At 48.0% G+C, this 72089-nt stretch overlaps 1 protein-coding gene and 1 non-coding gene across 2 annotated transcripts; both read left to right on the plus strand.

Annotated features, from left to right (window-relative positions):
* Positions 1–13225: 13225 nt before the first annotated feature.
* arpc2 (actin related protein 2/3 complex, subunit 2) lies at positions 13226–45266 on the plus strand. Its single transcript, XM_068034757.1, has 10 exons — positions 13226–13409; positions 16976–17010; positions 18235–18347; positions 27393–27438; positions 31559–31745; positions 32555–32648; positions 34633–34759; positions 38181–38281; positions 39183–39283; positions 44865–45266. Exons 1-10 carry the CDS (start codon positions 13336–13338, stop codon positions 44887–44889), a joined length of 903 nt encoding a protein of 300 aa, XP_067890858.1. The 5' UTR covers positions 13226–13335; the 3' UTR covers positions 44890–45266.
* On the plus strand, positions 44517–44629 carry LOC137372453 (small nucleolar RNA SNORD89). Its single transcript, XR_010975430.1, has one exon. It is a non-coding gene; the product is annotated as a small nucleolar RNA SNORD89 (small nucleolar RNA).
* Positions 45267–72089: the final 26823 nt, after the last annotated feature.

Genomic DNA, 72089 nt, shown 5'->3' on the forward strand with positions numbered 1-72089 from the left:
AGACCAATTCTTACAGGGATGACCAATTAATGGCCAGAGGACGGGCTCGCCGTCCAGTTAAGGAAGGTGGGAAGGCTCTCGAAGCCGGGAAGCCAATCAGAGATCTTCCAGCTTGAAAGCAGCAGCAGGATGCCATGGAATGTTAGTGAGGGAGGGGGAGCTTCAAGAAGAAAGCATCCTCTCTTCAACTTTTTTAAACTTCAATTAAAAACTGTATCTTACACATACTGTGGTGGGGGAGGGGGGTGGGGGGGGGTGGGTAGTGGGGGTGGGGGGAGATGGGAAACCTCTCTACAGGGCGTACTGGCAATGCCCCTAACCCCAGGCCTGCTGCCAGGATGCCAGCTCCAGGCACCATCTAAACTGGTCCCCACCGCCTGTGGAGACCTGGAGGCCAACAGGGCTCAACCGGCCTCCTTTAATTGGCCTCAATCGGCTCTTAATGAGCCACGTCGGCACCCGCTGTAAACTGGCTGATGGCCGCGTCGCTTCCCCACCCCAATCCCGTCTCCCCCACAAATGGCTCGGGGTTGAGATGGAGCCAGGGAACTGGGTACACCAACCAGCAAGGCTAATTTTAGCTCCCACCCACCTGCCTTCATTCCCACCCCCAGCAGGGGCTCAAAATCTGCCCCCCATATCTTTTGAAAAAGAAAGCTTTCAGCAAGGCCAAGTGATGCAACAGGGGGTTAAGCATGAAAAGGAAGCTCCCTGAATGGAGTAGGTGAGACAGAGAACCAAGACGCAGGTGGATTGTGAACAACATTCAAAGAATGAGGAATATCTCAGCAGAGAATCAGAATTCTTCCTCATTTATTGAACTTCCACATCGAATGGAATTATACCAGCTCAGTGTAGAAATGAATGCCTTGTTATTGAGCTGAGATCAGAACCCGCGTGCATAAGTTATAGAGAATGGGAGAGACAATGAGATAAAACAACAAATATTAGTTAGGCAATGCCAAGCTTCAGGATTTTAAAGTCCAAACAGTATCTAGCCTTTCGCCTTGCTGAATTTGCACATTAATTGTCCATTAAACTCGTCACAGAAAGTTCGGGCTGGAACTTAACAACATAAGGGTTCCGATGAAGGGTCACTGACCCGAAACGTTAACTCTGCTTCTCTTTCCACAGATGCTGCCAGACCTGCTGAGTGGTTCCAGCATTTCTTGTTTTTATTTCAGATTTCCAGCATCCGCAGTATTTTGCTTTTATATTAACAAGTACCCATTTAACAATGTGTTAATTGCTAGTGCAGTGCCAATCAATCTCCTTGGCCCTGAAAGGGATCAATTTGAAGTGTTCAATCTCATTCCTACATGTGGTCAATTGCTGTTGGAGATTTTTAAAAAATACTGAATTTTAATTTTTTTCTCTCCCTTCATCCAATCTTTCCAATCGGGGAGCGGGCGGGAATGTGGATTTGATGCAGAAAATCAGCTATGATCGTATTGAATGGCAGAGTAGGCTGGAGGGGCCGAATGGTCGACCCCTTCTCCTATTTATTATGTTCCAGCAAAATCCAGCTCAATATAATCTGCATTTAATTCCCCCCCCCTCCCCCCACCCCCTTTCTCTATTCTCCTCAAGGTTCTGGCTTCTCTCCAGTTCCTCAAACAAGTGGCCATTCCTCACATGTGGGCCAAAATATGGAATGTCAGAGGGCTATTCAGCTATCAGTGGCATCACAGCCCAGCCTGCTTCTGTTAGTTTTGAAATTTATATTTTTGGGCAGAAATCTTCAATTACCAATATTTTAATATTTTACATAGTTGCTGATTCAGGCTGCTCTGTCCCCTCCTCTCCCCTCCCCCCCCCCGCCCAAATACACCTGCCTGTGGTAATGATGTGGCTTCACTAGAATGAATCTGTCCGCTGTCTTCTGCTGCTGCTCCCTCATTCTGTGCTCTCCTGGTCACAGCAGCTGACTGGCTCCAGCTGGATCCGTGTTTGCCCACCAGATGGCAGTGTGTTGCTGCAGCCCAGGAATCTGAATTGTGACTGTCTCAAGAAGCAGGTACACAGGAAGATCCCAGAACGCAGGAGATCCCAGACCATGGGGAGAGATTCCAGGACATGGGGAGAGATCCAAGGACAGAGGGTGATCCCGGGACACAGGGAGATCCCAGGTGAAAGGAAGAGATCCCAGGCCACAATCCAGGGCCTTTCCCTGTCTCCTGACGTCTTCATAACATCGCCCGTCTCCGCCTCTGTCTCAATCCATCTGCTGTTGAGACTCTCATCCATGCCTCTAGATTTGGTTGTTCTAATGCCCTCCTGGTCGATCGCCTATCTTCCACCCTCCATAAGCATTGATTTTAAAGTTCATAGAATCATAGTTCCAGCACAGAAGGAGACCATTCAGCCCATCGTGTCTGTGCTGGCTTTCTGCAGGAACAACTCACCTAGACTCCCTTCCCTGCCTTTTCCCCGTAGCCCTGAAAATTTTTCTCTTCAGATAATTAGCCAATTCCCTTTGAATCTGCCTCCACCACACTCTCAGGCAGTGCATTCCAGATCCCAACCTCTCACCATGTTAAAAAAGGTTTTTCCTCATGTTGCTTTTGGTTCTTTTGCCAATTACCTTAAGTTGGTGTCGTCTGGTTCTGGATCCTTCAACCAATGGGAACAGTTTCTCTCTATCTGCTCTGTCCAGACCCCTCATGATGTTGAACACCTCTATCAAATTTCCCCTTAATCCTCTCTAAGGAGAACAGCCCCAGCTTCTCCAACATATCCACGTAACTGAAGTTCCTCATTACCATTCTTGTAAATCTGTTCTGCACCCTCTCTAATACCTTCACATCCTTCTTAAAGTGTGGTGTCCAGAATTGGACACAGTACTCCAGTTGAGGCCAAACCAGTGTTTTATAAAGGTTTATCATAGCTCCCTAGCTTTTGTACTCTATGCCCCTTTTTATAAATCCCAGGATTCTGTACGATTTATGAACCACTTTCTCAACCTGCCCTGCCACCTTCGATGATTTGTAGACATATATCCACAGGTCCCTCTGCTCCTGCGCCCCCTTTAGAATTGTACCCTTTAATTTATATTGCCTCTCCTCATTCTTCCTACCAAAATGAATCACTTCACATAAGTAAGAGGAAGTTTGTAATTTTACATAAAATTATGAAGGAGTTTGATAGGGGTAGACATAGAGAAAATATTACCGCTTATGGGAAGACCAAAACTAGGCACCATAAATATAAGATAATCACTAATAAATCCAATAGGGAAGTCAGTAGAAACTTATTTACCCAGAGAGTGGTGAGAATGTGGAACTCGCTACCACAGGGAGTGGTTGAGGTGAATAGTATTGATACATTTAAGGGCAATCTGGATAAACATGAGGGAATAGAAGGATATGTTGATGGGTTGAAGTGAAGGAGAGTGGGAGGAGGCTCATGTGGAGCATAAACACCAGATAGACTAGTTGGACCAAACTAAGGAAGCACTGCACTGTTGGAGGGGCAGTACTGAGGGAGTGCTGCACTGTCAGAGGGGCAGTACTGAGGGAGTGCTGCACTGTCAGAGGGGCAGTACTGAGGGAGTGCTACACTGTAAGAGGGTCAGTACTGAGGGAGTGCTACACTGTAAGAGGGTCAGTACTGAGGGAGTGCTACACTGTAAGAGGGTCAGTACTGAGGGAGTGCTGCACTGTTGGAGGGGCAGTACTGAGGGATTGCTGCACTGTCAGAAGTGCTGTCTTTTGAATGAGATGTTAAACCGAGGCACTGTCAGTCCTCTCAAGTGGACATAAAAGATCCCATACCTACTACTGGAGGAAGAACAGGGGAGATCTCGCCGGTGTCCTGGCCAATATTTACCCCTCGACCAATATCACTAAAACAGATTATCTGCTCATTATCACATTGCTGTTTGTGGGAGCTTGCTGTGCACAAATTTGCTGTCACATTTCCTACATTACAACAGTAACTACATTTCAAAATAACTTCTTCATTAAATGTGAAATGCTTTGGGCGGTCCTGAGGTTATGTAAGGTGCTAGATAAATGCAGTCCTTTTTTCTCCTTCGTGTTGGGGGGGGTGGGGGTTGCGGTACAAACCCTTTGCTCCCCTCCCCTTCCCTCCTGGCAGTAATTACAGCAGGTGCAATAAGGGGCAGAATGGCAGCAGTTCCAGGTCTTCCAACCCCCTCTGTATGATATTCCTGATTTAGATAACAGCAAAGTTGAGGTTCCTGAGTTTAATTCAACTTCAGGCAAAGAAACTGCCTGTCAAGTAAGGAGTTAATTGTTGATAGTCCCAGTTCCACGAACTGCAAGCAAACTCATTTTTTAAATTCAACAATATCTTGTCTTTATATCACACCCTTAATGTAGATAAACATCCCAAACACTCCAGAGGTAATCAGACAAAGATTGGCTCCGAGCCATATTTGGAGAGAAGACTCAGAACTTGGTGTAAGGTGGATTTTAATGACATAGAATTTACTGCACAGAAACAGGCCATTTGACCCAACTGGACTTTGCCGGGATTCATACTCCACACGAGCCTCCTCCCACCTTACTTCATCTCACCCTATCGACATCTTTTCCTTTGTCCCTCATGCATTTATCTAGCTTCTGCTTAAATGTATCTATACTAATCACCTCAACCACTCCCTCTGGTTGCAAGTTCCACATTCTCACCACTCTCTGTGTAAAGATCTTTCTCTTTAATTCATTATTAGATTTACTACTATCTACTTGATATTTATGGCCCCTGTTCTGGTCTCCCTGACAAGTTGAAACATCTTTTCTACCTCTACCCTATTAAATCCCTTCATAATTACAAAGACCTCTATCAGGTCACCCCCCGATCTTCCCATTTTAGGGAAAAGAGCCCCAATCTGTTCGATCTTTCCTGACAGTTGTACCTTCTCAGTTCTGCTATCATCCTTGTAAATGTTGTTGCACCTTCTCCAGTGCCTCTGTATCCTTTTTGTAATATGGAGACCAGAACTGTGCACAAAACTCCAAGTGTGGTCTAACCAAGCATCTATTCATGTTTAATATAACTTCTCTGCTTTTGAATTCTTTTCCTCTAGAAATGAATCCCAGTGTTTGGTTTGCTTTTTTCTGGCCTTATTTACCTGTGTCGCTACTTTTAGTGATTTGTGTGTCTGTATTCCCAGATCCCTCTGCTCCTCTACTCATTAAGTGTTTTATTTTCCCAGGAGTTTGTGGCCTCCTTATTCTTCCTACAAATATTGAAATTAATTTTCTATTTACAAGCCCATTCTGCAAGTTTATTAATGTTTTCTTGTACTTTGTCACAATGCTCCTCCATATTAATTATACCCCCATTTGGTGTCAACCGCAAGTTTTGATATTGTACTCCTGATTCCGAGTCCATATCGTTTCTGTAAATGATGAACAGCAGTGGTCCCAGCATCGAACTTTGTGGAACACCACTTTCCACCAGTCTAAGTAATTATCTTTATCCCTAATCTCTGTTTCCTGTTTTCTAACCGACTTGCTGTCCATTCTGCTACTTGTCCCTGACTCCACATGGTCTGACCTTAGTCATGAATCTACCTTATGGTAACTTACTGAAAGTACAAATTACATCCAATGCACCATCCTTGTCTACTCTTTCTGTTACTTGTTTAAAGAATTCAATAAGGTCGCTCGAGCATGGCTTTTCATTTTGAAATCTGTGCTGACTACTCTTCAATATATTTTTGGTTTCTAGACATTTTTCTATTACATTTTTGAGTAAATATTCCATGAACCTTCCTACCACTGATTTTAAACAAACTGGTCTACAGTTGCCTGTATTTGTTATGCCTCCCTATTCTAAATATAGGAATAACATCAGCTGTCCACCAGTCCTAATTATTTTATATATATATTTACAATAGTACCTCTGTTATCTCTTCCCTAACCTATTTTAAAATGTATGGATGTAATCCATCTGGACCAGGGGTTTTATCCTCTCTGTGTTTGGATTAATTAACAACCATCTTTCCCTTTCTATCTTAAATACCTTGATATCTGTTTTGATCTTTTCTCTGAATGCCAAGCACATCTCCCTGGTAAATATTGAGTCAAAATAATTATTCTGTATTCCTGCCATTTCATTGTCATTAGCTTTGAGTTTACCTTGTGAAATCCTTACTGGCCCTCTCACTATTGTGATTTTCTTTCTGTTATTGATGTGTCTGTAGAACACTTTACTATTTCTTTTTAATTTCTTTGACAATTTAATTGCCTAGTTCCTCTTTGCTTTTTCAATTGTTTTTGATCTTTTCTAAATTCTTCGTATTCTTTTATCATTATGAAAGGAAACTTGCAAGGGACATCAAAATCAATAAGAAGAAATTTTATAATTACATAAAGGGAAAACGGGTGGTCAAAAGCAATGTAGGCCCACTAAAAGCTGAAAATAGAGATAATGTCATTGATAATGGGGAAATGGCAGACATGTTGAACAATTACTTTGCCTCAGTATTTACAGTTGAAAAGGAGGATAACTTGCCGGAATTCCCAAAAAAATTAATAGCCGATAGGGGACAGGGACTTAATACAATTAATGTAAGTAAAACATCAGTAACAAGGAAATTAATGGAAGTGAGAAATCCCCAGGACCTGACGGTTTCCATCCGAGGGTGTTAAAGGAAGTAGGGGAGCACATTGTAGATGCCCTAACTATAGTCTTTCAGAGTTCCCTAGATTCAGGAGCGGTCCCTCTGGATTGGAAAGTTGCACATGTCACTCCACTTTTTAAGAAGGGTGAAAGGGAGAACCAAGGAAATTACAGACCAGTTAGCCTGACATCTGTGGTGGGCAAGTTGCTGGAGTCTATAATCAAGGATAGGGTGACTGAACACCTAGAAAAATTTCAGTTAATCAGGGACAGCCAGCATGGATTCAGGACAGGAAGGTCATGCCTGACAAATCTCATTGAATTTTTTGAAGGTGACTAAGGTACTGGACAGGGGAATGTCCATGGATGTTATTTATATGAACTTCCAGAAGGCATTTTATAAAGTCCCACATAAGAGACTGTTAACTAAGGTAGAACCCCATGGAGTTGAGGGCAAATTATTGACATGGTTAGGGAGTTGGTTGTGTGGTAGGTGACAGAGAGTGGGGATAATGGGTAAGTACTCCGATTGGCAGGATGTGACGAGTGGTGTCCCACAGGGATCTGTGTTGGGCCCTCAATTATTCACATTATTCATTAACGAATTGGATGATGGCATAGTAAGTCATATATCCAAATTTGCTGATGGAACAAAGTTAGGCGGCATTGTAGACAGTCTAGATGATAGCATAAAATTGCAAAGAGATATTGACAGACTAGGTGAGTGGGCAAAACTATGGCAGATGGATTTCAATGCGGGCAAGTGTGAAATTAAAAGCAAAATACTGCGGATGCTGGAAATCTGAAATAAAAACAAGAAATGCTGGAACCACTCAGCAGGTCTGGCAGCATCTGTGGAACAAGAAGCAGAGGTAACGTTTCAGGTCAGTGACCCTTCTTCGGACCCTTCTTCCGAAGAAGGGTCACTGACCTGAAACGTTAACTCTGCTTCTTGTTCCACAGATGCTGCCAGACCTGCCAAGTGTGAGATTATCCATTTTGGACCAAAAAAGGATAGAGCAGGGTACTTTCTAAATGGGAAGTAGTTAAGTACAGTGGATGTCCAAAGAGACTTGGGGGTTCAGTGCAGAAAATAATCAAAAAGGCTAATGGAATGCTAGCCTTTATATCTAGAGGATTGGAGTATAAAGACACAGAGGTTATGCTGCAGCTGTACAAAACCCTGGTTAGACCCCACTTGGAGTACTGTGAGCAGTTCTGGGCACCACACCTTAGGAAGGATATATTGGCCTTGGAGGGAGTGCAATGTAGGTTTACAAGAATGATATCTGGACTACAGGGGTTAAGTTACGAGGAGAGATTACACAAATTAGGCCTGTTTTCGCTAGAATTTAGAAGGTTAAGGGGTGATCTGATCGAAGTCTTTAAGATATTATCAGGAAATGACAGGCTAGATAAAGATAAACTATTTCCACTGGTTGGAGATTCTAAAACTAGGGGGCATAGTCTAAATATTAGGACCAGACCATTCAGGAGAGATGTTAGGAAGCATTTCTTCATGCAAAGGGTGGTAGAGGTTTGGAACTCGCTCCCACAAACAGCAGTTGAAGCTAGAACAGTTGTTAATTTTAAATCTGAGATAGATTTTTGTTGAGCAAGGATATTAAAGGATCTGGGCCAAAGGCAGGTATATGGAGTTAGGCCACGGATCAGCCATGATCTCATTCAATGGCGGGACAGGCTCGAGGGGCTGAATGGCCTACTCCTGTTCCTATCTTCCTCACCTTTATTGTCTATGGACTTAGTTTTGTTCTTGTTTTTGGAGGAAAATATTTCTCCTGAACTTAATTAATCATCTTTTATAATATTTCCCAGTGCTCTTTTATCTCTTCGTTTGATTTTTTTCCCATTTTACCTTTCTTAGTTCCATCCTCATCCCCTCACATTATTTTGGTCTTCTGCCATCATTATGTCTCTCTCAATCATTGACCTTATTATGTTGTGATTGTTGTTGCCTGGATGATCCCCCCCATATCCCCTGCACTTCCTTTATCTGTGCTAGTTAATTTTCTATTACGTGATCCAGTAATGATTCATATGAACTTGCTATACACTATAAAAACCCCATTCCCCTTTCACTACCTATTTAGAGCCCTTTCCTATCCTGAGTGGTGTGAAACAGGGCTGTGTTCTCGCACCCACACTTTTTGGGATTTTCTTCTCCCTGCTGCTTTCACATGCATTCAAGTCCTCTGAAGAAGGAATTTTCCACCACACAAGATCAGGGGGCAGGTTGTTCAACATTGCCCGTCTAAGAGCGAAGTCCAAAGTACGGAAAGTCCTCATCAGGGAACTTCTCTTTGCTGACGATGCTGCTTTAACATCTCACACTGAAGAGTGCCTGCAGAGTCTCATCGACAGGTTTGCGGCTGCCTGCAATGAATTTGGCCTAATCATCAGCCTCAAGAAAACGAACATCATGGGGCAGGACGTCAGAAATGCTCCATCCATCAATATTGGCGACCACGCTCTGGAAGTGGTTCAAGAGTTCACCTACCTAGGCTCAACTATCACCAGTAACCTGTCTCTAGATGCAGAAATCAACAAGTGCATGGGAAAGGCTTCCACTGCTATGTCCAGACTGGCCAAGAGAGTGTGGGAAAATGGCGCACTGACATGGAACACAAAGGTCCGAGTGTATCAAGCCTGTGTCCTCAGTACCTTGCTCTATGGCAGCGAGGCCTGGACAATGTATGTCAGCCAAGAGCGACGTCTCAATTCATTCCATCTTCGCTGCCTCCGGAGAATACTTGGCATCAGGTGGCAGGACCGTATCTCCAACACAGAAGTCCTCGAGGCGGCCAACATCCCCAGCTTATACACACTACTGAGTCAGCGGCGCTTGAGATGGCTTGGCCATGTGAGCCACATGGAAGATGGCAGGATCCCCAAAGACACATTGTACAGCGAGCTCGCCACTGGTATCAGACCCACCAGCCGTCCACGTCTCCGCTTTAAAGACGTCTGCAAACGTGACATGAAATCCTGTGACATTGATCACAAGTCGTGGGAGTCAGTTGCCAGCGTTCGCCAGAGCTGGCGGGCAGCCATAAAGACAGGGCTAAAATGTGGCGAGTCGAAGAGACTTAGTAGTTGGCAGGAAAAAAGACAGAGGCACAAGGGTAGAGCCAACTGTGCAACAGACCCAACAAACAAATTTCTCTGCAGCACCTGTGGAAGAGCCTGTCACTCTAGAATTGGCCTTTATAGCCACTCCAGGCGCTGCTCCACACACCACTGACCACCTCCAGGCGCGTATCCATTGTCTCTCGAGATAAGGAGGCCCAAAAGAAGAACCTATTTAAGAAGTGTCTTTAAAAAAGGAGAGAGAGGTAGAGAGGTGGAGACATTCAGGAATTGAATTCTAGAACTTGGGACCTAGACAGTTGAAGGCATGGTTAGCAATGTTGGGGTGAAGGAAGTTTGAAATGTCAAAGCAGCCAGAGTTGGTGGAACACAGAGTTGTCCTAGATCTGTAGGATTGGAGGAGGTTACAGACATAGGGAATAGTGAGGCCATAAAGAGGCTTGAAATTGGAAGCTTTGGGGGAATCAGGACCTGATGTGGGTCAGTGAGTGATGGGTGAGCAGGACTTGGTGCCGATTAGGAGAGGTGGAGCAAAGGTTTGGATCAGCTGTAATTTATGGAGGTGGAGGATAAAATTATGAAAGAATTAGAGTGCTTTCAGAAAAGTGAAATAACAGGAATGCTCAAATCACCAGGGTATCAATTCAGACCAGTTGGACCATGTATATTCTAGTCAGTGATGACCCACAAGACATTACTTGTAGAGGATCTGATGATGGTGGGTTTGTCCAAGGTTTTGGAGAACTGGTTGGGCTTGTCTTGTTGGAGATGGTCATTATATGGTGGTGCAATTCTTCTGAATTAGTCTGCAGCTCACAAGATGATTTGCGAGAAGCAAATGCACCAACAGCAACTTGCATTTATGTTGTGCCTTTATTATAGAAAACTGTCCCCCAGCACTTCACAGGAGGTCATCAAACAAAGATTGTACAAAATGCAGAACAGGTGAGTTTAAATAAACTCATTGTTTGTTGGAAGCAGCAGCTCTGAATGTTGGCGGAATCCTTTGTCTAAGCCCATGGCTCACACGAAAATGCAGAATTGTGAGATCATCCACTTGTATTCCAAGAAAGACAAATCAGTTTATTTTCTGAACAGTGAGAGTCTAGGAGCAGTGGAGGAACAAACAGATTTAGGTTTCTACTTACACAAAGGTTAGTGAAATGTTGGCCTTTATCTCAAGGGTACTTGAATACAAAAGGGAGGAAGTTAAATTTCAGTTGTATGCAGCCTTGGTCAGACCTGATCACGTACAGATCTGGACACTACATCTCAGGAAGTGGGGATAACGTGGATTCACCAGAATGATACCAGGGCTTAGAGGGTTAAATTATGAGGACAGGATAAATAGATTAGGCTTACATTCCTTTGAGTTTAGAAGGTTAAGGGATGATCTAAGTGAGGTGTTCAGAATGATAACAATTATTTAATCGGGTGGATTCCAAGAAACTATTTCCTTTCATGGTGAGAGGCGGGAGATTCAAGAACAAGGAGGTGTAACCTTAAAGTTAAAGCTAGGCCAGTCAGGGATGAAATCAAAGGGGAATGAAAGTTGAGGTGTAAATCTGGAACTTTTTTTATTCCATCTTGGGATGTGAGCATCACTAGCAAGGCCAGCATTTATTACCCATCCTGAATTAGCCTTGAGAAGGTGGTGGTGAGATACCTTCTTGAACCACTGCAGTCCATGCGATGCAGGAACACCCACAGTGCTGTTGGGGAGAAAGTTCCAGGATTTTGACCCAAAAAGCTGTGGATGCTGGAGGTCAATTGGAGCTTTCTAGACTGAAATCAATAGATTTGTGTTGGGTAAAGGTATCAAGGGATATGGAGCAAAGGTGGTTGAGGTGCAGATTGGCCATGATCTGATTAAATGATGATACAGGCTCAAGATGTTGAATGGTCTCCTCCTACTCCTGTATAACCAAACCTGATTAAAAGCAGCGGGTTGTGTCGATTACATGGTTTGACCAATGGTATTAATGCCTGAACAGGTCAGGCAGCATCTGTGGAGAGAGAAACAGAGTTAATATTTCAGGTTGATGATCTTTTGCCAGAACTAAGAGTACATAGAGATGTAACCGTTTTTAAGTTAGGGAGAGAAAGAAGGTTAAGGGAGCGAGCCTCTTCATCCATTTTTTTCTTTCTGTGTGTTTTTTTTGTGTCCAAACCCCATTCCCTAGCTACTGACTCCATCCCTCTCCCTGGCAACAGTCTGAGATTAAGCCAGTTTGTTTGCAACCTTCGTGTCAGATTTGACCCCGTGATGAGCTTCCCATCAGATGTCCACGCCATCACTAAGACCACCTATTTCAACATCTAACATCACCTGACCTTTTCCCCTATCTCAGCCCATCTGCTGCTGAAACCCTCATACATGCCTTCATTGCCTCTAGACTTGACTACTCCAAAGCTCTCTTAATTGGTCTCCCACATTCTACCTTCCGTACATTTGAGGTTGCCCAAAATTCTGCTGCCTGTGTCTTAACATGCACCAAGTCCCATTCCCCCATCACCCCTGTGCTCGCTGACCTACATTAGCTCCCAGTCAAGCAATGTCTCAATTTCAAAATTATCATCCTTGCTTTCATGGCCTCACCCCTTCCTATCTCTGTAATCTCCTCCAGCCGCACAACCCTCCAAGATATCTGCGCTTCTCGAATTCTGGCCTCTTGAGCATCCCTTATTTTAATCACTCCAGCGTTGGCGGCCGTGCCTTTAGTTGCCCGAGCCCTAAACTCTGGAATTCCCTCCCTACACCTATTCACCTCTCCTTTGCTTTCCTCCTTAAAACCTACCTCTTTGACCAAGCTTCTGGTCATCTGACCTAATATCTCCTTACGTGGCTTGGTATCATATTTTCTTTTATAATGTTCCTGTGAAGCACCTTGGGACATTTTATTACATTAAAGGTGCTATATAAATACAAGTTGTTGATATTGTTTCTTTGTTATTTGGTGGTGATAATTCTGCTTTCGCCAGTAACACCTCCTCACAACGCAACTTTTGTTTCTTTACTTATCCCATCAGCATTTTTTGTGGCTTGTGTCGTCATCCATTTTTCTTTTTATCTCTCCCACCTTTTATCCACTTACAGACCTTCTCTTTAGTTCTCTTCCTTGCTCAACAAGAGTTATACTTCTAAGTACCCCCAGTTCTCATGAAGAGTCATCAACCTGAATAGGCGAGATTTTAACTCATTCAAAACTCACCCACTTTCACAGAGTTAAAATTGGGCTTGTTACCTCTGTTTCTCCCTCCACAGATGCTGCCATCCTGCTGAGTATTTCCAGCATTTTCTATTTTTAGTTCAGGTTTCCAGTATTTTATTTCAGCATTAGTATCTACTTTTCTCCTCTTTCTGCCCCCCTCTCCCATTGTTTGTTTCTCTTTGTCTCTGGGGCCTCCGGGAAGCAATGCTTGCTCCTGCAGCAATGGCGCCGGCTATATCCCAGGATGCCGCGCGGTAGGGACTGCCCCCTATTCCTCGGACCGGAAGCGGTAACGGCGCAGCAGGCGTGCCCCGGCCTCCTGTCTGGGGTCCTCAGGCCGGAAGTGCTTCTGGCCTGTGTCCGGGGTCTGGATTTCTGAGCAGAAGCCGTGAGGGAGAGACTGAGCCCGGCCGCCGCCGCCACCATGATCCTGCTGGAGATCAACAACCGCATCGTGGAGGAGACCCTGAGTCTGAAGCTGGAGAACGCGCTGGCCGGGTACAGAGAGGCCCCGGGCGGGAGGAGAGGCCCCTGGGCCTGCGGGGAGCCCGCGCCGCTACCTCTCCCCAGGGCTCGGGCGGGTCCTGCCGCGCCCTTCCTCATTCTCGGGCGGGGCCCTGGTTTCGCGGTGGAGAGAGTGAGCCCCGTGTCCCGGTCCCCCGGGGTTGGTGAGGCGGGGCCCGGTCCCCCGGGGTTGGTGGGGCCCGGTCCCTGTGCCCCGGGGTTGGTGGGGCGAGACCCGGTCCCCCGGGGTTGGTGGGGCGGGGCCCGGTCCCCCGGGGTTGGTGGGGCGAGACCCGGTCCCCCGGGGTTGGTGGGGTGGGGCCCGGTCCCCCGGGGGTAGTGGGGTGGGGCCCGGTTCCTCTCCCTGTCCCCCGGGATCAGGTATCTCACCACCCCGCCTCCTTCCCCCCCCCCCCCCCCCCCCCCACAACTCCATAAGGAACAAGGAGAATGAGACCAACAAACACCGACTGGATCCCAGTTCCCTCGGGCATTGTCACCGCCAAGAATCTCCTTAGAATGGAGTCAGGAGATCCAAGCTGCTGAGTGAGACAGGAGCAGAGCCCGGGGTTCAGCATTGCAAAGCTCACCTGGTTGACCAGCTGCTCAGTAGATGCAGGGTGGCCTCCACCACACCATGGGGCTGGGCTGATACCCAATCCCCGGGTGCCTCACCAGCCCAGGGCTACAAGCTGATAGCTTGGTGACTCCCAAGGCTGGGTACCAGGACGGCGTTCCTCACAGAGCAGGGTGGGCAACTCATCCCCATTCTCTTCCCCAGCTCCCGGCCTGGGGCTAACCTGGTGGAGGTGGTGGTGTCGTGGTAATGTCTCTGCGCTAGTAATCCAGAGGCTCAGGCTAATGCCCTGGGGCCACAGATTCAGATCTCACCATGGCAGCTGGTGGAATTTCAATTCAATTCATTAATAAAAAATCTGGAATTGTAAAGCTACTCTCAGTAATGGTGCGATGAAACTATCATCAATTGTTGTAAAAACCCATCTAGTTCAGATTTCCTTTCGGAAATCTCCTGTCCTTACCTGGTCTGGCCAACGTGTGACTGCAGACCCACAGCAATGTGGTTGACTCTTAACTGCCCTGTGAAATGGTCTAGCAAGACACTCAGTTCAAGGGCAATTCGGAATGGGCAACAGATGCTGGCCTAGCCAGTGACGCCCACATCCCATAAAATAATTTTTTTCAAAAAGTGCGCAGAGCAGTCGTCTGATGAAGAGCCTGTGAAAAGTGGCAGTCATGGCATCTCCTGGTTCTATTCGAAGGGGATTCTTCACTGTGATAATGTCTGATAAGCCCTGTGTTTGAGAGGAATGAGATTCATTTGGTGATTCTTGGTCTCATTCTCTCTGGTGTTATTGATCAGGGATAAGGTATTTGACTAACAATTCAATTGATGCAGCCCTTGAGTGCCCAATTTGCACTGAGGAAGGTCCCACAAGCAGCAATCAGATAAATATGTTTTTGTAATGTTGGTTGTGCGATAAATATTGACCCAGGCCGTGGGATCGTTTATGGTCACTTGAGAGGGCAGAGAGGACCTCGGTTATTGTCTCGTCTGAGAGACAGCACCTGCAACGGTGCAGCACTCCCTCAGTACTGCCCTGGGAATATTAACCTGGATTATGGGCTCAAGTCTCCGGAGTGTGTCTTGAACGCACTACCTTCTGACTCTGAGATGAGTGTGCTACCCACTGAGCCGAGTTGGCACGTGGTGTGACGCGTCAGGTGAGAGGATACAATCCCATTTGGTTGGTGTGCCTGTTCTGTAGCAACACTGACTTGGCAGTCGAAGGGCTCTGTGGGTGATGTATTGGGTGCTGGTTACAGTCAGTGTCTGAGAGAGAAGTGGGGTGTGGAGTGTTTGGAACACATCACCTGGTGGGGCTTTTAATATTACCAGATTTTACCAGGACAGTCATGAGCTGATTTAAAATGTTTCAACAATAAAGTGAGCAGTTGACTGGAGCTGATGAAAGAAGATTGGGATTCCCGGGATAGTTAAGAAATCCTGTTGAGTACATTCATTACCGTGCAGGAGTTAACTTCAATTCCTGTTTTTCAGCTAGGTTCCTGTTCTCTATTTTACATGTTCAATTCCTCCAGTCAAGAAAGAGTTAACCAGCAAGTGTGAATCTGACTTAACTCAGCTCTCACGGAAGCCCAGCTTCTTCCCTAATTTGATTTCTGTAACGCAGTCATTGTGGTTTTATTTCTGATGGAAAAAGCTAGCTACAGCCAAGCAAGTAACTGAGCTCAAGAGTCTAGTCATCACCCTGAGGGTCTGGCCCTCCCTTCCCCAAGGATTTGAGCCACAGGTTCTCAGCCAGAGATTCATGTCAGTGCCCCTGGGCAACAGAACAAGGGGGGTGGGGGAGGAATCACAGTTGTGTGGTCGGGTGAGGACAGGATCAGCCTTGCCTGTGATGCTCTCTACAGTTGAGCAACCTGCCAACATTCATAGTCTGGGCTCACAATGCAAAGTGGATGAGCAAAAGCTTGGAGGAATCAAAGCTGCCACCAAGTCATGAACCGCACAGTTTGCGGGGGGGGGGGACTGAGGGCGGGGAGGGGTCCCGGGGGGGGGACTGAGGGCGGGGAGGGGTCCCGGGGGGGGGGACTGAGGGCGGGGAGGGGTCCCGGGGGGGGACTGAGGGCAGGGAGGGGTCCCGGGGGGGACTGAGGGCGGCGAGGGGTCTCACAGATTGAGGGGAGACTGAGGGAGTGGAGGAGTCCCGGGGAGACTTAGGGCAAGGAGGAGTCCCACAGTTTGAGGGGAGACTGTGGGAGGGGAGGATTCCCGCAGTTTCGAGGCCCTGGGTAATAATGAATGCAGTGGCTCTGGCTTTCAGCACAGGGAGGAGGCAGTTTGTATAGGACAGGGAATTTGGATCTTGCAGGAGAGGAGCAGAGCCAGCCTCGTGTTATTGCTGTGTGAAGATTTGCATTGATGAAAAAGCACCTCCTCACTTCTTGGCAATGTATCAACGCATCAGATACAGTAAATTACTGTGAAGAGAAGTCACGCCATGTCGGCAGCTGCACACAGCAAGGTCCAACACTCAGAGGAATGACTCGTTTATCTGCTTTGGTGTGTTGATTGAGGGAGGGATATTGGCCAGAACACTGGGAGCTGTCCCTGTCTTTCAAATAATGCCACGTACCAGAAGCAAACAGTGCTATTGTTCAGTAAGCAAGGTGATTAAGAGGCTCTGAGAGAAGATGAAAACAAGAGGTGTACAGTATGTGAATATGGATACATTGCCCCTTTAGTCCTGATAACACTGCCCCATGTACAGTAAGGAATGTTAATGTTCTTTACTCCTGATCATACTATCCCTGTGTGGCATATTAAACGAGAGCATGGTGTTAACCTTTGCTCCTAATGTCACAACTCTTGTGTATCAACACAGAGTCAGGTATTTTGTACCTATCCCATTGTGCCTTTGCACTCTAGCTGATTGGAGCTGTGGTTTTAGTTAGTGCTGTGTGGGTACCTCTTATTGAAATTTTTTTGTCTGAACTAAGTCTTTCATTCTTTGCAGCAACAAACCTGACACGGTGGAAGTCACTTTCGCAGGTAAGCTTTGGCCTGTGGTAGTTTGCTGCTGACATTGCCATGTAACTCCATACCCCGGGCTGACATAAGTGATATTGGCTGCTCTGTTAGTGAGGGTGCTAGCATGAGTTCAGTACAGGCTGCTTCTATCTTAACATCATAGAATCATTATGCACAGAGGCAAGTGATTTGGCCATTGAGTCAGTGCTGGCTGTCCCCCTCAAGCAATCCAGTCAGTCCTGCTCCCCTGCTCGATCCCCGTAGCCCTGCAAGTTTATTTCGCTCAAGTGCACATCCAATTTCCTTTTGAAATCATTGATCATTTCTGCTTCCACCACCCTCGTAGGCAGCGAATTCTAGGTCATTACACTTGCTCTGTAAAAAAAAAATCTTCCTCACATTCCCCCGCATCTCCTGCCCAAAACCTTAAATCCATGTACCCTAGTCCTTGTGCCATCAGCTAATGGGAACAGCTTTTCCTGTCTACCTTATCTAAACCTGTCATAACCTTGTACACATCTATCAAATCTCCCCTCACTCTCCTTCACTCCAGGGAGAACAACCCCAGATTCTCCAACCTAACCTTGTAGCTAAAATCCCTCATCCCTGGAATCATTCTGGTAAATCACCTCTGCACCCTGTCAAGGAGCCTCACGTCCTTCCTAAAGTGTGGTGACCAGAACTAGACACAATACTCCAGTTGGGGCTTAACCAGAACTTTATAAAGATTCGGCATAACATCCCTCCTTTTGTACTCAATGCCTCTACTTATGAAGCCCAAGATCCCAAATGCTTTGTTAATTGCTCTCAGTATAAGTTGCAGCTCAGGCTGTATCCATTCCCAGCTCAGTAAACCGGCCATGTCAGGGTTGGGCTGTACAGGGCATGCGGGCTTGGGTTTGTGCTGAGTGCAGAGGGCAGGGATTGGAACACTACGATTGTCTGAACTCGCCAAACGCTGGAGGGGAATATTCCCACTCTGAAAGGATAATCCAGTGCTTCGCCTGGGGCACAGGACAGGGTATTTGGTTGGGCTGTCATGTGCCTCTTTCTGTGCTCTTAAGATTCTATGATATTGCGCAGAGCAAAGGCAGTGGGTCATATCTCCCTCCCATATCCACCACGCAGGTAGGGCGGTGGGTTGGAAGGGATGAGGTGATCTCAAGGTGGGAGAGTGGTCGTTGAAGAATGGTCAGTATCGAGACATTCCTTTGAAGTTTCTCTCATGTTTTCTTTGTGCTGCAGATTTCGATGGTGTCCTTTACCACATTTCCAACCCAAATGGGGACAAGACCAAACTGATGGTCAGCATTGCACTGAAGTTCTACGAAGAGCTGCAGGATCATGGAGCCGATGAGGTGAGTGTAGCCAGCTAGGGGCATGTAGGATATCACTGCAGTTATTGACGACTTGCATTTATATAATGCTTTTAAAGTAGTAACACGTCCCAAGGTCCTTTGCAGGAGCATTATCGAAGAAAATCTGATACAATTCATATGAAAAAAAATTAGTGCAGGTGACCAAACCTTTGGCCAAAATGGTAGGATTTAAGGAGAATCTTAAAGGAGGAGAGAGATAGCGATGCGGACAGGAGTAGGGAGGGAATTCCAGAGTTTGGAGCCCAGGCAGCTGAAGGCATGGCCACCAATGATGGAGCGATGGGAATCGGGGGATGTGCAAGAGGGCAGAATTAGAGGAGTGCAGAGATCTCGGAGGGTTGTGGGGCTGGAGGAAGTTACAAAGGTAAGGAGGGAGTTGAAATGGGTAGGGGGAGGCAGTGGCATAGTGGTATTATCACTGGACTAGTCACCCAGAGACCCAGGGTATTAATCTGGAGACGTGGGTTCGAATCCCACCACAGCAGAAGATGGAATTTGAATTTAATAAATCTGGAATTAAAAGCTAGTCTAATGAAACCATTGTCGATTGTTGTAAAAACCCATCTGGTTCACTAATGTCCTTTAGGGAAGGAAATCTGCTGTCCTTACCTGGTCTGGCCTACATGTGACTCCAGACCCACAGCAATGTGGTTGACTCTTACATACCCTTTGAAATGGCCTAGCAAGCCACTCAGTTGTACCTAACCGCTATGAAGCCAATAAAAAGGAATGAAACCGGATGGACCACCCGGCATCGACCTATGCACCAGAAATGACAACGGCAAACCCATCCCTGTCGACCCTGCAAAGTCCTCCTTACTGACATCTGGGGGCTTGTGCCAAAGTTGGGAGAGCTGTCCCACAGACTAGTCAAGCAACAGCCTGACATAGTCATACTCACGGAATCATACCTTACAGACAATGTCCCAGACACTGCAATCACTATCTCTGGGTATGTCCTGTCCCACCGGCAGGACAGACCCAGCAGAGTTGGCGGGACAGTGGTCTACAGTAGGGAGGGAGATGCCCTGGGAGTCCTCAACATCGACTCCGGACCCCATGAAGTCTCATGGCATCAGATCAAACATGGGCAAGGTAACAACCTCCTACTGATTACCACCTACTGCCCTCCCTCAGCTGATGAGTCAGTACTCCTCCATGTTGAACACCATTTGGAGGAAGCACTGAAGGTGGCAAGGGGACAAAATGTACTCTGGGTGGGGGACTTCAATGTCCATCACCAAGAGTGGCTCGGTAGCACCACTGCTGGCCGAGTCCTAAAGGACATAGCTGCTAGACTGTGGCAGGTGGTGGGGGAACCAACATGAGGGAAAAACATACTTGACCTCATCCTCACCAATCTGCCTGCCGCAGATGCATCTGTCCATGACTGTATTGGTAGGAGTGACCACAGCACAGTCCTTGTGGAGACGAAGTCCCGCCTTCACATTGAGGATACCGTCCATCGTGTTGTGTGGCACTATCACTGTGCTAAATGGGATAGATTTCGAACAGATCTAGCAATGCAAAACTGGGCATCCATGAGGCGCTGTGGGCCATCAGCAGCAGCAGAATTGTACTCAACCACGATCTGTAACCTCATGGCCCGGCATATCCCCCACTCTACCATTACCTTCAAGCCAGGAGACCAACCCTGGTTCAATGAAGAGTGCAGGAGGGCATGCCAGGAGTAGCAGCAGGCATACCTCAAAATGAGGTGTCAGCCTGGTGAAGCTACAACCCAGGACTACATGCATGCCAAACTGCATAAGCAGTATGCGATAGAGCTGAGCAATCCCATAACCAACGGATCAGATCTAAGCTCTGCAGTCCTGTAACATCCAGCCGTGAATGGTGGTGGACAATTAAACAACTAACTGGAGGAGGTGGCTCCGCAAATATCCCCTTCCTCAATGATGGGGGAGCCCAGCACATCAGTGCGAAAGATAAGGCAGAAGCATTTGCAACAATCTTCAGCCAAACTTCCGAGTTGGTGATCCATCTCGGCCTCTTCCTGAAGTCCCCAACATTACAGATGCCAGACTTCAGCCAATTCGATTCACTCCGCGTGATATCGAGAAGCAACTGAAGGCACTGGATACTGCAAAGGATATGGGCCCTGACAATATTTCAGCAACAGTACTGAAGATCTGTGCTCCAGAACTTGCCGCACCCCTAGCCAAGCTGTTCCAGTACAGCTACAACACGGGCATCTACCCGGCAATGTGGAAAATTGCCCAGGTATGTCCTGTACACAAAAAGCAGGACGAGTCCAACCCGGCCAATTACTGCCTCATCTGTCTACTTGTGTAGCGTCTACTTGTGTACAAGATTATGAGGGGCATGGACAGGGTGGATAGGGAGCAGCTGTTCCCCTTAGTTGAAGGGTCAGTTACAAGGGGACATAAGTTTAAGGTGAGGGGCAGGAGGTTTAAGGGGGATTTGAGGAAGAACTTTTTTTACCCAGAGGGTGGTGACGGTCTGGAATGCACTGCCTGGGAGGGTGGTAGAGGCGGGTTGCCTCACATCCTTTAAAAGGTACCTGGACGAGCACTTGGCATGTCATAACATTCAAGGCTATGGGCCAAGTGCTGGCAAATGGGATTAGGTAGACAGGTCAGGTGTCTTTAATGCATCGGTGCAGACTCGATGGGCCGAAGGGCCTCTTCTGCACTGTATTATTCTCTGATTCAATCATCAGTAAAGTGATGGAAGGTGTCATCAACAGTGTCATCAAGCAGCACTTGCTTAGCAATAACCTGCTCAGTGATGCTCAATTTGGGTTCTGCCAGGGCCACTCAGCTCCTGACCTCATTACAGCCTTGGTTCAAACATGGACAAATGAGCTGAACTTAAGAGGTGAGGTGAGAGTGACTGCCCTTGACATCAAGAGTATGGCATCAAGAAGCCCTGGCAAAACTGAGGTCAATGGGAATCGGGGAAAACCCTCCACTGGCTGAAGTCATACTTGGCACAAAGGAAGATGGTTGTGGTTGTTGGAGGTCAATCATCTGAGCTCCAGGACATCACAGCAGGAGTTCCTCAGGGTAGTGTCCTGGGCCCAACCATCTTCAGCTGCTTCATCAATGACCTTCCTTCCATCATAAGGTCAGAAGTGGGGATGTTCGCTGATGATTGCGCAATGTTCACCGTTCGTGACTCCTCAGATACTGAAGCAGTCTGTGTAGCAATGCAGCAAGACCTGGACAATATCCAGGCTTGGGCTGATAAGTGGCAAGTAACATTCACGCCACACAAGTGCCAGGCAATGACCATCTCTAACAAGACAGAATCTAACCATCTCCCCTTGACATTCAACAGCATTACCATCGCTGAATCCCCCACTAGCAACATCCTAGGGGCTACCATTGACCAGAAACTGAACTGGAGTAGCCATATAAATACCGTGGCTACAAGAGCAGGTCAGAGGCTAGGAATCCTGAGGCGAGTAACTCGCCTCCTGACATCCCAAAGCCTGTCCACCATATACAAGTCAGGAGTGTGATGGAATACTCTCCACTTGCCTGGATGGGTGCAGCTCCAACAACACTCAAGAAGCTCGACACCATCCAGAACAAAGCAGCCCGCTTGATTGGCACACCATGCACAAATATTCATTCCCTCCACCTCCGACGTACAGTGGCAGCCGTGTGTACCATCTACAAGATGCACTGCAGCAACGCACCAAGGCTCCTTCGACAGCACCTTCTAAACCCGCGACCTCTACCAGCTCGAAGGACAAGAGCAGCAGATGCAGGGGAACATCACGACCTGCAAGTTCCTCTCCAAGTCTCACTCCATCCTAACTTGGAACTATATCACTGTTCCTTCACTGTCGCTGGGTCAAAATCCTGCAACTCCCTTCCTAACAGCACTGTGTGTGTACTTAACTCACATGGACTGCAGCGGTTCAAGAAGGCAGCTCACCACCACCTTCTCGAGGGCAATTAGGGATGGGCAGTAAATACTGGCATAGCCAGTGATGCCCACATCCCATGAATGAATTTTCAAAAAACGAGGGTGAGGGGTTTTAAGGGGAGGCATTGTTGGGCCAGGAGTTGTGCTAATGTAAATGTGATGAGTTGTCCATCTCGTTTTGTCCCTAGTATTTTCTGTTATATTTTTGTTGCAATGAACTTTTAATACGAAGTGATCCCTCAAAATACTTCACACAATGAATTATCTTTGGTCCATGGACAGGGAAAGGATGCAATTTTGCATCAGTGAAGCCCCTTACACAATGAGCTGATTGCTCTGTTACAAACGTGTTTCTTGATCTGCTTTTGCTTGTCCTTTTTTTAAAATCACTTTTCCAAAGCAGCAGGATCAGAGGTTAGATCTAAAGTGATTGGCAAAAGAACCAGGGAGGAGTTGTGATCTGGAATGCGCTGCCTGAAAGGGCGTTGGAAGTAGATTCAATAGTAACTTTCAAAAGGGAATTGGATAAATACTTGAAAAGGAAAAGTTTGCAGGGCCATGAGGAAAGAGCAATGGAAGTGGGACTAATTGGATAGCTCTTTCAAAGAGTCAGCATGGGCACGATGGGCCGAATAGTCACCTCTTGTGGTGTGAGATTCTGTAAATACTTGCTGTGTGTGGCTAACTTGTGGGTATGCAGCATGGGAAATAAGTTCATTATCACCCAAAACTATTAATCAAATACAAAGTGTCCATTGGTTGAGATAAGTGATCAAGGGAGGATGATAAAGCAGTAAGAATGGGTTCAAGATAATTGGACGGGGTGCGGAGATGGAAGATTGAGTGATTTTTGTGAGTAGGTGGGGATGGGGTTAATGATCTCTTCACATTCTCAGGGAGTCCGATGAATGAAAGGGTTAAAACTCAGCCAATCCGAATTGGAGCAAAGCACAGGATCAATTTCTCTGTCACTTTATTCCCTACTGGTCACTGTCAACCTGTGGCCCCAATTCTCGCTGTGCTCCCAGGGTTTCAGCATCTTTTGGTTCCTCACTCCACCTGGCCAGTGTCAGCATACTATTTGACTGTGGGGGCGTATCATGGATTATCATGGATTGTCATACATTGAACCAACTGGTTCACTGATGGCTTTAGGGAGGGAAACCTGCCATCCTTACCTGGTCTTGGTCAGACCAGCAGCAACATGGTTGACTCTTAACTGCACTCTGAAGTGGCTTAGCAAGTCACTCAGTCGTATCAAACCACTAGCAGTAGTTCAAGAAGGCAACCCTCCACCATCTTTTCAGGGCAACGAGGGGTAGGTAATAAATGTCAGTCTTGCCAGTGATGCCAGCATCCTGAGTGATTTTTTTTTTTAAACCCAGGGATTGACCTTGGAGTCTTCCTCCTGTGTGGCTCTGTACCACTGCCTTGTATCATGAATAAATTGCCCAACTTCCTTTGTCACTTGTACCTGAGCAGAGAAATCAAACTGCAGACTCATACAAAGGTAGAAGCCTGTAAGCTTAGTGAGCAAGTTAATCTACAGATCATGTAAAGCTCAGCAAGTACTGCCGGCTTTGCTAATTTAAACCCCGGAACTTCCTGTCAGTGGTTTCGATTTTCAGTGAAGTGCAGAGAAAGATGAAGTCACTAACTGACAATGAGCAGTGAACTCTAGAACCCCTTCCCTCCAGCTTAGTGTCCACTGCCCTGTAAAATGTTCTGTAACACTTTTTGTGTACACAGTGAATACTGTAGAAATGTACCTTGTCAGCAGCCCAATGCCATTTATTGAGTATATTTCATAGTGTGCTCTACTGCATTAGTGTATTTCAGGGCTAATCATTATCCTACCCAGGATGAGGAAGATTCTCACTCCATCTCATCGAGCTGAGATGTATAAAACTCAATATTCATGACAATAAGGGCTAAAAATACTAAATTGTAGTTATTTGCAATTATAGATTTACAGAAGCAAATATGTAAACAAAATACTATGCAGTGCAAGTGGTAATTCACAATAATACAAATAGGAAGGCCTTTAAACATCTAATACCATCTGCTTCTGGTAAACTCTTGAACTGATAGTATCTTGTAAGTAACTGTTGAGTGGTTGATCCAGCCACTGTATATTGACATTACAAGCAGATTCACAGCAAGTTCTTGTTTCAAATATTTAAGTTCCGATGTAATTGTCTTCATCCATCCACTAAACTGCTGACCACCCAACTTCCCTTTCTGACCCTCTGTTGTTAACAGTTCCCTCTTGTTCACCCTCCCCATTAAATCTGCTATCATCACCCCTCTCCTCAAAACACCCACCCTTGGCCTTTCTGTCCTTGTAAACTGCCACCCCATTGCCAATCTCCAACTTTCCTTTCCTCTCAGGTGCTTGAACATGTCGCCTACCAAATCCGTGCTCCTCTTTCCCAGAACACTTTGTTTGAATCCCTCCAATCGGGTTTTCGCCCTGCCAAGTACCACAAGTGACACCCCATGTGACTGTGTCAGTAATAAACTATCCCTCCTCATCCTTCTCGACCCGCCTGCAGCCTTTGACACGGTTGACCACACCATCCTCCTCCAACACCTCTCTGCTGTCGCCCAGCTGGGTGGGACTGCTCTCGCTTGGTTCCATTCTAATATATCTAATCATAGTCAGGGTATCACTTGCAATGGCTTCTGTTCCTGCTCCTGCACTATTACCTCTGGTGTTCTCCCACCCCCTCCTATTTCTCATCTACATGCTGCCCCTCGGTGACATCATCCAAAAACAAGCAGTTTTTACATGTATGCTAATGACAATACCTCACAGCACATCTCCCGGCCCCTCCCCTATCTTTTTATCAGACTGCTTGTCGGATATCCAATACTGAATGAACAGAAATTTCCTCCAAATAAATATTGGGAACTTATTGTCTTCGGCCCTCGCCACACACTTTGTTCCCTAGCCACCGACTCCATCCCTCCCCCGGCAACTGGCTTGAGGCTGAACCAGACTGTTGGCAAACTTGGTGCCATATTTGAGCCCAAGGTGAATTCCAACCACATAGCCTCACCATCACTAAGACTGCTTATTTCCATCTCCGTAACATCACCAAACCCTGCCCTTGCCTCAGCTCATCTGCTGAAACCATCATCCATGCTTCTGTTACTTCTAGACTTGACTATTAGAGCACACTCCTGGCCAGCTTTCCATGTTCTACCTTCTATAGTTTTGAGCTCCTTCAATACTCTACTCATGTTGTAACTCTCCAAATAATGTTCACCCATCACCCCTGTGGTCGTTGACCTACATTGGCTCCTGGTCTAGCAACACCTCAATTTTAAAATTTTCCTTATGTTCAAATTCCTCCACCACCTGGCCCCTCCCTATCTGCAATCTCCTCCAGCCTCACAATCCTCCGCGATCTCTGTGCTCTTCTAATTCTGGCCTCTGGAGCATCCCTGATTTTCTTTGTTCAGTTATTGGTGGCCGTGCCTTCAGCTGCCTGAGCCCTAAGCTCTGGAATTCCCTCCCTGAACCTCTCCGCCTCTCTCTCCTCCTTTAAGGCCTTGAATACGAACATACAAACTGGCTGATCTGTTTATGGACTCAACTCCACTTTCCTGCCCGCCCCCGATACCCTTTGACTCCCTTGTCGGTCAAGAATTTGTCTACCACTGCCTTAAAAACATTCAATGACCCTGCCTCCACCACTCTCGGGGGAAGAGAATTCCACAGACTCACGCCCCTCTGAGAAAAGATTTCTCCTCATTCTCTGTCCTAAATGGAAGACCCTTTATTTTGAAACTGTGCCCCCTAATTTTAGTCTCGCCCACAAGGGGAAACATCCTTTCCACATCCACCCTGTCTAGTCCCATCAGGATCTTGTATGTTTCAATAAGGTCACCTCTCATCCTTATAAACTCTGAATACAGACCCAACCTGTCCAACCCTACCTCATAAGATAACCCTCTCATCCCAGGAATCAGTCCAGCGAACCTTCTCTGAACTGCTTCCAATGCAGTTATATCTTTCCTTAAGTAAGGAGACCAAACTGTACACAATATTCTAGATGTGGTCTCACCAATGCCCGGTACAACTGTTGAAAAATATCTCTACTTTTAAATTCCTTTCTCCTGCAATAAACGACAACATTGCATTTGCATTTAAAACCTACCTCTTTGACTAAGCTTTTGGTCATCTGTCCCAGTATCTCCTAACGTGGTTTGGTGTCATATTTTGTTTGCTAATACTTCTGTGAAGCACCTTGGGACATTTTAGTATGTCAAAGGTGCTATATAAATGCAAGTTGTTGAAAGAGTGCACAACACTGGCAAGTAGTTAGTGACACATTGCTGCATCAATGCCACGGAAATAATTGGCTGGCCAGACAGGGAGCGAGCATCCCAACATCTGAAAATGAAATCCCACCTTGTCAATACTCCCAACTCACCAGTAGCCACGGTGGGGTGGGGATTTCCTGCCTGCTGAGGTGGGGTGCTGTTAGCATGGGTGGGAGAGGGGATCTGCCTGCAGGGGTTGTCTGCATGGGTGAGTGTTGGGAGCTCTGCTTACGGATGTGTAGCTAATCATAATGTGTGGTCTGTGTGGTTAGAATGAACTCGGCTGTGAGCACAGCACAGTCCGTACTAATCCTTTTATGGTATTTCACTCTCTTGTTTTCGAGAAGCAGGAAGTTCTGACTCAGTTCCTAAAGCAGCTTTTCCAATGAGTTTCCCACCTCACACTGCACTGTCCGAACCTGCTGCACTCTGAACTGTGCAGTCACAAAAAATTAAATCTCCTTCACTCCTTTCAATTTCAGAATTTTGTGTGTTGGCAAAGAGGTGCTAAGAAAATAATTTTGGTGTTCTTGCCCAGGGTACAGGTTAGGTACAACGTAAAACTCCCTCTACACTGTCCCATCAAACACTCCCAGGACAGGTACAGCACGGGGAAGAGGGTTGATGGATAAGTTCATTGTCTTTTAGTTTGTGGACTGTGCTGAACATCCCTTGATGGAATGTGTGTTTCTTTCCCTGCATTAGATTAGGGAGATTGATGAGGTAACATTCTTATCTTGCCTGTTAATTGTCCGGTATGCTCTGTCCCCACAGTTACTGAAGCGAGTGTATGGCTCTTACCTCGTCGCTCCTGAAGCAGGTAAAATATTTTTTTGTTCCCCTCCAATATTTCAAATGAATGACGAATCGGCACAGACTGAGATATATTGAAGTGTCTGCCATGCTTGAGAGTTTTATTTCTGTAAACAGAATCCAAAGTTAACAGGTGGTATGTAGGAACCGCTGACCTCAACACGCCAGGTTATGAGATGGGGCGATCTGGGATCTGTGTCGTGGGAGGCGAGCTCACTGGGACTGCAGTTAGTCTCAGTGCCCCCAGGTTAGCAAGTGAAGTAATCAGCCAGGGTTCCTGCTCCCAATCACTGTTCAGTGACCCCTGGGTGAGAGAGAGGGGAAATCAGCCAGGGTTCCTGCTCCTGATCACTGTTCAGTGATCCTTGGGTTAGAGAGAGGGGGAAATCAGCCAGGGTTCCTGCTCCTGATCACTGTTCAGTGATCCTTGGGTTAGAGAGAGGGGGAAATCAGCCAGGGTTCCTGCTCCTGATCACTGTTCAGTGACCCCTGGGTTAGAGGGGAAATCAGCCAGGGTTCCTGCTCCTGATCACTGTTCAGTGATCCTTGGGTTAGAGAGAGGGGGAAATCAGCCAGGGTTCCTGCTCCTGATCACTGTCCAGTGACCCCTGGGTTAGAGAGAGGGGGAAATCAGCCAGGGTTCCTGCTCCTGATCACTGTCCAGTGACCCCTGGGTTAGAGAGAGGGGGAAATTAGTCAGGTTTCGTGTTCCTGATCACTGTCCAGTGTCTGCTGCAGGAATGTGTATTTAGACATTGGGGAGTGAAGACTGGAGCAGCCCACCTAAATTCCACCCCAGGTATTCTGGATCGTATGATGAGCAGCCACTTATATTTAGCTCCTGAGGTTGGTTGGCATCCTTCCATCTATGAAAGATGATGGACAGGCAGCAAACAATCCATTTAGGTGGGGTGGCTTCTCTTGGTGCACCTTTGCTGATGGCTGTGAAGGCCAATCCTTGAGAGGCAGGCTCTGCCACAAGTGCTGCACATGAAGCTACCAAGTGACACTGAGTTGTTTCTGACGTTGGTGCCTGTTGCCAAGCTGCTGTAGCCTCTGGTCATCGTGGAAGTGCACACTAGTGCACAGGATGTGTCGCCATTTCCCTCTTTCAGCAGCTAGTTTTTCTTGCATAGGGTGAGTGTGTTGCCGACAAGGCCAGCATTTCTTGCCCCTCCCTAATTTACCTTCACAATTGAGTAACTTGCACGGCCATTTCAGAGGGCAATTAAGAATCAACCACATTGCTGTGGGTCTGGAGTCAAATGTAGGCCAGACCAGGTAAGGACAGCAGATTTCCTTCCCTAAAGGGCATTAGTGAACCAGATGGGTTTTTACAACAAGTGATGATAGTTTTATAGCTTTCAGTTCCAGAATTTTATTTATTAATTGTATTTTTTAAATAATTAATAGAATTTAAATTCTAGCAGCTGCTGTGTTGGGATTTGAACCGGTGTCCACAGGGCATTACCCTGGGCCTCTGTATTACTAAATCTGTGATATTACCACTATGCTACCATCTCCCAGGTGCAATAGTTGACATTTAGGGCCTTTATGTCACATGCAAACATCCTTAAACTGGAGTTTTAGGCGCCCCACTGGTCATCTGGCCCTGGCTACTTCATATCGAAGATCCTGGGTATGTGATCGCCTTCCATCTTGTGAATGTGTCCAATTCACTGCAGCCGCCTCTCTTTGATTAGTGCCAACGCGCTTGAAAGCTCTGACTTTGAGGGCTCCTGAGGAGAGGGAAGATTATCAATGAGGAAAGGAAGTGTATGGGAGAATTTGCTGACCCTTGGGTGGGAAATGGTCCTGAGTAAATTCAAATTCTCAAATTGCCACAGTGGGATTTGAACTGACGTTCTCCATAACTAATCCAGTAACATCGCCATCACACTGCTGTGCCTTTTGAGGTGTGCCCAGCGTCCCAGCCTGAGAAATGTAAAACATGTTGGATGCGCCATGTAAAGATGATCTGATCATTTACTCGAGTCTTGAGCTGTGTGTTCAGCTGCTGCTGTTCTGTATCCTGTTTGTGCAGTGGGTGTGGGGGTGGTTTAATAAATGCTGTATGTAAAGGCTGGTTTTCAATGGGGATTATTCAGAGTGTTGACACATCTCACTCTCTCTCTCTCTCTCTATATGGTGGACACTCTGCCACACCTGCTTACTGGGAGTGAAGAACAGGCACGCCACCCCCCCCCCCCCCGCCCACCTCGCGGGCTCTGCTGATGCCACCGTGGTGCTGCAGCTAGTTGAGTTGGTGGTATTCGGGCAGCAGGGATGTTCAACTCCCCGGGCTGCATGTTGTGGTAAAGCATCCTGGTACCTCCATGGGAGTAACTATGTTGCACGGTTATCCCCATCACCACCTCTTTTACCCCCCCCCCCAATACTTTGTGAGTGAGCATAGGCTGCTATTCCACTGTCGGGGGCATCACATTCCAGCCTAGTCCAATTCACCTGCAGTTTCCAGCCAACTATTGGACAATGAGAGGAAGAATCCTGGCTGCTTCCCACCCCCCACCACCGCCTTGAGGCCAGTTATAGTAATTCTGCTGGTATTAGAGTCATAGAGAGATACAGCACTGAAACAGGCCTTTCGGCCCACCGAGTCTGTGCCGACCAGCAGCCACCCATTTATACTAATCCTACATTAATCCCATATTCCCTACCACATCCCCACCATTCTCCTACCACCTACCTACACAAGGGGCAATTTACAATGGCCAATTTACCTATCAACCTGCAATTCTTTGGCTGTGGGAGGAAACCGGAGCACCCGGCGGAAACCCACGCGATCACAGGGAGAACTTGCAAACTCCGCACAGGCAGTACCCAGAACTGAACCCGGGTCGCTGGAGCGGTGAGGCTGCGGTGCTAACCACAGGGTCAGGAGAGCTTTGGACATTGTGGTCCCTGTGGCTGAGCTCTCTGCTGCCTTTCTCTTCCTGGACCTCGGGCAGCTATAGTTCTGTGCAACAGGAAAACCATGAGCTTTGTGTTGGATTTTGTTCACAATATTGAGCAGTCCACCTCTTTTTCCAAACTCTGATTTGGGGGGGGGTGAGTTTCTTCAGGGTGGGCGGGGTCGGGGGCAGTTCTTCGGGGAAGAACCATACTCCTGGTGAGTCTCTAAGTCTGTTCCTAATCTCTTGGGATCCGGGTTGTACAGTCTACCACGCCCACCTGTCGCAGGAAGACTTTAATAGATTTCAGAGCTTGTAATTGACAAATACACTTCAATATATATGTGCAAGATGGTACATTTTGGTAGGAAGGATAAAGGGACCTTCCTTGGAAAGTAAGTGACTGAAGGAGTAGAGGAACAGAGGGCTTCGGGGGTTCAGATACTCAATGACTCGATCGCTAAAAGTGCAACACGTTAATGAAGCCATTAAAAAAAAAGGCAAATAAAACACTGGGGTTATTTCTCGACTGATAGAATTGAATAGCAAAGAAGTTATCTTGCACTTGTATAGAACCTTGGATAGAACACACTTGGATTTACTTGGAGTTCCTGTCTCCATATTATAAAAAGGACGTAGAGGCACCGGAGAAGGTGCAAAAAAGATTCACAAGGTTGACGCCAGAACTGAGAGGTTATAACTATCAGGAAAAGATGAAAAGACTGGGACTATTTTCTCGGGAAAAGGGAAGACTGAGGGGTGATCCGATAGGGGTCTTTAAAATTCTGCGTGGGTTTGATAGGACAGACGTAGAGAAGATGTTTCTTGTGTTGACCAGTACTCGGCCATAATTATAAAGTAATCACTAATAAATTCAATAGGGAATTCAGGAGAAATTTATTTACCCAGAGAGTGGTGAGAATGTGGAACTTGCTATCGCAGGGAGTGGTTGAGGTGAGTAGTATAGATACATTAAAGGGGAAGTGTGGATGAACACACAAAGGAGAAAGAATAGAAGGATATGTTAATGGGTTGAGTTGGAGAGGTGGGAAGAGGCTCGTGTGGAGCATAAATACTGGCATCGGCCAGTTGGGACAAATGGCCTGTTTCTGAACTGTAGATTCTATGTGCCAGTGTCTGACTCTGTTGCAGAATGGAACGATCTTGGCCCCGGTTTTTTTTTACCATACTGAAGCCTCCCTTTTTCATTGGCAGGGTACAATGTATCTCTGCTGTTCGATCTAGAAAATATTCCACCCAACAAGGATGAAGTGGTGCATCAGGCTGGCATGCTCAAAAGGAATTGCTTCGCCTCTGTCTTTGAGAAGTACTTCAACTTCCAGGCAGAGGGAAAGGAAGGAGAGAAACGAGCACTGATCCACTACCGTGAGGACGAGACTTTGTAAGTGTTTCAGGGACGGGGAGGAGATGCAGCCTCTGGTCTGGGCAAGCTTCATTTTGCTGGAAAGCTGGGTCCATTGCAGTGGCTCTCTGCCACTGGAACTTTGTCACCTCCAGACTCCATTGCTCTCATGTCCAGATGCCCATCCTTTACCTTCTATAAATTTCTCATTCTCCACTCTGCTGAACACTCAAGCCCTGGGTGACTGATCAAGTACATATATCACTCAGCTAATGACCCCTTTACTAGCTCAGTGCAATAGGAAACTGAAGAATATAGGAGACCAGCCTGCATTTGGCTTAACCTTCACTGTTAATCACTTTGAAATGCTTCTTGCAATGGCAGACCGGAGCCAAGGAATCCAGAATGCCAGGTCGAACAAGACTGGGACAGATGCTTCTGCACTCAAGTCCGCCCCTTTCAGCAAGTTGTGGTTTTAGATTTGGAATGTTAAGCTTGGTTACAAATTCATATGTAATAAAAAAAAAATGCAGAATTTCTTACAAATTGGATCTGGACAGATACTGGGACCTTTGACCTGCAAGATTATAGAGTCATTGTAACCAGATTAGGTGATTGTTACACCGAGATTTTATCATTAATCAACTCTCAATACAGTTTTCCATATCTCAGCAACTCTGTGATACTTGTTGAAATCCATCCCACATCACTGTCCCTGACCAAAACCAACTGCATCTTTTTGTTGTGGCCAGCCCTTCCCTGGCTGCTTGTGGTTTTATACATTTTCGGTTCTGTGGTGTTACCGGTGGGGAGTTGGCTCTGTTTCATCCTGTAATTCTGTCTTGCAGGTATGTGGAGGCCAAAAAGGATCGAGTGACCGTGGTCTTCAGCACAGTATTTAAGGATGATGACGACGTTGTGATTGGGAAGGTCTTTATGCAGGTAAGAGGACCGGGTCATGACAATGTGCGCCCTGTCCATGTCCCTGCCTCCTGACCATATCCCCCATATCTTCCCCCGCAGGTGTTGTCATGGGCCAATCAGCAAGGGTTTGTTGTAAACTCCCACTTTTAATTCAGCCGTTTGTAATCTGAGCTGCTCTTTGTTTACCATGAAATGTTCTTCTCCCTTTTTTCTTCCTTTATTTTAGTTATTGGTTGTAATTTGAAATCTACAAACAGCTGAGTATTAGTTCACACAGACTGGAAGCACACCTGTGTCAGCACATGCAGATTCTGGTTTATTTAATCTGAGGCAGGGGGAGGGGAATTACAGCCGATTCCTCATTGGTCTTTGTGCTTTATTTAAATGCTGCACAATTACATGTAGGTAAGGCTGTGTTACAGGAACGCTCTAGTGGAAGGGCCTGGACTTCGATTGAGATACAAGAGGGTTCCCGGCAGCAGGGGTGACAGTGTGTGGGCCCACACCTGAGGAGCCCCCCTGAAGAAAGGGAGCTGTACCCCAGTGCCTTGTTGTGGGGTGGGGGGGGGGTGGTGGTGGAGGGGCACTGTACCCCAGCAACTTGGCCCCTTCAGGTGAGGAGTGGGACAAATTTTTGGAGGGTGAATAATTTTTGAAACTTGACGGCAAGCAACAAATTCAGTTCAGCTGGTGTGAGGTCTTGGAATAGTTGCCAAATCTCCCCTTATAGAAACATAGAAAATAAGAGCAGGAGTAGGACATTCGGCCCTTCGAGACTGCTCCGCCATTTATTATGATCATGGCTGATCATCCAACTCAGTAACCTGTTCACGCTTTCCCACCATACCCTTTGATCCCTTTAGACTCAAGAGCTATATCTAACTCCTTCTTGAAAACATACAATGTTTTGGCCTCAACTGCTTTCTGTGGTAGTGAATTCCACAGCTCACCACTCTCTGGGTGAAGTAATTTCACCTCATCTCAGTCCTGAAAGGTTTACCCTATATCCTTAGACTGTGACCCCTGGTTCTGGACTCCCCCACCATCGGGAACATCCTTCCTGCATCTACCCTGTCAAGTCCTGTTAGAACATCCTTCCTGCATCTACCCTGTCAAGTTCAGTCAGTCAATGGATGAAGGGTGCTGACTCCAGCTACTTCATGAGCATAGGAAATAGAAGCAGGAGTTGGCCATTAGGCCCCTCGAACCTGCTCCGCCATTCAACCAGATCATGGTTGATCTACCGCAATGTCATTTTCCCACATTATCCCCATATTCCTTGATATCTTTAATATCTGGAAATCTATCAGTCTCTGCCTTGAATATATTCAATGACTGAGTGTCCACAGCCCTCTGGAATAGAGAATTCCAAAGATTCACCACCCTCTGAGTGAAGAAATTCCTCCTCTCAGTCCTAAATGGCCTACATCTTATTCTGAGACTGTCCCTCCTGGTTCTTGACTCCCCCAGCCAGAGGAAACATCCTTCCTGCATCTACCCTGTCGAGCCCTGTAAGAATTTTGTATGCTTCAATTTTCATTCATCTAAACTCTGGAGAATAAAGGTCCAGTCTCCTCAATCTCTCCTCATAGGACAATTCCACCATCCCAGGAATCGGTCTGGTGAAGTTTCATTGCACTCCCTATATGGCAAGTATATCCTTCCTTCGGTAAGGAGACCAAAACTGTACACAATACTCCAGGTTCGGTCTCACGAAGGCTCTATACAATTGCAGCAAGCCTCTTTACTCCTGTACTCAAATCCTCTTGCAATGAAAGCCAACATACCATTTGCCTTCCTAATTCCTTGCTACAGCTGCATGTTAGCTTTCAGTGACTTATGAACAAGGACACCCAGGTCCCTTTGGATATCAACACTTCCCAATCTCTCACCATTTAAGAAACACTGCATTTCTGTTTTTCCTACCAAAGTGGATAACTTCACATTTTTAGTGGATAGCATCACATTTTTTGATGTATTTTGTCTCTTACACCTGTTTCAGGAGTTCAAAGAAGGACGTAGAGCGAGTCACACAGCTCCCCAGGTGCTATTCAATCACAGAGAGCCTCCCTTGGAGCTGAAAGATACTGATGCAGCAGTGGGTGACAACATTGGTTACATCACATTCGGTAAGTGCTGCCTCACCGCGTGTTGTTGACTGATTTACCTGCGTTCCGTGTGAGCCGAGCATCAGAATCTCCAGTGTGCAGGTCAAGAAGAAAGTTTTACATGGAAGCTCTGGGCAGCAGGAGGAGTTAATATTGCTCTGAGATTAAAAATACCAATTCATCAAATAAAAAACTAAAATAAAACACGAGAGATTTCTTTTTAAAACCTCTTCTCCCAGCCCCCACCCACATTCTGAATTCTGCTGTCGGCCTGGCCAGTGTGAGTAGGTGGTAGGAATCCACAAGCAGCTGCAACCATGTTACAGTAACCCATTGTTACTGCCTCCTGCTGGCCAACTCCACTTACTGTGATCCGGAGGGACAAGGTCAGGATCCTAGCCAGTTACTTCCACATAGTCTGTTCTCAGCCAGCGGGAGAGTTAAAGATTGCATTAGATCAAAGGAAATGGTTTATAAGGTTGCCAGAAAAAGTGGTAAGCCTGAGGATTGGGAGCAATTTAGAATCCAGCAAAAAATGACCAAGAAACTGATAAAGAATATGAATGCAAGCTAGCGAGAAACATAAAGGGGAACTGTAAAGCTTCTTTAGGAATGTGAAAAGAAAGAGATTAGCGAGGATAAATGTGGGTTCATTACAGGTGGAGACAGGAGAAGTTATAATGGAGAATAGGGAAATAGCAGAGAAACAATACAATTACTTTGTGTCTGTCTTCACGGAGGAAGATACAGAAAATCTCCCAGAAATATTAGGAAACCAAGAGACTTGCGAAAATGAGGAACAGAAAGAAATTATCAATAAAGAGGAAGTACTCGAAAAATTAACTGAATTGATGGTTGATAAATGCCCTGGACCGGATGAGCTACATCCCAGAGTATTGAAGGAGGTGGCTAATGAGATAATGGATGCATTGGTGGTTATCTTTCAAAATTCTATAGACTTGAAGGGTTCCTGCAGACTGGAAAGTAGCAAATGTAACCCCACTATTTAAGAAAGGAGGGAGAGAAAAGACAGGGAACTACAGACCTGTTAGTTTTGATGTCAATAGCAGGGAAAGTGCTAGAATCTATTATAAAGGACATTTAGAAAACAATGATATGATTGGGCAGAGTCAACATGGATTTATGAAAGGGAAATCATGTTTGACAAATCTGTTGGAGTTTTTTTTGAGGATGTTACTTGTAGCATAGATAAAGGAGAACCAGTGGATGTGGTGTATTTGGATTTCCAGAAGGCTTTGATAAGGACCCACACAGGAGGTTAGTGAACAAAATTAGAGCACATGGGATTGGGGGTAATACACTGCTGTGGATCAAGGTTAACAGACAGAAAACAGAATAGGAATAAATGGGTCATTCTCAAGATGGCAGGCTGTTACTATTGGGGTATTGCAGGATCTGTGCTGGGGCCACAGCTGTTCACAATCTATATAAATGATTTGGATGTGGGGACCAAATGTAATATTTCCAAATTTGCTGATGACACAAAACTAGGTGTGATTGTTAGTTGTGAGGAGGATGCAAGGAGGCTTCAAGGGGACCTGGGCAGGCTAAGTGAATGGGCAAGAATCTGACAGATGGAATATAATGTGAGTGTCAGATAATCCACTTTGGTAGAAAAAAAAGTATTTCTTAAATGGTGAGAGATTGGGAAGTGTTGATGTCCAAAGAGACAGTGGTGTCTTTTTTCATGAGTCACTAAAAACTAGCATGCAGGCGCAGCAAGCAATTAGGAAGGCAAATGCTAAGTTGGCCTTCATTGCATGAGGTTTTGCTGCAGTTGTATAGAGCCTTGATGAGACCACACCTGGAGTATTGCGTACAGCTTTGGTCGTCTCATCTAAGGAAGGATATACTTGCCATGGAGGGAGGGCAACGGAGGTTCACCATTCTGGGATGGCAGGATTGTCTTATGAGGAGAGACTGCAGAAACTGGGTCTGTATTCTCTAGAGTTTTGAAGAATGAGAGGTGATCTCATTGAAACCTACAAAATTCTTACAGGGCCTGACAGGATGTGGATAGTATGTTTCCCCTGGCTGGTGAGACTGGAACCAGGAGACGTCGTCTCAGAATAAGGGGAAGGCCATTTAAGACTGAGATGAGGAGAAATTTCTTTCCTCAGAGGGTGGTAAATCAGTGGAATTCTCTACCCCAGAGGGCTGTGGAAGCTCAATCACTGAGCATTTTCAAGACAGAAATCGAGAGATATCAGGATACTAATGACATCAAGGGATATGGCGATAGCGCAGGAAAGTGGCGTTGAGATAGATGATCAGCCATGATCTAATTGAATGGTGGAGCAGGCTTGATGGGCTGAATGGCCTATACCTGTTCCTAGGTTCCTTTGAGAGAAGTTTAACAGATATTCTGAAGGATTTTCGATGGCATCAATAGGGAATATTGTTTGCTTTGGTAAGAGGGTTAGTAGCCAGACTAAAGCTCCCTCTACACTGTCCCCATCAAACACTCCCAGGACAGGTACAGCACACGGTTAGATACCGAGTAAAGCTCCCTCTACACTGTCCCCATCAAACACTCCCAGGACAGGTACAGCACACGGTTAGATACCGAGTAAAGCTCCCTCTACACTGTCCCCATCAAACACTCCCAGGACAGGTACAGCACGGGATTTGATAGAGTAAAGCTCCCTCTACAAAAAAAAAAGAAAGAAAAAAATGAAACGGGGTTAGATACAGAGTAAAGCTCCCTCTACACTGTCCCATCAAACACTCGCAGGACAGGTACAGCACGGGGTTAGATACAGAGTAAAGCTCCCTCTACACTGTCCCCATCAAACACTCCCAGGGCAGGTAATGCTCTGCTAATTAGCTATCAGAGTATTGCAGACTGCTCCGTTGAGCTGCTCGAGTGCAGGATAGAGTCTCCATCTCGGCTAACAGATCAAACTTGTCAGTTTGCTGATAACTTATTAGTGGCTTTGAATGGAACCTGACTCTGACCTTTACTATCTCTTTAAACCACCTCTTTCAAGGGCTGTATGGAACCCTTGTTATTTAATGATTACTGTTGGAGGTATGTGGACATTTAATCTTCATGTGGGTGTGTTTTGGATGCTGCATTCTCTGCATGTCACATATCTCTCTCCAGTTTAATCTATCCAGTCAGGCTCAGGAAGCTGGTGAGTGTTAAATGTAAGGGAGTAAAATATCATCTCCCAAAACTGGGCAAATCTGTTCAACACATGCAAAATGTTCAAAACAATTAAGCCACATAATTGTTTGGAGTGAAGTGACGTGACATCCCAGAATTAGTTTGTAAATCTTCGGGAGTTTTTATGCCTGTTCCATAAGAGTGCCTGGACTGTCTGTGTGTGTTGTGGCGGGGATGTCTGCTATTGGGAGCTGTGTTCTATTCCTCAGGCTGTCTCCATTTTGCTGACCATTTTTGTTTCTGTTTTGCCAGTGTTGTTCCCTCGACACACCAACCCCAACACTCGTCACAACACCATCAACCTGATCCACACTTTCAGAGACTACCTGCATTACCATATCAAGTGCTCCAAGGTGAGGAGGAGCCAGCACAATCCAGTATTCGTTATTCAATAGCTGCCAGTGAGACTGCTAATAAACACTGTGGCCTCTGCAGACAGGGCACGAGGTGTATTATTTGTACTGAGGATCCACTGCTGCTACAGATACTGTTTAATGAGAGCCAAAGCCCCTCTTTTAAATGGAATGTGTGATTGTGGGGCTATGGGGACAGAGCAGAAAGGGTTGGGACTAAGTGGATAGCTCTTTTAAAGAGCCAGTACAGGCCTGATGGGCTGAATGGCCTTCCTCTGTACTCTGTGGTTCTTTGAAGCCCTGAGTGTTAAAAGTGAGTGTCTGACACTGTTATTTTGAAATGATCCATTTTGAGGAGGTAGTTTTAACCCCTCCAGCTGTACGCTGGTACCTCACTGATGGCCACTCTCTACACTACCAAGTGGGGAGCATTGTTGGGCTATTTACCACTAGCAGCATCACAGTGAAGCCTGACCTTCCGCGATGTCCACCACCTTTCCCTTTACAGTGGGAGTGGCTGGAGAGCAGTCCCTTCCTCATCAGATGCTAAAGTCCAGTCGGTGTGTCCTTCCAGCATTTACCCTGACTGAGACTCACTGACAACACAGACTGGGACCCAAGCTCTACTGTTTAATGTGCGTTTCCCCACTGGGGCAATGCCTTCTTGCAGCAGATTTAAAAGTAGCACTGACAAGTGAGCATGTGTCACCCTTGCATCCTGTGAGCATCACGTCTTACCCGTAATACCTCTCCTCTACCCACCCCCCCACCCCTGACTAACCATGAGCAGTACCATGGGAGATCAATCGCTCTCTAAATCTTAGTGAATTATAACCGTTCCTGAGGTTCAGAGTGAGGCTGAGAGTGGCTGGTGTTTCACGTATGTTTATGTTGCTCGCAGGCTTATATCCACACTCGCATGAGGGCCAAGACCTCGGACTTCCTAAAAGTGTTGAACCGTGCACGGCCAGACACTGAGAAAAAGGAGATGAAAACCATGTCGTAAGTACCAAGCAAGCGGGAGGGATGGGCTGAGTAATCGTCGCTCATTGTTTTGTCGATCATCACTAGCTTGTAGGAGCAGAGTGTCAATTACCACAGCCCTCCGAGCTTCTTGTCTCTGCTGTCTGAAGACAGACCCCACAGAACACTGAGGGCACCACTGCTGTAGATTTAGCTATGGGGGAATCTTCACATTTTTTGGGGAGGTGGGAGAGTGTTTTGGGGGAGGAAAGAGGAGAGGAGCACCTGTCAGTGAAGGATCGGGAAAAAAGGTGAAGCAAAGCGATCTGAATTACATAGAAATTTGCTCAGAAACAGGCCATGTGGCCCAACCAGTCTGTCCCTTGCTTACTCGTGCTTTAATGTGTTACATCTTTTAATTGCAGGAGGGTAAAAGATTTGTCAGCATTTTACAAACTATATTGAAACACTTTCTTGGTTTATTGCACTCCACTGTAACTGAATAGAAAATATTACAAAACAGTTCCTAGCAACTAACAATACAAAGTATACATCTTCACTTGTTAGTAATGGTAAACAGTGTTCTGAACAATCAGAGCTCCACTTCAAATTAAAAGCAGGTGCAATTCAGTAGGAGGTGTTGACGTTATATATTGCCTCTTAACAAAGCTACTTGTCTGATGAACCGTGGTTGAATGTAACCGCGGGAGTGGCGTCTCCATACAGACAAGAAAAGCCCCAGCTTCCATCCCTGGCCATACTTAATTTCAGGGTATAGTCAGAGCACTGAAAATAGCATCAGTGCCCTGGGGAGGGTCCCTGTTCTTCTCTGTTCATTCCTGCAGATAGAAATGTGTGTGAAGCTGAAAAACAGCTTTGACTGTGATGCCCCCTTGGTCAAATATCCACCAACACTTGCGGAATAACCTCTCAGGTGGAAAGTGCCGTTTGGACGAGGGGCTGTCGAGCAGATGTGGCCTGGGAGTGGGGCACGTGGGGTTTGGGGGCGGGAGTGTATCAACATCACAAACAGCAGTGATGCCCTCAACACCCTGTGTGCAGCCTGAACAGTTTCCATTATGAAGCTCAAGCATGTTCTAGATATTTTTATTTCTACCTCATTGGCCAGCTGGATATGAGGTACCGTCGCAATGCGTACAGTCAAGAAGCCTGCGTCTGTCGGGCGCCTGTGTCTGCTCCCAACCTAAGACACTGGTCAAAAGTTTAATTGGGAACTGATCAGATCCAGCTCCACCTGATGGCCTGAAAGTTTTGAGTGAGCTGCCCAGGTCCTGTGAGAGATGAATGTACCCACCTGGACAGTGTGTGGGGTGTAACCCAGCTGCTGTGGTTTCCTTGTCTCCTGTATCATCTCTTGCCACTTACATTTGCAGTTTCTGGAATTTTTTCATCCACTTTGCATCCGAAATTATCTGTGCCTGAAAACTTATACTGAGATACTATTTTGTGTATAATTTGAATGCTACTTTGCATTTTTTCTGTGTGTCACAGTTCATTGTTGTCGGGCACACTTCAGTATCGATATATCCTTTATAACACATAGCCCTTTCTCACAGTACTGATACTTCAAAACAGTCCAGTTGATTTTCCTGTTACATTTTAGCAAATTACTACCAATACGCAAGGAAAAATTGTACTAAAGACAAGGGTGCCCTGAGATACTTATTTATCCCTACTGGTAACAGTACTGTACCCCAGTGTTCTACAGTGACAGACGTGTCCCCACCAGTACTGTACCCCAGTGTTATACAGTGACAGACCTGTCCCCACCAGTACTGTACCTCAGTGTTATACAGTGACAGACCTGTCCCCACCAGTACTGTACCCCAGTGTTATACAGTGACAGACCTGTCCCCACCAGTACTGTACCCCAGTGTTCTACAGTGACAGACCTGTCCCCACCAGTACTGTACCGCAGTGTTCTACAGTGACAGACCTGTCCCCACCAGTACTGTACCCAGTGTTCCACAGTGACAGACCTGTCCCCACCAGTACTGTACCCCAGTGTTCTACAGTGACAGACCTGTACCCACCAGGACTGTACCCCAGTGTTCTACAGTGACAGACCTGTACCCAACAGGACTGTACCCCAGTGTTCTACAGTGACAGACCTGTACCCACCAGTACTGTACCCCAGTGTTCTACAGTGACAGACCTGTACCCACTAGTACTGTACCCCAGTGTTCTAGAGTGACAGACCTGTACCCACCAGTACTGTACCCCAGTGTTATACAATGACAGACCTGTCCCCACCAGTACTGTACCCCAGTGTTATACAATGACAGACCTGTCCCCACCAGTACTGTACCCCAGTGTTATACAGTGACGGACCTGTCCCCACCAGTACTGTACCCCAGTGTTATACAGTGACGGACCTGTCCCCACCAGTACTGTACCCCAGTGTTCTACAGTGACAGACCTGTACCCACCAGTACTGTACCCCAGTGTCATACAGTGACATTCCTGTACCCACCAGTACTGTACCCCAGTGTTATACAGTGATGGACCTGTCCCCACCAGTACTGTACCCCAGTGTTCTACAGTGACATTCCTGTACCCACCAGTACTGTACCCCAGTGTTATACAGTGACATTCCTGTACCCACCAGTACTGTACCCCAGTGTTATACAGTGATGGACCTGTCCCCACCAGTACTGTACCCCAGTGTTATACAGTGATGGACCTGTCCCCACCAGTACTGTACCCCAGTGTTATACAGTGACAGACCTGTCCCCACTAGTACAGTATCCCAGTGTTATACAGTGACAGACCTGTCCCCACCAGTACTGTACCCCAGTGTTGTACAGTGACATTCCTCTACCCACCAGTACTGTACCCCAGTGTTATACAATGACAGACCTGTCCCCACTAGTACAGTACCCCAGTGTTATACAGTGACAGACCTGTCCCCACCAGTACTGTACCCCAGTGTTGTACAGTGACATTCCTCTACCCACCAGTACTGTACCCCAGTGTTATACAGTGACATTCCTCTACCCACCAGTACTGTACCCCAGTGTTATACAGTGACAGACCTGTCCCCACTAGTACTGTACCCCAGTGTTATACAATGACAGACCTGTCCCCACTAGTACTGTACCCCAGTGTTATACAATGACAGACCTGTCCCCACTTGTACTGTACCCCAGTGTTATACAGTGACAGACCTGTCCCCACTTGTACTGTACCCCAGTGTTATACAGTGACAGACCTGTCCCCACTAGTACTGTACCCCAGTGTTATACAATGACAGACCTGTCCCCACTTGTACTGTACCCCAGTGTTATACAGTGACAGACCTGTCCCCACTAGTACTGTACCCCAGTGTTGTACAATGACAGACCTGTCTCCACTAGTACTGTACCCCAGTGTTATACAATGACAGACCTGTCCCCACTAGTACTGTACCCCAGTGTTATACAATGACAGACCTGTCCCCACTAGTACTGTACCCCAGTGTTATACAATGACAGACCTGTCCCCACTTGTACTGTACCCCAGTGTTATACAATGACAGACCTGTCCCCACTAGTACTGTACCCCAGTGTTATACAATGACAGACCTGTCCCCACTAGTACTGTACCCCAGTGTTATACAATGACAGACCTGTCCCCACTAGTACTGTACCCCAGTGTTATACAATGACAGACCTGTCCCCACTTGTACTGTACCCCAGTGTTATACAATGACAGACCTGTCCCCACTAGTACTGTACCCCAGTGTTATACAATGACAGACCTGTCCCCACTAGTACTGTACCCCAGTGTTATACAGTGACAGACAGCACTTGCATGTAGCTCTGCATGTGGCATTTTGCTTTCCATGTTATGGTGCTTGTTTATTTTTCCTTTCCCCCAGGTGCTTCCATGGCAGATTCTATTCTGGCTTTATGCAGCAGAGTGCCTTTGGTGATAGTCCAATAGCTACAGTGCCTAGAGAGTGGACAGACAGTACAGTGCAGTCCAGAACTGTCAGGTCTTCTGATAGATACACGCGTGAGTGATACAGGGAGGACAAGTGACCAGGTTAATGTAGTGTGATAGTCACCTTACCCAGCCAGCTGATCTCACCCAATCTCTCAGAAATAAGTAGTTCCAGGAGGATGCTCAGCTCCCACAGGTGTCGAATGCAAAGATCACAACCCAGCATAGCCCTAATCCACGCTGAGGCCCATGATCCAGACCAAGGTTTGATCTTTGCTCTGTACTCCAGTCAATGCAGCAGCTGTGCTGTAATATGGCTTTGTCCCTGATCTGGACAGGAGAAAGAACTAAATCCCTGCTTACTGCTGTAAAATAATCTCCTTGCTGGGTGAGGATAGGGTCTGCCTTTCATAGAGGAATAGCCAGGTTCACTTGTGAAGACTGGCCACTTAGAAGTTAGTTATTCCTGCGCAGGAAGGAAGCCAGTCGGCCTATCTAGACGATGCTGGGTCAGGTTCTGGGGGAGGGGGAGAGCCACTGTTCGGGAATGCAAAAAAAAAATGTAGGGTAAAGGGGTGAAAACTTAGCGAGTGCTGAGGAGTCTCTGCTTTAGTTCACTGGTTGAGTGGAATTTTTAAAGAGAAATTCCGCTTTGTTTTTCCGAGGGGAAAAAGCTTACGGTTTTCTGACAGTTGTGACTGATTCTTGAGGGAGGGGCAAGCACTGAGAGTGTGGAGTTACTGAAACTGCTGGTTGAATGTAGTCAACTGCATGTTCAGCCTGGGTTAATGGGGTATGTGTTGGTCCCATGTGCATGCACTTCTCCAGACTACCAGCTAATTTTGATTTGATGAAGTTCGAGCCAACATGTTTTTAGTCCAGCTCACTCTTCCCATTCCCTTACTGCCACTGACCTTGATCTTTTGGCATAAAAAGTGACTCGGCTAACTGATGGTGGGAGGGACTGTAACGACACTGAGCTATGTAGGGCTTGTGTTGATCTGTGTCCTGTCCCATTGCCTTGCTCTTCAGTTGCAGTGTAATCCCTTATCCACAATCAGCACTTCCTGCTCTCTGCTCTGACCTGTTGCTTGAGGTCATGTCACAAGTCCTGTTTGTTTTGCATGAGGTGGATGTGGGTGAGGAAAAGCAGCTGAGCTCCTGAATCCAGCCAACACCCCTCCCCCACATCCTCTGAGCATTCCAAAGCGGATCCTGTCCAATCAATGACCACATGCTCGCTGTGTGTTCCCATGCCTCTGGTTGCGAGGGCGAGATGTGATGGGGGCTGGTTTCCAGGTGCCTCGGTCGTGCTGATGAAATCCACTGGAGGGATGATGACAATAAAAGGCCGAATTGCAGTGTTGCCACCAGCAGTTTGTTCTCAGTGTGCTGCACGATGACAAAACTCCTTGAAGCGACAATTAGTCTGACCTCTCACACAGCACAGGAAACAGAGGTGGGGGGGGTTCTTCACCATTCCCTCCTAGAATATCAGGAAACTCAGGCCGAGGCAAGTGGGTCAGAGCTTGGCAGGTGGGGTGAGGGGGGGTCAGAGTTGGGGAGGGGTGGGGGTATGGATCCAGGGTCCCTGGGGGTGGGGTATGGCGATAGTGGTTGTAAAGTTGGTGCAAGTTATCTTCAACCTGTTCTGATTGTCCCATTCTGTCCATAGGGGGAAGACCTTTTCAGCCCGATAATAAGCCTTCAGGCCACTAATGAGAGTCTGAAGCTGACTGTGCCTCCACGGAGCTCCAGTGTGGGGTCAGAACGACCCCCGTCAAGTGTGATCCTGGATTATTTCTTAACCTGATAATTTGAGAGCGATTCTTGGCCGAGCTTTGCTTGCAGTAATTTTCTGCCTTCCTCGTGGTTCCTAGGAGACTCGTATAATGAATAAGAAACCATTCCATTTTCAGCTGCTTCCCCTCTCCCCATCCACTAATGTTTTGCAATTGCTTTTCACGGCCGTTAACACTGATGCAGTATCTGACTCTCCAACCCACCCAGGACTGTGCAACAGGAGGAGTGGCAGAAACTGTAAGCACTTCCAAAAGAATAAATCTTTTATATATCACAGCTGCTTATCTGTCTTTCATTTCAGACTTGTTTTTATTGTGTGTGTGTTTTTGAACATTTAAGTTGAGCAATGTGGAAGCTGAAATGGAATGCTCGTTATTTAGATAGCACACTGTCCCATCAAACACTCTTCTGTGAATCTTTTGATATTCGGTGTGCAAACCCACAATTTGGGGTGGGTTTAGCTCTTAGATCCATGGCCATCACCGGTGGCGGGGCCCTCTACTACCTTTGCAGCTGCAGCCTCTGTGGCTGCCCACGTGGCCCCGTCACCCTTTAAATTGATAACATCCAGCCATGGGGTGAAGAGCTATCCTCACCCCAACATGTCTATTGAGGCCTGCATTAAGGCAATGGCCGAGGTTGTCAACCCCTCGGCCATTGTTGCGGCATCAAAGATGTATGGGAAGGCTGTGTTCTTTTTGAAGACCGAGCGGGCGGTGTCCCTGGCCCTGAGTAAAGGGCTCACTGTGGGGGGGACCTTTCTGCCGGTGGACCCTCTGGGGGCCACTGCGCAGCGGATAATGCTATCAAACATCCCGCCCTTCATTCCCAGTGAGCCCCACCTGCACCATTTGGGGGAGGTGAGGTCGGGGATCACCCCAGTTCTGCTTGGTCTTCGGGAGCACAGCCTCCAACATGTCTACTCCCACCGCCGCCAGCTATTTATGCAGCTGGTGCGGGAGGAGGTCTCGGAGGGCCAATTTAATGTGGAGTTCCAGGGGACGGCCTATCGCGTCTTCCGGACCTCGGACGGGGCGCGGTGCCGTGCCTGCAAGGGGGTGGGGCATGTTCACAAGAACTGCCCCAACCTCCCGGCCGTCAACTCCACCTTGGTGACCCAAGGTGAAGCCACTGCACCTCCTCCAACTCCCCCCACACATCGTACAGACCCTGCTCAGTCGGTTCCGGAGGCTGCAGTTTTCACAGCCTCCGGCGGGGAGGGGAATGCCCGTCTGGGTGGAAGGAAGGCACGGAGCAAAAATGAACAGAGGCGCATCCCCTGCACACTGTAACACAACCCGAGCCTGAGCTCAGCCCAAGGCCCGTTCCCACGGAATCTACCTGTCCCAGGGCTGGGCTGAGGCCCAGGGTAGCTTAAAAAAAAAAGGAGGGTGCGGAGGCCTCTGATGACATGGAGGTCTCTGAGCCTCCGCGCCTTAGTGGAAAAAATAGAAGGCACCCCTCCACAGAGGTAACAAGGGGCCCTGAGGTGCAGGGTCCATCTGTTGGAGGGGAGCTGTCTCCTGTTTCGGGTCCGCAGGTTCCCCCCTACCACCACCAACATCAAGGCTGCAAAGCCTGAGCAGGAGCTCCCCTCCCCTCAGGATGGAGGGGAAGGGTAGACACCTCTACATGTGGCCCCTCCGGGGGAAGCCAGTGGATTCCTGCTTGTGGTGGGGGAGCCTGGGGACGCCTTCCATTCTGCCACTGGGTCAGGTGCCCTGAGTAGAGGGGAGGGGGAAGCTCTGAGGGGTCGGCCCTCCCAGCCAGAATCCACTCACGACCAGGAGACACCCAACCCGGTTATAACTTCAAATACTGCCCCATCTGCTGGGCCTGTGGGTGCTGGCGGAGCGAGAGATGGCCTCCTCTCTCCGGTCTCGGCTCCGGCTGGATTTCCGGAGTCGGGAACTTCCGTCTCCCCTGAACCGCTGGTGTCCACAGGCTCCAGTTTAACAGTAGAACCCAGAGGGGACTCCTCCGCCATCGATCCTGGGGTGAGGATTGTGCCGGAGGCAGGACCAGCTGGCGCGGCCAGGCCGTCCGCCCCACAGTGTGTGGTGGATGTGTCGGCCGCTGGCGGTGACGACCCGGAGGAGGATGGGGATTCAGTGTGGGGCACGGAGAACAACCTTGATTCCATCGCCAGTGAGGTTGTGGAGTCCCTCGTGCCTCCCACCAAGTCTCCTCTCATCCCCAAGGTGGAACTCCGGGATTTCCTCGCGGCTTGCAGGGGTTGCCGCGATAAAGTTCAGCTGGCCCTCAGCCGTTGATCGAGCCCGGCGCTAATCATCCAGTCCGTCGGTGCCGCCCTCAAGAAAGTGGGGAAGGGCGCGGGCGTGAAACTGGTTGAGAGGTGCCGTTTTAATGCGTTCCTCAATGGGTTGCTGGGGGAGTGGAGGGCCAGGTGCACTTCCACTCCCTCCTCACAGTGAGGTGTTGGTGACGGGTTTTAAGTACCTTTGACATGAAGATAACCATAGCCAGCTTCAACATCAACGGCAGCAGGGGGTCTCACCGCAGATTTCACAATCTCTCAGTCCTCAGGGAAGGGAGATACGCAGTGAGCTTTCTGCAGGAAACCCACACTGTTCTGGGAGACGAAGCCACCTGGCTCCTGGAGAGGCAGGGTGGAGTCCACATGAGTCACCTCACCCCTATTTCTAATGGGGTGGCTATCTTGTTGGCCCCGACTTTTCAGCTGGAGATCTTGGGGGTCAAGGAGCGAGTGCTGAGCCGCTTGCTCCACCTCGCCTTTCGCCTGGGTAGCGTGCCGCTCCACTTTGTGAATGTGTACGCGCCCAGGCCCGGCGCGTTGAAAGCGCGCTTCTTTGAAGAAGTGTCCGCTCTCTTGAGCTCCATCGCTAGCGGCGAGTGCATCATCCTCGGGGGGGATTTTAACTGCACCCTCGAGGTGGGGGATCGTTCCGGTCCCCAGCGTGGCCAAGCGTCGGTGGAGAAGTTGAAGGAACTGATCAGCTCCCTTAACTTGGTAGAAATCTGACAGAATCTCCATTCCAACTCCAGCGCCTTCACGTGGAGGTCTGGAGGAGGGGGGTCCCGAATCGACCGCCTCCACTTTTCGCAGGCGTACGTTTCCCGCGTCTCGGCAGCCTCCATGCAGCTGGTGCCGTGCTCGGACCACCACCTGGTGTGGGCGGAGTTCACTCTGCTCCGCATGCGGTCGGGGTCCACGTACTGGCACTTTAACAGCCGGCTGCTGGAAGATGAGCGATTCCGGGACACATTCTGTCGATTCTGGGCCAACTGGAGAAGGAGGCAGGGGGGCTTCCCCTCCATGAGGCTATGGTGGGATGTGGGCAAGACTCACATAAGCGTCTTCTGTCAGGAGTACGCGAAGGGGTCGACCAAGAGGTGGGAAACAGAGATCGGGCACCTAGAGAGGGAGGTGCTCGACTTGGAGTCCCGCCTCGGTCATGCCGTCGCGGACCCGGCACTGTGGCAGGCGTGTAAAGAGAAGAAGGGCGCGCTGAGGGACTTGCAGCTCATAGGGTCCCGAGGCGCGTACGTGAGGTCGCGGATCCAGATCCTGGAAGATTTGGACCACGCCTCACCCTTCTTCTACTCGCTGGAAAAATGGCGGGGGGTCCGTAAGCAGCTCGTTGAGCTGCTGCCCGACGATGGATCCTCCATCACGGATCCGGAGGGAATGGGCCTCCTAGTGCATACTTATTACAGTGCATTGTTCCCTCCGGATCCATCCAGCGAGGACGCGCGCCGAGTTTTGTGGGAGGACTTGCCGCAGGTCAGCCCGGAGGGCGCCAAAGGATTTGAGGCTCCCCTCACGTTGGCGGAGCTGACTGGTGCCCTCCACCAGCTCTCGGGCAAATCCCCAGGGCTGGATGGTTTGACCGTGGAGTTTCTCAGGGCGTTGTGGGGGACGATTACGTGCGGGTCCTGGGGGAAAGCCTGGCGACCAGGGAGATGCCCCACTCGTGGCGCAGGGCAGTCATTGTCCTGCCGAAGAGGGCGATCTCCGCCTACTTAAAAACTGGCATCCGGTCTCCCTCCTCAGCACAGATTATAAGATCTTTGCCCGGGCTATGTCTACCCGCCTGGGCTCCGTGCTGGCCCACATGATCCACCCCGACCAGTCCTACACGGTCCTGGGCCGGTCCATCCAGGACAACATCCACCTGGTCCGGGACCTGATCCATCTTTCCCAGAGGACTGGTCGGTCGGTCGCCTTTCTCTCCCTTGATCTGGAGAAGGCGTTCGACAGGGTGGATCACGAATACCTTTTCGGGACTCTGTGCGCTTTCGGACTCGGGCCGCATTTCATGGCCCGGGTCCCACTTTTATACGGTGCCGCAGAGTGTCTAGTCAAAGTTAACGGGTCCTTGACGGCGCCCCTTCGCTTTGGGAGAGGAGTCCGTCAGGGATGCCCCATATCCGGCCAATTGTATACCATCTGCGTGGAGCCCTTCCTGTACCTGCTTCGCAGGAGGTTGACGGGATTGGTTCTGCGCGAGCCGGCCATGAAGGGCGTCCTCTCGGCTTACGCCGACGACGTGCTCCTTGCGGTCACAGATCCCGTTGACTTGCGGAGGATGCACGACTGCCAGCAGACCTTTTCTGCCGCGTCCTCCGCGAGGATCAATTGGGAGAAATGTTCCGGACTCCTGGTGGGTCAGTGGTGGGTGGACTCCCTGCCGGAGGAGTTGACACCTTTTGCGTGGAGCACCACGCACCTCCTCGATTTGGGAGTCCACCTTAGCCCTTCTGAGGAAGCCTGGCCAGCAAACTGGCAGGAGTTGGAGGCGAAAGTCACCACTCAGCTGGGACACTGGACAGGACTCCTCCGAGTGCTTTCCTACAAGGGCCGAGTGCTGGTCATAAACCAACTGGTGGCCTCCATGCTGTGGTACCGGTTGGTCACTTTGGCCCTGCCCCCTGTATTTGCCACCAATATCCAGAAGAAACTCGTCGATATCTTCTGGGGCAAAAGGAAACACTGGGTCTCTGCCGCGGTCTTGAGTCTCCCGATTGAGGAGGGCGGCCAGTAGCTGGTGTGCGTCCACACAAGGGCTGCGACTCTCCGCCTTCGGACCCTGCAGAGATACCTGTACGTCAAGCGTCCTCCCAGATGGTGTGCACTGGAGACGTATTTTTTACGCCAGTGTCACTGCCTTCAAGACGACACGCAGCTCCCGACGGAGTCCGTTAGCCGCGCCTCACTGAGGGAGTTGCCTGTCTTTTACTGGGATCTATTAAAAGTCTGGAACATGGTCGCCTCCAGTCAGGGCGCTCCCCCGCCGGCAGAAGAGAGCGCCTCGGCAGTCCAGGCGGCCGACTCCAGGGACGGACTGGCGGGTGGAGGAGCAGCCGAAGCCCCCGGGGCACCCCTCACTACGGGTGGCGAGGGGGCTCGGGAGTGCGGAGCGATCCCGGCCGAGCTGACCCCTGCTCGGCCGGAACTGCTCATTGGACCCAGGCCCCGAAACCCTCCTTGGGAGCCGGTCCTGCACAACCTAAGCCGCCTCTCAGAAATGCCCTCCGTGCCATTCCAATCAGCGCAGAGGAGTTTCCTGTACGGGCTGCTCCTGCACACTCTCCACTTCCTCACCCTCGTCAGCTGGCTGGACACACCCTGCCGGTCTGCGTTGCCATCTGGTGGCGAGGGGAAACACCGATGGAGGTCTCTCTATGTGGGAGTCCTCCCCCTTCACATGAGGGACCTGGGGTGGAGGGTGTTGCACAGGGCAGTCCCGCGCAATAGACTTTTCAGTACGTTCACAGCCTCCCAGGCCGCCTGTACTTTCTGCGGCCTGGACGAGTCCGTGCTCCATGTATATATGGAGTGTGCGAGGTTGCAGCCCCTGTTTGAGTATTTGAAGGGGCTGCTCCTCAATTCTGGCTGCTCTTCAGTCCCATGCTCCTGATCTTTGGGCACCCGGTGCGGAGGGGCGTGGGCCGGGAGGAGGATCTCCTCGTCTGTCTGCTCCTGGGCCTGGCCAAGGTGGCAATTCACAGGTCCAGGCTGCGGGCTGTCGGGGGGTCCGTCCTCCCCGATTGCCTGCCCGTCTTCCGCGGTTACGTTCGCGCCCGGGTGTCCCTGGAGAAGGAGAATGCGGTGTCCGCCGGTACGCTTGAGGCCTTCCACGACCGGTGGGCACCGCAGGGGCTGGAGTGCATTGTCGACGCCGAGAATGGCATTTTAATTTGAGTTTTTGGTTCATTTATCTGTTTTTAATAAAGTTATTTTAAAAATGTGAATATGTATATAAAGGGGTCCTCAGGAATAAAGGACCCCTTGACAAAAAAAGAAAAAAAAAACGGTTAGATACAGAGTAAAGCTCCATCTGCGCTGTCCCAAAAAAAGGTTTTAAAAAAATGAAAAAAAAACAGCATTGACTGCTGCCTAATTGGAGGTGCTGAGTGGACAATGAGGTTCAGTTGACTGTGGCTGTGTGCTGCGGCTGGAGGCTTGTAAGCTTTGTGACTGCTGCAAGGAGGAAGACGGAGACTGAAAGGAAAGTTTTTCCATCTATCCTGACTACAAAAGAAAACAGGAGGCCATAAGAACTGAAAGCTCTCTTGTGAGTTTGGCTTTTGAAGCTGTTTAATTGATTATTGTGGTGGGGGGGGGGAAGCAGGGAGAAGAGATCTGAAGACCTTGGGTGGGGCAGTTTTGTTCAATATGGAGCTCCTGTGTTTATACCATTTGGTATATCATTAAGGCCTTAGATGGAGTGGAGTTCTTAAACTGTATACAGGAGAACTTTTTAGCTCAATATGTAGAGGATCCAACAAGGGAGGGTGCAGTGCTGCACCTAATTCTGGGGAATGAAGCCGGACAGGTGGTTGATGTGTTGGTGGGGGGGCATTTTGGTGATGGTGACCATAATATAGTACAGTTTAAGCTTGTTATGGAGAAAGAAATAGACAAGTTGCAAAAGAAGGTTTTGGATTGGGGGAGAGCAAATTTTAGTTAAATTCGGCAGGATCTGGCCAAGGTAGACTGGAAAGAGTTACTTGTCGGGAAATCTACAGAAGAGCAGTGGGGGAGCATTCAAAAAGGAAATGGGGAGGGTACAGGTCCAACATGTTCCCTCCAGGGTAATAGGTAGGTGCAACAAGCCCAGAGAACCATGGATGACCAGAAACATTCAGGGTATGATGAGAAGGAAAAGAGAGGCTTTTAGCAAATACAAGAGCAAATCAATGGAAGCATTAGTGTACAGAAAGTGTAGGATGGAGCTTAAGAAAGCAATTAGGAGAGCAAAGAGGGAATATGAGAAAGCTCTGGCTGGTAAAAGTAGGGAAAATCCTAAGATATTCTATAAGTGTATCAATGGGAAGAGGATAACCAGGGAAAGAGTAGGACCCATTAGGGACCAAGGGGGAAATTTGTGGGTGGAGCCAGAGGACATTGGTAGGGTGTTGAACAAATACTTCACATCTGTCTTCACCCAAGAGAATGAGGATGTAGATATGGAACTTAAAGAGAGAGACTGTGAGGTTCTTGAGCAAATTGTCATAGAGAGTGACAAGGTATTGGAGGTTTTGGAAGGCTTAAAAGTGGACAATATGTGTCCCAGGATGCTGTGGGAGGCGAGGGTGGAGATTGCAGGGGCTCTGACCCTAATTTTTAATTCCTCTCTGGCCACGGGGGAGGTGCCAGAGGACTGGAGAACAGCTAATGTGGTCCCACTATTTAAGAAAGGTTGTAGAGATAAGCCAGGGAACTACAGACCAGTGAGTCTCACGTCAGTAGTAGGGAAACTATTGGAGAAAATTCTGAAGGAGAGAATCTATCTCCACTTGAAGAGGCAAAATTTGATTAGGAATAGTCAGCATGGCTTTGTCAGAGGGAGGTCATGCCTAACAAATTTTATTGCATTTTTTGAGCATGTGACCAGGTGTGTAGATGAGGGTAGTGCAGTTGATGTAGTTTACATGGATTTCAGCAAAGCCTTTGACAAGGTCCCACATGGGAGACTTATCAAGAAAACAAATGCACATGGGATACAGGGTAACTTGATAAGGTGGATTCAAAATTGGCTTAGCTGTAGGAGACAGAGAGTGATGACAGACGGCTGTTTTAGTGACTAGAAGCCAGTTTCCAGTGGCGTACCACAGGGATCTGTGTTGTGTCACCTATTGTTTGTCGTTTATATAAACGACATAGATGACCATGTGGGGGATAGGATCAGTAAGTTTGCGGATGACACAAAGATTGGCCGAGTGGTTAACAGTGAGGTTGAGTGTCTCAGGTTACAGGAAGATATAGACGGGATGGTCAAATGGACAGAAAAGTGGTTAACTCTTACATGCCCTCTGAAATGGCCTAGCAAGCCACTCAGTTGTACCTAACCGCTACGATGTCAATAAAAAGGAATGAAACCGGACAGACCACCCGGCATCGACCTAGGCACCGGAAACGACAACGGCAAACCCAGCCCTGTCGACCCTGCAAAGTCCTCCTTACTAACATCTGGGGGCTTGTGCCAAAGTTGGGAGAGCTGTCCCACAGACTAGTCAAGCAACAGCCTGACATAGTCATACTCATGGAATCATACCTTACAGACAATGTCCCAGAAACTGCCATCACCATCCCCGGGTATGTCCTGCCCCACCGGCAGGACAGACCCACCAGAGGTGGCGGGACAGTGGTATACAGTAGGGAGGAAGTTGCACTGGGAGTCCTCAACATCAACTCTGGACCCCATGAAGTCTCATGGCATCAGGCCAAACATGGGCAAGGTAACCTCCTACTGATTACCACCTACCGCCCTCCCTCAGCTGATGACTCAGTACTCCTCCATGTTGAACACCACTTGGAGGAAGCACTGAGGGTGGCAAGGGCACAAAATGTACTCTGGGTGGGGGACTTCAATGTCCATCACCAAGAGTGGCTCGGTAGCACCACTACTGACCGAGCTGGCCGAGTCCTAAAGGACATAGCTGCTAGACTGGGTCTGCGGCAGGTGGTGGGGGAACCAACACAAGGGAAAAACATACTTGACCTTGTCCTCACCAATCTGCCTGCCGCAGATGCTTCTGTCCATGACAGTATTGGTAGGAGTGACCACCGCACAGTCCTGGTGGAGACGAAGTCCTATCTTCACATTGAGGATACCGTCCATCGTGTTGTGTGGCACTATCACCGTGCTAAATGGGATAGATTTCGAACAGATCTAGCAATGCAAAACTGGGCATCCATGAGATGCTGTGGGCCATTAGCAGCAGCAGAATTGTACTCAACCACAATCTGTAACCTCATGGCCCAGCATATCCCCCACTCTACCATTACCATCAAGCCAGGAGACCAACCCTGGTTCAATGAAGAGTGCAGGAGGGCATGCCAGGAGTAGCACCAGGCATACCCCAAAATGAGGTGTCAACCTGGTGAAGTTACAACCCAGGACTACTTGCAAGCCAAACAGTATAAGCAGCATGCAATAGACAGAGCTAAGTGATCCCATAACCAACGGATCAGATCTGAGCTCTGCAGTCCTGCCACATCCAGCCGTGAATGGTGGTAGACAATTAAACAACTAACAAATATCCCCATCCTCAATGATGGGGGAGCCCAGCACATCAGTGCGATAGATAAGGCTGAAGCATTTGCAACAATCTTCAGCCAGAAGTGCCGAGTTGATGATCCATCTTGGCCCCCTCCTGAAGTCCCCAGAATCACAGATGCCAGTCTTCAGCCAATTCGATTCACTCCGTGTGATATCAAGAAATGACTGAAGGCACTGGATACTGCAAAGGCTATGGGTCCTGACAATATTCCGGCAATAGTACTGAAGACCTGTGCTCCAGAACTTGCCGCACCCCTAGCCAAGCTGTTCCAGTATAGCTACAACACTGGCATCTACCCTGCAATGTGGAAAATTGCCCAGGTCTGTCCTGTACACAAGAAGCAGGACAAGTCCAACCCGGCCAATTACTGCCCCATCAGTCTAGTCTCAATCATCAGCAAAGTGATGGAAGGTGTCATCAACAGTGCCATCAAGCAGCACTTGCTTAGCAATAACCTGCTCAGTGATACCCAGTTTGGGTTCCGACAGGGCCACTCAGCACCTGACCTCATTACAGCCTTGGTTCAAACATGGACAAAAGAGCTGAACTCAAGAGCTGAGGTGAGAGTCACTGCTCTTGACATCAAGGCAGCATTTGACCGAGTATGGCATCAAGGAGCCCTAGCAAAACTGGAGTCAATGGGAATCGGGGAAAACTCTCTGCTGGTTCGAGTCATACCTAGCGCAAAGGTTGTGGTTGTTGGAGGTCAATCATCTGAAATCCAGGACATCACTGCAGGACATCACTGCAGGAGTTCCTTAGGGTAGTGTCCTCGGCCCAACCATCTTCAGCTGCTTCATCCATGACCTTCCTTCAATCATAAGGTCAGAAGTGGGGATGTTCACTGATGATTGCACAATGTTCAGCACCATTCGCGACTCCTCAAATACTGAAGCAGTCCGTGTAAAAATGCAGCAAGACCTGGACAATATCCAGGCTTGGGCTGATAAGTGGCAAGTAACATTTGCGCCACACAAGTGCCAGGCAATGACCATCTCCAACAAGAGAGAATCTAACCATTTCCCCTTGACATTCAATGGCATTACCATCGCTGAATCCCCCACTATCAACATCCTAGGGGCTACCATTGACCAGAAACTGAACTGGAGTAGGCATATAAATACCGTGGCTACAACGCACCAAGGCTCCTTAGCACCTTCCAAACCCGCGACCTCTACCAACTCAAAGGACAAGAGCAGCAGATGCATGGGAATATCACTACCTGCAAGTTCCCCTCTAAGTCACACACCATCCTGACTTGGAACTATACCGTCGTTCATTCACTGTCACTGGGTCAAAATCCTGGAACTCCCTTCCTAACGGCATTGTTGGTGTACCCACCTCACATGGACAGCAGCGGTTCAGGACGGCAGCTCACCACCACCTTCTCAAGGCAATTAGGGATGGGCAATAAGTGCTGGCCTAGCCAGTGACGCCCACATCCCATGAATGAATTTTTTAAAAAGCTGCTCCTGTGGCCCCATCACCATTCAAAATCCCAACAGCAAAGCATGGAGTTGAAGAGTTACACCCACCCAACTATGACTATTGAGGCTTGCGTAAAGGCAATGACCGAGGTTGTTGGCCCCTCAGCCATTGTCGCAGCCTCGAAGATTTATAGCAATGTTTATGCTGAAGACCAAACAGGAGGGGTCCCTGGCCCCGGGTAGGGTGCTCACTGTGGGTGGGACTTTCCTGCCAGTGGACCCCCTGGGGCCACTGCACAACACTTCATTTTATCAAATGTTCTGCCCTTGATTCCCAGTGAGGAGCTCCTCCCCTACCTGCACCGTCTCGGGTTGCTGAGGTCGGAGATCACCCCAGTCCTGCTCAGTCTTCGGGGAAGCAGTCTCCGACATGTCTCCTCCTGCCGCGAGCTTTGATGTTGAATTGTAGGGGATGGCCTACCATGTCTTCTGGACAGGCCTGCAAGGGTGTGAGGCATGTTTGGAAGGGCTGGCCCAACCTCCAGCAGCCAACTCCACCTCCGCACCTCCCCCCTACTCCTGCAACAAACGTCAGTCAGTCTGTTCTGAAGATTGTGATTTTCATGGCCTCTGGCATGGAGGGGGGCCCCATCCAAGAGGAAGGAAGGCACAACTGGTTGAGAGGCACCGGTTCAATGCATTCCTCAATGGGTTGCTGGGGGAGTGGAAGGCCAGGTGCACTTCCACTCCCTCCTCACAGTGAGGTGTTGGTGACGGGTTTTCAGTACCTTTGACATGAAGATAACCATAGCCAGCCTCAACATCAACGGCAGCAGGGGGTCTCACCGCAGATTTCACAATCTCTCAGTCCTTAGGGAAGGGAGATATGCGGTGAGCTTTCTGCAGGAAACCCACACCGTTCCGGGAGATGAAGCCACCTGGCTCCTGGAGTGGCAGGGTGGGGTCTACATGAGTCACCTAATCCCTATTTCTAGTGGGGTGGCTATCTTGTTGGCCCCGACTTTGCAACCGGAGATCTTGGGTGTCAAGGAGCTTGTGCTGGGCCGCTTGCTCCACCTCGCCGTTCGCCTGGGTAGCGTGCCGCTCCACTTTGTGAACGTGTACGCGCCCAGGCCCGGCGCGTTGCAAGCACGCTTCTTTGTAGAAGTGTCCACTCTCTTGAGCTCTATCGATAGCGGCGAGTGCATCATCCTCGGGGGGGATTTTAACTGTACCCTCGAGGTGGGGGATCGCTCCGGTCCCCAGCGCAGCCAAGCGTCGGTGGAGAAGTTGAGGGAACTGATCAGCTCCCTCAACTTGGTGGACGTCTGGCAGAATCTCCATCCCGACTCCAGCGCCTTCACCTGGAGGTCTGAAGGAGGAGGGTCCCAAATCGACCACCTCTACATTTCGCAGCTGTACATCTCCTGCGTCTCGGCAGCCTCCATGAGGCTGGTGCCAAGCTCGGACCACCACCTGGTGTGGGCAGAGTTCACTCCACTCCGCAAGTGGGTGGGATCCGCGTAGTGGCACTCTAACATCCGTCTGCTGGAGGACGAGTGATTCCGGGACTCGATCCGTCTATTCTGTGCCGACTGGAAGCAGGGGAGCTTTTCCTCATTGAAGCGATCGTGGGATGTGGGCAAGACTCATATCCGTGTCTTCTGTCAAGAGTACACGAAGGGGTCGACCAAGAGACGGGAGACAGAGATTGGGCCCCTCGACTTGGAGTCCCGTCTCAGTCAGGCCGTCGTGGACCAGGCCCTGTGGCAGGTTTACAAAGAAGGGCGCGCTGAGGGACCTGCAGCTTGTGGGGTTCTGAGGAACGTACGTGAGGTCACAGATCCAGATCCTGGAAGTTTCAGACCGCACCTCGCCCTTCTTCTAGTTGCTGGAAAAATGGCGGGGGGAGAGGGGTTCATAAGCGGCTTGTTGAGCTGCTGGCCAACAACGGATCCTCTATCTTTTCGTTGTGCAGCTTTTCCAGGAGCACAGGCATTGCGAGCGAGGAGTGAACAGCTGGGAAGTCAATTTCATCAGGAGTTTCGGTGGAGCAGGGACTGCTGGGTCAGTAGAAACCTATATATTTGGGCTGTTTCTGAACCCGAGACACTACTCTTGTAGTGTCTCCCACCCGCCCTCCTCCTCTTACCAAAAAAAAGGACTCGGTTGTGTGTAGGTAAGGTAAGGCTTTTTCTATTTCTCTTCTTGTTTTATCGTGTGATTGGTTAAAAACTTGGGAATTTAGAATAGTGGGAATGGAGGTTAAGGCAGTTGAATGTTCCTCCTGCAGAATGTGGGAGGTAAGGGTCGCCAAGGGTGTCCCTGCTGACTGCATCTGCGGGAAGTGCACCCAGCTCGAGCTCCTCGAGGACCGTGTTAGGGAACTGGAGCTGGAGCTGGAGGAACTTCGGATCATTCGGGAGGCGGAGGGGATTATTGAGAGGAGTTATCGGGAGGCAGTCACACCTCAGGTAAAAGAAGAAGGTAGATGGGTTACCGTCAGGGGAAGGAGATGGAACCAGCAGGCAGTGCAGGGATCCCCTGTGGCCGTTTCCCTCAACAACAGGTATACCGTTTTGGATACTGTTGGGGGAGACGACTTACCAGGGGTAGGCAATGGGATACAGGTCTCTGGCGCAGAGTCTGTCCCTGTTGCTCAGAAGGGAAGGGGTAAGAGGAGCAGAGCATTAGTCGTTGGGGACTCCATAGTTAGGGGAACAGATAGGAGGTTCTGTGGGAACGAGAGAGACTCACGGTTGGTGTGTTGCCTCCCAGGTGCCAGGGTACGTGATGTCTCGGATCGTGTTTTTGGGATCCTCAAGGGGGAGGGGGAGCAGCCCCAAGTCGTGGTCCACATAGGCACCAACGACATAGGTAGGAAGACAGATGGGGATTTAAGGCAGAAATTCAGGGAGCTAGGGTGGAAGCTTAGAGCGAGAACAAACAGAGTTGTTATCTCTGGGTTGTTGCCCGTGCCACGTGATAGCGAAGCGAGGAATAGGGAGAGAGAGGAGTTGAACACGTGGCTGCAGGGATGGTGTAGGAGGGAGGGTTTTGGTTTCCTGGATAATTGGGGCTCTTTCTGGGGTAGGTGGGACCTCTACAAACAGGATGGTCTTCACCTGAACCAGAGGGGTACCAATATCCTGGGGGGGAGATTTGATAGTGCTCTTCGGGGGGGGTTTAAACTAATTCAGCAGGGGGATGGGAACCTAAATTGGAGTTCCAGTGTGCAGGATGTTGAGAGTAGTGAGGTCAGGGATAAGGTTATAAGGACACAAGAGGGCACTGGCAAGCAAGAGCTTGGTTTAAAATGTGTCTACTTCAACGCCAGGAGCATCCGGAATAAGGTGGGTGAGCTTGCAGCATGGGTTGGTACCTGGGATCTCGATGTTGTGGCCATTTCAGAGACATGGGTAGAGCAGGGACAGGAATGGATGTTGCGGGTTCCGGGATTTAGATGTTTCACTAAGAACAGAGAAGATGGTAAAAGAGGGGGGGGGTGTGGCATTGTTAATCAAGGAAAGTATTACAGCGGCAGAAAGGACGTTTGAGGACTCGTCTCCTGAGGTAGTCTGGGCCGAGGTTAGAAACAGGAGAGGAGAGGTCACCCTGTTGGGAGTTTTCTATAGACCTCCAAATAGTTCCAGAGATGTAGAGGAAAGGATAGCAAAGATGATTCTCGACAGGAGCGAGAGTAACAGGGTAGTGGTTATGGGGGACTTTAACTTTCCAAATATTGACTGGAAATACTATCGTTCGAGTACTTTAGATGGGTCTGTTTTTGTCCAGTGTGTGCAGGAGGGTTTTCTGACACAGTATGTGGACAGGCCAACCAGGGGCGATGCCACATTGGATTTGGTACTGGGTAATGAACCCGGCCAGGTGTTAGATTTAGAAGTTGGTGAGCACTTTGGTGATAGTGATCACAATTCGGTTAGGTTTACCTTAGCGATGGGCAGGGACAGGTATATACCGCAGGGCAAGAATTATAGCTGGGGGAAAGGAAATTATGATGCGATTAGGCAAGATTTAGGATGCGTAGGATGGGGAAGGAAACTGCAGGGGATGGGCACAATCGAAATGTGGAGCTTATTCAAGGAGCAGCTACTGCGTGTCCTTGATAAGTATGTACCTGTCAGGCAGGGAGGAAGTTGTCGAGCGAGGGAGCCGTGGTTTACTAAAGAAGTTGAAGAGCTTGTCAAGAGGAAGAAGAAGGCTTATGTTAGGATGAGACGTGAAGGCTCAGTTAGGGCGCTTGAGAGTTACAAGCTAGCCAGGAAGGATCTAAAGGGAGAGCTAAGAAGAGCAAGGAGAGGACACGAGAAGTCATTGGCGGATCGGATCAAAGAAAACCCTAAGGCTTTCTATAGGTATATCAGGAATAAAAGAATGACTAGAGATAGGTTAGGGCCAATCAAGGATAGTAGTGGGAAGTTGTGTGTGGAATCGGAGGAGATAGGGGAAGTGTTAAATGAATATTTTTCGTCAGTATTTACAGTGGAGAAAGAAAATGTTATCGAGGAGAATACTGAGATACAGACTACTAGGCTAGATGGGATTGAGGTTCACAAGGAGGAGGTGTTAGCAATTTTGGAAAGTGTGAAAATAGATAAGTCCCCTGGGCCAGATGGGATTTATCCTAGGATTCTCTGGGAAGCCAGGGAGGAGATTGCAGAGCCTTTGTCCTTGATTTTTATGTCGTCATTGTCGACAGGAATAGTGCCGGAAGACTGGAGGAGAGCAAATGTTGTCCCCTTGTTCAAGAAGGGTAGTAGAGACAGCCCTGGTAATTATAGACCTGTGAGCCTTACTTCGGTTGTGGGTAAAATGTTGGAAAAGGTTATAAGAGATAGGATTTATAATCATCTTGAAAAGAATAAGTTCATTAGAGATAGTCAGCACGGTTTTGTGAAGGGTAGGTCGTGCCTCACAAACCTTATTGAGTTTTTTGACAAGGTGACCAAACAGGTGGATGAGGGTAAAGCCGTGGATGTGGTCTATATGGATTTCAGTAAGGCGTTTGATAAAGTTCCCCACGGTAGGCTATTGCAGAAAATACAGAAGTATGGGATTGAAGGTGAATTAGTGCTTTGGATCAGAAATTGGCTAGCTGAAAGAAGACAGAGGGTGGTGGTTGATGGTAAATGTTCATCCTGGAGTTTAGTTACTAGTGGTGTACCGCAAGGATCTGTTTTGGGGCCACTGCTGTTTGTCATTTTTATAAATGACCTGGATGAGGGTGTAGAAGGGTGGGTTAGTAAATTTGCAGATGACACGAAGGTCGGTGGAGTTGTGGATAGTGCCGAAGGATGTTGTAGGTTACAGAGGGACATAGATAGGCTGCAGAGCTGGGCTGAGAGATGGCAAATGGAGTTTAATGCAGAAAAGTGTGAGGTGATTCACTTCGGAAGGAGTAACAGGATTGCAGAATACTGGGCTAATGGGAAGGTTCTTGGTAGTGTAGATGAGCAGAGAGATCTTGGTGTCCAGGTACATAAATCCCTGAAAGTTGCCACCCAGGTTAATAGAGCTGTTAAGAAGGCATATGGTGTGTTAGCTTTTATTAGTAGGGGGATCGAGTTTAGGAGCCACGAGGTCATGCTGCAGCTGTACAGAACTCTGGTGCGGCCGTACCTGGAGTATTGCGTGCAGTTCTGGTCACCGCATTATAGGAAGGATGTGGAAACTTTGGAAAAGGTGCAGAGGAGATTTACTAGGATGTTGCCTGGTATGGAGGGAAGGTCTTACGAGGAAAGGCTGAGGGACTTGAGGTTGTTTTCGTTAGAGAGAAGGAGGAGAAGAGGTGACTTAATAGAGACATATAAGATAATCAGAGGGTTGGACAGGGTGGATAGTGAGAGCCTTTTTCCTCGGATGGTGATGGCAAACATGAGGGGACATAGCTTTAAGTTGAGGGGTGATAGATATAGGACAGATGTCAGAGGTAGTTTCTTTACTCAGAGAGTAGTAGGGGCGTGGAACGCCCTGCCTGCAACAGTAGTAGACTCGCCAACTTTAAGGGCATTTAAGTGGTCATTGGATAGACATATGGATGAAAATGGAATAGTGTAGGTCAGGTGGTTTCACAGGTCGGCGCAACATCGAGGGCTGAAGGGCCTGTACTGCACTGTAATGTTCTATGTTCTATGTTCTATCACAGATCCAAAGGGAATGGGCCTTTTGGTCTGTACCTATTGCGGCACGTTGTTCTCTCCGGGTCCGTCCGGCAACGACTCGCGCAGAGTTTTGTGGGAGGATCTGCCGAAGGTCAGCCCGGAGGGTGCCAAAGGACTGAAGGCTCCACCACCTCTCAAGGGTGAAATCCCCGGGGCTGACAGTGGAGTTCCTCAGGGCGTTCTGAGACATCTGGGGGCAGGGCAGGGGGGTGCGATTATGCACAGGTCCTGGGGGAAAGCCTGGTGACCGAGGAGATGTCCCTCTCTTGGTGCAGGGCAGTCATCGTTCTGCTGCCAAAGAGGGGCAATCTCCACCTGCTTAAGATCTCCCTCCTCAGCACAGATTCTAAGATCTTTGCCCGGGCTATGTCTACCTGCCTGGGCTCCGTGCTTTCCCACATGATCCACCCCGACTAATCCTACACAGTCCTGGGCCGGTCCATCCAGGACAACATCCACCTGGTCCAGGACATGATCCATCTTTCTCAGAGGACTGGTCTGTCGGTCAACTTTCTCTCTCTCAATCAGAAGACGTTCAACAGGGTGGATCACAAATACCTTTTCGGGAATCTGCATGCATTCGGATTCGGGCCGCATTTTGTGGCCCGGGTCTGACTTTTTACGCCACCACAGAGTTTCTGGTTAAAGTTAACGGGTCCTTGACGGCCCCCCCTTTGCTTTGGGAGAGGAGTGCGTCAGGGATGCCCCATGTCTGGCCAATTGTATACCATTTGCTTGGAGCCATTCTTGTACCTGCTTCCCAGGAGGTTGGCGGGTATGGCTCTGCACGAGCCGGCCATGCGGGTCATTCTTTCAGCTTATGCCGATGATGTGCTGCTCACAGTCACAGATCCCATTGCATTGCGGAGGATGTACGAATGCCAGTGGACCTTTCCTGAAACGTCCTCTACAAGGATCAATTCAGAGAAATATTCCGGACTCCTAGTGGGTCGGGGCAGGTGGACTCCCTGACGGAGAAGATGACCCCATTTGCATGGAGCACCGCGCACCTCCTCTATCTGGGAGTCCACCTTAGCCCCGCTGAGGAAGCCTGGCCAGCAAACTGGCAGGAGTTGGAGGTGAATGTCACCACTCAGCTGGGGAGCTGGACAGGACTGCTCCGAGTGCTTTCCTACAGGGGCCGAGCGCTGGTCATAAACCAACTGGTGGCCTCCATGCTGTGGTACCGGTTGGTCACTTTGATCCCACCCCCTGCATTTGCCACCAAGATCCAGAAGAAGCTCATCGATTTCTTCTGGGGCATGAGGAAACATTGGGTCTCTGCCGTGGTCCTGAGTCTCCCGATTGAAGAGGGCGGTCAGTCGTTGGTGCAATTCTCTGTCTTCGGACCCTGCAGTGATCCCTGTACGCCAAGCGTCCTCCCAGATGGTGTGTGCTGGCGACGTATTTTCTGTGCTGGGGCACTGCCTTCATGACAACATGCAGCTCCCGGCAGAGAACGTTAGCCGCACTTCTCTGAGGGAGTTGCCTGTCTTTTATCGGGATCTATTCAGAGTCTGGAACATGGTCGCCTCCAGTCAGGGCACTTCCGTGCTGGTGGAGGAGAGGGCCCTGTCTGTCTAGACAGCCGGCTCTGGGCTCAGACCAACAGGTGGAGGAGTAGCCGAAGCCTCCTGGATGCCCCTCACTGCGGGTGTCGAGGGAGCTTGGGAGTATGGAGCACTTCCGGCCGTGCTGACCCTTGCTCGGCTGAAACTGCTCATTGGACCCAGACCTCAAACCCTCCTCAGGAGCTGATCCCTCACTACCTGAGACATCTCTTGGAAATGCCCTCTGTGACATTCCACACCGCACGGAGGGGTTTCCTGTATGGGCTGCTCCTGCACACTCTCCACGTCCTCGCCATTATAATTTTAGTTTTGTTTTAGTTACCTGTTTTCAATAAAGTTATTTATTTACAATGCATATAAAGGGGGCCTGAGGAATAAAGGCTCCCTTGATAAAAATAAAAAGAGCCTGACATATAAAGGCTTCATTAAAAAATGAAGGTTAGATACAGAGTAAAACTCCCTCTCACCACATAATCAAAGGCTTTATGCTGTTGGAAACCAACAGAGGAGAGGGATTCCTTCTGATTTTTGCCTGAAACTCGGCAACTCTGATTTGCTGTCCCATTGGCACATGAATAAGACTAATTTATTTTTTATTTATTTATTTAGAGATACAGCACTGAAACAGGCCCTTCGGCCCACCGTGTCTGTGCCGACCATCAACCACCCATTTATACTAATCCTACACATCCCATATTCCTATCACATCCCCACCTGTCCCTATATTCTCCTACCACCGACCCATACTAGGGACAATTTATAATGGCCAATTTACCTATCAACCTGCAAGTCTTTTGGTGGTGGGAGGAAACCGGAGCACCCGGCGAAAACCCACGCAGACACAGGGAGAACTCGCAAACTCCACACAGGCAGTACCCAGAACTGAACCCGGGTCGCTGGAGCTGTGAGGCTGCGGTGCTAACCACTGCGCCACTGTGCCGTCCAAGTGAGAGATCAGTGATGTAAAGCCTAACCATGACCTATAGAGTAGTGATTCCTCTTTCAGACCAACCAGGAGGTTGCTAATAATGAGGAACAAAATTCCCCTTCTGAAAGGGGCACTATTAATATGAGGCTATTCACTTTGCTGTTCAGAAAGACTTGGGTGTACTTGTACAAGGAACACAAAGTTAACATGCAGGTACAGCAAGCAAGTAGGAAGGTAAATGGCATGTTGGCCTTTATTCCAAGGGGATTGGAGTACAGGAATAAAGAAATCTTGCTACAATTGTAAAGGGCTTTGGTGAGATCACATCTGGACTACTGTGTACAGCTTTTGTCTCCATATCTAAGGAAGGATATACTTGCCTTGGAGACGGTACAGTGAAGGTTCATTAGATTGGTCCCTGGGATGAGAGGGTTGTCCTATGAGAGGCTGAGAAAATTGGGCCTATACTCTCTGGAGTTTAGAAGAATGAGGAGTGATCTCATTGAAACATTAGAATTAGAATTAGAATTAGAACATTACAGCGCAGTACAGGCCCTTCGGCCCTCGATGTTGCGCCGACCTGTGAAACCATCTGACCTACACTATTCCATTTTCATCCATATGTCTATCCAATGACCACTTAAATGCCCTTAAAGTTGGCGAGTCTACTACTGTTGTAGGCAGGGCGTTCCACGCCCCTACTACTCTCTGAGTAAAGAAACTACCTCTAACATCTGTCCTATATCTATCACCCCTCAACTTAAAGCTATGTCCCCTCGTATTTGCCATCACCATCCGAGGAAAAAGACTCTCACTATCCACCCTATCTAACCCTCTGATTATCTTATATGTCTCTATTAAGTCACCTCTTCTCCTCCTTCTCTCCAACGAAAACAACCTCAAGTCCCTCAGCCTTTCCTCGTAAAACCTTCCCTCCATACCAGGCAACATCCTAGTAAATCTCCTCTGCACCCTTTCCAAAGCTTCCACATCCTTCCTATAATGTGGTGACCAGAACTGCACGCAATACTCCAGGTGCGGTCTCACCAGAGTTTTGTACAGCTGCAGCATGACCTCGTGGCTCCGAAACTCGATCCCCCTAAATTGCTAACACCTCCTCCTTGTGAACCTCAATCCCATCTAGCCTAGTAGTCTGAATCTCAGTATTCTCCTCGACAACATTTTCTTTCTCTACTGTAAATACTGACGCAAAATATTCATTTAACGCTGCCCCTATCTCCTCTGATTCCACACACAACTTCCCACTACTATCCTTGATTGGCCCTAATCTAACTCTAGTCATTCTTTTATTCCTGATATACCTATAGAAAGCCTTAGGGTTTTCTTTGATCCTATCCGCCAATGACTTCTCGTGTCCTCTCCTCGCTCTTCTTAGCTCTCCCTTTAGATCCTTCCTGGCTAGCTTGTAACTCTCAAGCGCCCTAACTGAGCCTTCACGTCTCATCCTAACATAAGCCTTCTTCTTCCTCTTGACAAGCGCTTCAACTTCTTTAGTAAACCACGGCCCCTCGCTCGACAACTTCCTCCCTGCCTGACAGGTACATACTTATCAAGGACACGCAGTAGCTGCTCCTTGAATAAGCTCCACATTTCGATACAAGATTGTGAAGGGGCTTGACAGGATAGACACTGACAGCTTGCTTCCCCTGGCTGGGGAATCTAGAACACGGGGGCACTGTCTCAGGATAAGGGGCTGATCATTTAGGATGATCACTGAATACATTTAAGGCTGAGATAGATTTTTTTGATCTCTCAGGGAATTGAGGGATTTGGGGAGTGGGCAGGAAAGTGACTCCAGCCATGATCATATTGAATGGTGGAGCAGACTGGACAGGATGTGTGGTCTACTCCTGCTCCTGTTTCTTGTGTTCTTGTGTAATATGCTGTAACAAAAAACACAAACACTTTGAAAGAAACTTCGCTAATCATACTGAAGTGACATTTCCATGAGTGATGATGCAAATCAGTCCTCCGGTGTCCACCAGCTGCAGAAGGTCTCAAGTGTACCGGCAGACACCATGTGCTCCCTCTCCAGGGATACCCGGGCATGGACATAGCTGCGGAAGAGAGACATACAGTCTGACCAACTTCCGCCTGCTACCTAGACCTGTTGATGATAGAGTGATAATGGGGGACGTCAATTATCCTAAGATAGACTAGAAAATAACAGTGTAAGGGGCAAAGGGGGTAGGAATTCCTTAAATGGCTACAAGAGAACTTCCTTGATGAGGAAGGAAGCAGCTCTCAGGGTAGTGTCCTAGGCCCAACCATCTCCAGCTGCTTCATCAATGACCTTCCCTCCATTACAAGGTCAGAAATGGGGATGTTGATGATTGCACAATGTTCAGCACCATTCACGACAACTCAAGATACTGAAGCAGTCCACATACATCAAAACCTGGACAACATTCAGGTTTGGACTGATATGTGGCAAGTAACATTTGTGCCACACAATGATCATTTCCAATGGAGTCTAACCACCTCCCCTTGACATTCAATGGCATTTTACCATCGCTGAATCCCCCACCATCAACAGCCTGGGCGGGGGGGAGGGGGAGGGGGGGTTGGTGTGGGTCACCGTTGACCAGAAACTTAAGTGCGTCAGCCATATAAGTACTGTGTATTCTGGTCCACCATCTACAAAGGACAAATCAGGAGTGTGATGGAATGCTCTCCACTTACCTAAGGACAATGAAAACAACAACTTATATTTATCTAGCACTTTTAACGGAATAAAACATCCCAGGGCGCTTCACATTAGCGTTGTAAAACAATGTATGACAAAAGAGCCACAAAAGAAGATTTTAGGTGTTACAAGTGTTTTGTTTTTAAAAAGAAAACTTAGAATTCTGTGTGTTTTAAAAAAACTGAGAAAAGGATTTTATTTTTGCTCAGTGGAAGACACCTGTAAATAATTGGAATTCCTGCAATGTTTGGGTGTTTTGAAAGGAAGTTGAACTTGTACAAGAATAAGAAGGGCAACAGTTTTTTGTCGGACAAGAGACACTGTCCAGACATGTCACCATGTTCAGGAAGATTTTTTTTTCACCTTGGACCCTTTAAAAAGCCAATGAATTAGAAAAAGGGCAGGCATTTGAGATCTTACTTTGACCTGCCTGGAAAAAGGAAGAAAGACCCAGAAAAGTGTTACCTCTTTCTGTAAAGGAGACTTGCATCTCTTGAAAAGGAATCCTGCAATTGAGAGGTGGCAGGTTCCTATTGCCTCCAGTCTCTGAAGAATTCCTGCATCCGGAGTGGTTCCTGTCGCCTCCTGTGTTTTGGGAGATCCTGAAATCTTCTACTGCTAGGCTGTTGTTTTTAAAAACCCAAGCAGACTGGTAGCTGCACCCCTGCTGAAAGACCTGTGTGACGCCTGCTGCAGACAAATTGCTTTGAAAGCCTACACATTATAGATTGTTCATCAACTTTGCCTGGAGAGACTTCGAGTGGCATCAGACTATTCAATTCTGGACACCTCACCGTACTGAAAACATCCTACCAGAATGTGAAACTCAATTATTTTTTATAATTCCTTCTATTCCTAAGAAACAGCTGTAAACCAAAATCCTTTTTTCCCAGTTAACCGGTTCTTTTTTGAGTGTATGTGTGTATGCATGAGGGATAAGGAAATAGGGTTTTTTCATATATAGATTTATCTCGTTAGTAGTTAAGACTTATAATTCCCTTTCTAATAATAGTTAATGTTGTTTAAAGAAACCTGTTTTGGTGTGCTTTATTCTGGGGGAAAAGATAGTGTTTAACTTGGCTATTCTTCAGTAGGTGGGAAACTTTATTTGCTATGCTATCACCTGTGGAGTAGTGGGACTGAATTAACAGTGCATTACTCCTGCCTGGGTTGTAACATAGGTCTAATGACCAAAAGTTTGGTCAAGGTGATGGGTTTTAAGGAGTGTCTTAAAGGAGGAAAGTGAGGTGGAGAAGCAGAGAGGTGTAGGGAGGGTATTCCAAAGCTTGGCACCTTGGCAACTGAAGGTGCAGCCACCAAATGGTCGACCGATTAAAATCAGGGATGCCCAAGAGGCCAGAATTAGAGGGGGGCAGAGATCTCGGAAGTTTGTGGGGCTGGATGAGATTACAGAGATAGGGAGGGGGTGAGGGCATAGAGGGATTTGAAGACAAGGATGAGAATTTTAAAACCAAGATATTGCTTTATCAGGAGCCAATGTAGGTCAGTGAGCACAGGGGTAATAGGGGAATGGGACTTGGTGCAAGTTAAGACACGGAAGCAGAGTTTTGGATGACCTCAAATTTATGGAGGTAGAATGTGGGGAGCCAGCCAGGAATGCATTGGAATAGTCAAGTCTGGAGGTAACAAAGGCATGAATGAGGGTTTCAGCAGCAGATGAGCTGAAACAGGGGTGAAGTCGGACAATGTTGCAGAGGTGGAAATAGGCAGTCTTAGTGATAATGCCGATATGAGGTTGAAAGCTCATCTCAGGGTCAAATGTGACACCGACATTGTGAACAAACTGAGTTAATCACAGATTATTGCCAGGGAGAAAGATGGAGTTGATAGCTAGGGAATGGAGTTTGGAGCCGACTGAAAACAATGCCTTCAGTCTTCTCAATATTTTTGGAGGAAATTTCTGCTCATCCAGTACTGAATGTCAGATAAGCAGGCTGATAATTTAGAGACAGTGGAGGAGTGAAGAGAAGAGAGTAGAGCATGAAATAGGAGTAGATATTGAAGCCCTTTGAGGATGCTGCTAAGGAACCATCTCAGGAATAGAGTATTTTACATTTAATATTGGATAATGAGATGGGACTAATTAGTAATCTGATAGTAAAGGATCCTATGTGGGAGAGTGATCATAATATAGAAATTCATATTAAGTTTGAAAGTGGTGTAGTTAAGTCCGAAACTAGGGTTTTAGGTTTAAACAAAGCCAATTACAGAGGTATAAAGGTTGGCCTAGGTAGATTAGATTAAAGGATACAATGGTAGATAAGAAAATGGAAACATTTAAAGAAAGAATTCATAAATCTTAATGAATATACATTCCCATAAGAAATAGGAGCAGGAGTAGGCCATTCGGCCCTTTGAGCCTGCTCCACCATTCAATAAGATCATGGCTGATCTGATTGTGGCCTTAATTCCACTTTCCTTTCTGTCCCCCATAACCTGATACCCCTGTTCATCAAAAATCTGTCCAATTCAGCCTTGAATATATTCAATGACACGGCCTACACTGCTCGCTGGTGAAGAGAATTCCAAACACTGATACCCCTCTGAATCTGAAACTGTGCCTTGTAGTCTAGGTTCCCCCACGAGGAGAAACATCCTCTCAGCATCTACCCTGTTAAGCCCCCTCAGAATCTTGTATGTTTCAATAAGATCACCTCTCATTCTTCTAAACTCCAATGAGTATAGGCCCAAACTGCTCAACCTTTCCTCATAAGACAAATGCCTTCATCCCAGGAATCAACCTAGTGAACCTTCTCGGAATTGCCTCCAATGCAAGTATATCCCTCCTTAAATAAGGAGACCAAGACTCTACAGTGTGCTCTAGGTGCGGTCTCACCAATACCCTGTACAGCTGTGGTAAGAGTTCCCTACTTTTATACTCCATCCCCCTTTGCAATAAAGGCCAACATTCCATTTGTCTTCCTAATTACTCATTGTACCTGAATGATGACTTTTGTGATTCCTGTACAAGGATACCCAGGTCCCTCTGTACCGCAGCATTCTGCAGTCTCTCTCAGTTTAAATAATATTCTGTTTTTCTGTTCTTCCTGCCAAAGTGGACAACCTCACATTTCCCCACATCTGCCAAATTTTTGCCCGCTCACTTAATCTATCTATATCCCTTTGCAGACTCTGTGTCCTCCTCACAACTCACTTTCCTACCTATCTTCATATCGTCAGCAAATTTAGCTATAATACAGTCGGTCCCTTCATCCAAAGTCATTAATAGAGATAGTAAATAATTGAGGCCCTAACACTGAATCCTGTGGCATTCCATTAGATACGAGTCATCCTGAAAATTACACATTTATCGCGATTCTTTGTTTCCTGTTAGTTAGCCAATCCTCTATCCATACTAATATATTATTCCTAACACCATGAGCTCTTGTGTAGTAACCTTTTATGTGGAACCTTATTAAATGCCTTTTGGAAATCCAAATACACTACATTTACTGGTTTCTCTTTATCCATCCATAAGGAATAACAACTCCACTGAAAAATTGGTACATCTGTAGCTGGAGATGGATAAGATTAGATTAAAAGAGGCTTAAAATGTTGCCAAAAAGAATAGTAAACCCGAGGATTGGGTCATAGAGTCATAGTGTTATACAGCACAGAAACAGGCCCTTCGGCCCACTGTGTCTGTGCCGGCCATCAAGCACCTATCTATTCTAATCCCATTTTCCAGCACTTGGCCCGTAGCCTTGTATGCTATGGCATTTCAAGTGCTCATCAAAATACTTCTTAAATGTTGTGATGGTTCCTGTCTCTAGCACCCCTTCAGGCAGTGCGTTCCAGGTTCCAACCACCCTCTGAGTGAAAATGTTTTCCTCAAATCCCCTCTAAACCTCCTATTCCTTACCTTAAATCTATGCCCCCTGGTTATTGACACCTCCACTAAGGAAAAAAGTTTCTTCCTATCTACCCTATCTATATCCCTCATAATTTTGTATAACTCAATCAAGTCCCCCCTCAGCCTTCACTGCCCTAAGGAAAACAACCCTAGCTTATCCAGTCTCTCTTCATAGCTGAAATGCTCCAGCCCAGGCAACATCCTGGTGAATCTCCTCTGCACCCTCTCCAGTGCAATCACATCCTTCCTATAGTGTGGTGGTGCCCAGAACTGTACACAGTACTCCAGCTGTGGCCTAACTAGTGTTTTATACAGCTCCATCATAACCTCCCTGCTCTTATATTCTATGCCTCGGCTAATAAAGGCAAGTATCCCATATGCCTTCCTAACCACCTTATCTACTTGTGCTGCTGCCTTCAGTGATCTACGGACAAGTACACCAAGGTCCGTCTGACCCTCTGTACTTCATAAGGTCCTACCTGTGACCTGTGGTGAACCGCAGGAATCGGTGATGGGACCCTTGCTGTCTATAGTGTACATTAATGATTTCGATGAGAAGATAGGAGGTATGATCAATAAGTTCGCAGATGACACAAAAATTGGTGGTGTCGTAAATAGTGAAGAGGAAAGCCTCAGATTACAGGACGATATATTCCCTTGACTTGTTAGTCCTCCCAAAATGCATCACCTCACACTTCTCAGGATTAAATTCCATTTGCCACAGCTCTGCCCATCTTACCAGCCCATCTATATCGTCCTGTAATCCAAGGCTTTCCTCCTCACTATTTACGACACCACCAATTTTTGTGTCATCTGCGAACTTACTGATCATACCTCCTATATTCACGTCTAAATC

This window comes from Heterodontus francisci, chromosome 7 (genome assembly GCF_036365525.1).
Source record: "Heterodontus francisci isolate sHetFra1 chromosome 7, sHetFra1.hap1, whole genome shotgun sequence".
Taxonomy (NCBI): Eukaryota; Metazoa; Chordata; class Chondrichthyes; order Heterodontiformes; family Heterodontidae; genus Heterodontus; species Heterodontus francisci.

Coding starts and splice junctions, on each gene's coding strand:
- arpc2 (XM_068034757.1), top strand. CDS start 13,336: ATGATCCTGCTGGAGATCAACAACCGCATCGTGGAGGAGACCCTGAGT. Junction 13,410..16,975: donor CTGGAGAACGCGCTGGCCGG/GTACAGAGAGGC, acceptor CATTCTTTGCAG/CAACAAACCTGACACGGTGG. Junction 39,284..44,864: donor AAGGAGATGAAAACCATGTC/GTAAGTACCAAG, acceptor TTCTGTCCATAG/GGGGAAGACCTTTTCAGCCC.